General features: G+C 39.7%; 2 protein-coding genes and 1 long non-coding RNA gene across 4 annotated transcripts; 1 reads left to right on the forward strand and 2 right to left on the reverse strand.

The window, feature by feature from the left end:
• Window positions 1-1053: 1053 nt before the first annotated feature.
• On the forward strand, window positions 1054-4226 carry LOC103099943 (uncharacterized). Its single transcript, XR_461756.3, has 2 exons — window positions 1054-1349; window positions 2044-4226. It is a non-coding gene; the product is annotated as an uncharacterized LOC103099943 (long non-coding RNA).
• Window positions 4227-26043: 21817 nt separating this feature from the next.
• Window positions 26044-36244, reverse strand: PYCR2 (pyrroline-5-carboxylate reductase 2). 2 transcript variants are annotated; one of them, XM_007481497.2, is made up of 8 exons: window positions 35658-36244; window positions 35076-35185; window positions 34703-34773; window positions 29186-29365; window positions 28790-29011; window positions 27611-27703; window positions 27029-27192; window positions 26044-26863 (listed from the first exon to the last, which is right to left on the reverse strand). In XM_007481497.2, exons 2-8 carry the CDS (start codon window positions 35140-35142, stop codon window positions 26698-26700), a joined length of 963 nt encoding a protein of 320 aa, XP_007481559.1. In that variant the 5' UTR covers window positions 35143-35185; window positions 35658-36244; the 3' UTR covers window positions 26044-26697. The 2 variants fall into 2 exon arrangements, with proteins under 2 accessions (XP_007481559.1, XP_016285688.1); XM_016430202.2 differs by having other exon boundaries at window positions 34990-35185; window positions 35658-35958.
• Window positions 36245-45253: 9009 nt separating this feature from the next.
• LOC100025872 (left-right determination factor 2) lies at window positions 45254-50433 on the reverse strand. Its single transcript, XM_001376637.4, has 4 exons — window positions 50078-50433; window positions 47631-47874; window positions 47052-47294; window positions 45254-46689 (listed from the first exon to the last, which is right to left on the reverse strand). Exons 1-4 carry the CDS (start codon window positions 50328-50330, stop codon window positions 46323-46325), a joined length of 1107 nt encoding a protein of 368 aa, XP_001376674.1. The 5' UTR covers window positions 50331-50433; the 3' UTR covers window positions 45254-46322.
• Window positions 50434-57119: the final 6686 nt, after the last annotated feature.

The raw sequence follows: 57119 nt of genomic DNA on the forward strand, positions 1-57119 counted from the left end.
CAATGCTGAAGATATTCTGAACTGAACAAAGTCATGGTCAAAAGCAATGTGAGGACTTGAGGTGCCAAATTCACTATATGGAGACTGGGTCAAAAGATGTTTGGATAGCATATTGGAAAAATCCCCATATTTTTGCCAAGTCATGACAAAGTTTCCACAGAAGTGATGTGGGCTGAAATGTCCCACAAACCTTGTACAAATAGCTATACACAATCAAAAGAACATAGAAACAATAACTAGTTGATTAGAATGGGGCGACCTTTCATTTAAGACAATGAGTTGCTTAGATTCACAGTTATGAGAAAGCTCCTCACATCAGTTTTAGACAAGGTGGTTCAGTTCTCCAGTTACACAGGACTAGGTTAAAACAATGCTTAATTTTCACAATCACTGTCCTCCTTTGGAGTCTACTGCAGAATCAAGCAAAACTGACCTAAAATTGCCCCAGAGTATTTAACTTATAATTAGCAACGTATTTACATCGTGGTTTGCTTCCCTCCCCCCAGAGTGGACCCTCTGTAAAGTGACATTAGTTCCCAGGAGTCCCAAGACAACAACTGCCCAAAAGATCCCTTCTTTAGTTACTAATCAAAATAAAAAGCATTCCTGAAAACCCCTACCGACCTTTTACTCTCGTGCTCTCTACTTACCATACTGCCTTGCCTCCTTACCTTAAATTTCTTACCATATAGCTATTGTTACAATATTCTCTTATAATAAAGTTATAGTTTAGGCAGCATAAAACAGCAGATTGCTTTTTTTTTTTTTTTAAAGCAAAGAACTCCCAGTCAGAGCGGGTCAGGAGGCAGCCGACTGACTACTCGACCAACAGAGCAGTCTGGAGGAGGTTCACTAACAAATGAAGCGCAGAGTGAATCTAGAGGAAACATAAGGTGTCTTAAACCTTTCACTCCAACACAAATTACTAAACCCTAACCTCCTACTCCTTCCCCTTTTTCTTCCCCTTTCCTTAGGCTGCCTTCCAGACGCTCTCGCGAAATCACCGAGAAGGAAGAAAATCACAAAGGCTAAGCGTAGACAAGGCAACTACTCTAGGACAAACTGCGCAGTCGCGAAGCGCCCCGGAGCCCGTTAGGGTGGAGCATATTTCTACGCGTGCGTAATTTAGATTTTGCGACTTGTGCGGCAGTTCTGAACTGTACGATTTTTCCGTATCCTGGCAACGCTCTACCTTTGACCGCTAGGGGCTGGGACGTCGAGAGAGCTGGGTTTGTCTAGTTTCTGCCCTAACGGGGTGAAAGCAACCTGGTTGCTGAGTGAGAGGGCATCTGGGCTAGGGGGAGGGCAGGTAGTCGCGTGGATTTCGGAAGGAGAAGAGCCCCGCAAAGGTAGTCCCGGAATGAACCCTAAGGGTCATACTCCATTTGAAATGAAGTCACTAAACCATACGTAGGGATCCCACATTGTAACTTTAGTTGGATGTCTTGTGTACAAGAGACAGGGCCAATCCCTGGGTCCAGTGTCTCCTCGGGCAGTATTTTTATCTCTTCACTGTGAAAAGGTTGGTGGGAGTGTGGGGCTTCCATAATTGTTTCAACCCTTGGGGAGGAGGGAAGTGAGTTGTGATCTATAATAGCCATGATATCAGTGATAAGATGGAGGGAAAGGCCTTACTGAAGGAAGTTTGCAGCATCAGGTGGCATCGACTAGAGAGAATTGTGTTAGGATTATTGGAAATGCAAGGAATTTAGGAAATTTACCCATGGAATTCACCAGAAGTGGTTTGGGTTTATCCATAGACCTGCTTATTATTATTAGCAGCAAAATAGAGGTCACATAGCATTTAGAGAATTGTTTTGAGGCTCAAATGAGATGTTACTTATACTCAGCACAATTCCTGGAGACACATGGGCTTCATCCACTACCTCCACAAGCCATGTACTGTACTAAATGCTTTACAAATATCTCATTTGATCTGAAGCTGAAAGATGAACTACCAATTTACCTTTTAGCCTAGGATTTTAAGACTAACTCATTGCTTTTAAAAGGAATTTCTGACAGTGTTTTCTTGTGTTCAATTAGGTGATAAGTCAGTTACAGTGAAAATATCACTACAGAGAAGCACAAAATACCTATGAAAATATTGGTTCCCGATTTTAGTTTCAACTTTATCATCAATTCAAAATGTGCCTTACATCTGTAGAAACAACACCAAAAACAGCTCAAGAAATACTAAGAGAGCAACTAGTTTGGATTCTAGGTATTCTAAATAATCTAAAGAAAGATATGATCTCAGTTAAAGAAACTTGTGAGGAAATAAGGGGAAATTATACAGAAATGAACATCGTCATGGATAAAATATTGCTGGAAACAGCAAAAATGAGAAGTGAACTAGTACAGAAAATTGATAGGGAGAACAAAGTAGAACAAGTCCAGGATGTAACAGAACTAGAAAACCAGTTGGTAATGACCAGTCTTGAAGATAGATGCAAACAATCAAACCTCAGAATAATTGGCATCTCAGAGGGCACTGAAAAAGAAAATAATCTGAATCTTTATAACATGAAGAATTAATTTGAGAGACTTTACCCCAGTTGATACACTGAAATCAGAAAAATACTTTGAACAAGAAGAAACTCAAAGTTTAAGTCTCCAAGGTACATTCTCAACAGATTCTAAAACTCAAGCCAGAATCTAAGCCTCAAGATAGAAGAAATCGTTTATCAGAAAGCACTAATCTATATTTTATCCATACTTTTCAGTTAAACCCTTGGAAAAAGTAATGGCATTGGCATAGAATATAAAACTAAAAGATAGGGACTTGGATTCTAGAGTAATTCTTAAAGTAAACCTATGAATTCTTTTTGAAGGTGGAAGAATGATGTTGAAAACAAGCCTTATTAGAATTTGTTGATAAAAATAAATGAAAAGTGTTTTTTGAGCAAAAGGGGAACCAGCACTCCCTTAGGTAGATAAGTAATTAAGGTATTCAACAAAGGATTCCAAAAGTATGTTTTTAAGTATAGTTGGGATTTTATAAAGTAGAATTTACAAACCTTTTTAAAAAGATGTAAAATTTAACAGTATTGTGTTAGCTTCAGTTAAATAAAAAACTGTTTAGAATACTAGCTACTGGGTAAAATACAAGGTTTCTCTTGTGGAGATTATAGTCTAATAAGATTGTTACATTAGTTTTGAAAATAAGAAAAATTAAATGGATGCCATTTTAAAAGAAAGTGGGAAAAAGAGCAAATTATTCCATAATGAAACTTACCTTTAACTAAATTAGAAGGTTGGAGAAAGGATAAAATCTTAACTATTGTAACACTGAATATTATGAATTTGAAAATAATTTGTGTACAAGAGACGGTTTGATGCAAAAAGATATTAGGAAGACATGACCTTAGGAAAGATAATTATCATTCATTGACAAGCAGGTGATAAAAGAGTATTTAATGAAAAGATTAAACTAGTTAGTCCCTTCCTGTTTGGATTTAATTTTAAGTTCCATAGGACTATTAATTAATGGTAGAACTAACAGTAAAAGCCTAACAATATTAAGGTTTTTACATACCTAAAAACACAGCAATTAGGGCAAAAACTTAATATTTAGGAGAACAATTTGAAATCATACCCCTACCATATATTTACTTTGGGGGTTTAATACTTTTTTCCATAATTACATGTGAAAACAATTTTTAATGTTCATTTGAAAAAAAAAATCTAGCCTAATTCTCCCCTTCTTTCTCTCTCCTCCCTGATATAAACAATCTGATATCGATTTTACATATGCAGTAATGTAAAACGTTTTTCCATGAGTCATTTTTTTTTAACCCTTACCTTCCATCTTGGAGTCAATACTGTGTATTGGCTCCAAGGCAGAAGAGTGGTAAGGGCTAGGCAATGGGGGTCAAGTGACTTGCCCAGGGTCACACACCTGGGAAGTGTCTATCCATGAGTCATTTTATTGAACACAACAAAAATAAAATACATATTATTTATAACAAGAGTAAAAAAATACGTTATTAGGTTACTTGTTATAGATCAAGGAAAATCGGTAAATTGTAAAATCAGACTGAATGGATTAAATTCTAGTAAGATAGAAGAAAAAAATGGAAAAATTTAAAAAAATGTTTTTCAAGTATACAGTAACTTTTACAAAACTACTTTCTTACAGAGGGGACTCAAGTAAATCTGGAAAGCTGAATTCTACATCTTCTACTTTCAGCCCAAAACATAACAAATAAACATAATTAAATGGTAAACTAAGTTTGCATATAAAATAAGCAGATTGATTCAAAGAAGGAAAAAGGAAAACAATAAACATAGCAGAATCTATATTAGTGGTAAGGATTTGTGGAATTAATTATTAATAACAAAAATGAAAATTTAACTTTTAAAGACATTTTACAATTTAAAGTGGCAAAAGAGTTCTTTTTTAAAAAAGATCAATCAGAAAAAGTTCTTTCATGAATCTGTGATTTTATTACTTTTATTAGTGTAGTTCATATCGCATCTATGCCTTCTCATTATGTGTAACAAAAAAACCACATTGTCTACATTCTCCCAAGAATCCTTCAAAGGATCTCCTAGAAATGAATTTCCAACCTTCTAGGTCTTAATATTATGTAGGTAGCAAAGCCATAAGTGGTCTGTCCATTAGTTATTGTTTGCTTTTGATGTTTTGCCTCTTCCAGTCATAAACCTCTAATAAGATCTTTTACACTTGTGTATAGTTCTTCATTGTAATACACTTTAGCTTAGCCTCACAGGTGTCTCTTGTTTTTCGAGGAGTGAACTGTAATTTTGAGTCTTCAGGAGTTTTTCTATATCATAAAGCAGGATTGCTTTTCATCTTGCTTTTCAAAAAAGCCAGATGATTGAAAAACCATGAATATTTTTAATAAAGACTATAAAATTGGTAAACAGTTAAAAACAAAAAAAAGAGAAAAACATTTCCAAAATGTGAGATGCAAATTTAAAATTAAGGAAATTTTTGAGGTAACATTGTACATATTTTATATATATATGAACTGTATGTCATAGTTTTGTTTACACAGCTATATAGAATAATAGTTGAAAGTGGTAAAAAATGGCAATAATGTCCAAATTGACTTATAAACATTAACAATAGCAGTGAAACAACTTTAGATAAAAAATAACTTTATACTGAAGAACAAATAGGTAAGAAGATGATTAAGGAACACTTTGATAAAAGCAGTTGAAATGGTATTTGAACTACTAAACTTGGAAATGAATTTGACAGCAAATGTCAAAAATTATCTGATCACACCAAAAATTGATCAATAAATAGGAATGGAGATTCTGGAAATAGTAATATTTGTAAAGGTTGATGTTTAATAACAGCATTTTAATATTTGTAAGATGCTTTTCTCATAATAACTCTTGATAAAATGGAGGAATAGGTTTTAAGGGAGATATTTAAGGTTAATAATAAAAGATAGAATTAAAATTGCATGTTAGCCAAACTAAAGTGTATTCCTCCATGGGTAGCTCATTTGATTAGTCCTTCACATTGTATGCTTGACAGATCCTATAAAATATAAGCTGACATTTGATAACTGATATTTATATAATGCCTTAAGGTTTAGAAAGTATAATTATCAAGTGGAAGTTGGGTAGAGCCAGTATTTTCTCTAACATATGGAGAAACATTTAATGACTCACTTGTGGTCACATAGCTCATAAGTACTGGACAGATTTCAAACCCAGGTCTTCTGACTCCAGATCCAGTACTCTTTCCACTATTCCCCCACTTGATAAGGCTCTTGGTAAAATGGCAGAGTAGAAATTAAAGAAGCAATTTCTAGCCAAATTCCTTTAATGAAAAAATGTTGTTCTCTCACCTCTGCCTTTTTAGCCACCAAAAAGTCTGGAGAGGTGGGGAGAAAAACTGAAAATCTGTTGAAGAAATAACTTGCTGCAGCTACAGCTATCTCATTGTCATAGAGCCCACATTGATCTTGCTACTTCGAGCCCCAGCACTTACACCCCACCCACCAACCTTAGAAGATTTATAGTACTACCACTACCTCCCATCTCAGAGTTATTGGGCCAGGAACTGTGTAGACTTTCTGCCCACCCTATCAGCTGTCCCTTGACTGTGCTGAGGCTGATTAGGTTTATAACTACCTCAGTGGTACTACATTCAGTCTTCCTACTGCTGGTTAATAAGAACTTCCCTTTTGCTCAACAGAATCTGTAGAATTCCTCTATTTCCTCTACCTTGGTTCCATGCCTGAGCCAAGGGGAGAAACCCCTATTACTCCCAAGGTCTTACCACTACCATCCCTGGTCCTGGGGGAATCCCTTCTGTTTCTCCTCACCAGCACATGGTCAGAACAACTATTATCTTTTTCTCATACAAGCTGAGGGGACTTCCTCCATTTCAACTTCCTCTCAATCTCAGTTGATCCAGAGGTGCAAAGATTTCCCTGCTTTTTTACCCTCCTGAAAGGCAAAGGAGGAGGATTCACTTGCATGGGGGGTTGAAGGGTGGATTCCCTTCTACCAGACATGGGACTCAGCTTCCTAATCTTGACTGAACTTTGGATAGACCTCCCCCATTCCTGTCATCCTAACAACTGACCAACACTTAAGTTTCACATTCTAATAGTCATTGAGACAATCCAGTTTTTAACTGCTATAGCATTTCATAGCTTTAGAGATCTGGTCCCACTTTCATTTTTAATGAGGAGGAAACTGAGTGTAAGATGAAATCTCAAGGTCAAATTGGTAGTAAATGGCTCAACCAGGATCTGAATGTAGGTCTGATGGCTCCAAATCTGGTTTTCTTTCCAGTGCCCTATACTGTCATGTTTTACACTTGCTTGTAACACTCTTCTTACTGGTCTCCCTGTCTCCATTCTCACCCTTGTGATTACTTCCTTCAAACATCTGACAAAATAAATTTCCTAGGACAGTCCTAACATGGGCAGCAAGATTCGAGTTCTTGTCCAAAGAGTTGACAGCTCAGGAAATCTCCCATGTTGAATAAGCTTTATTGTTTTTAGGGAAGGATAGTGGTGGTTTAGCCATGGGCAACAGGCTGTCCTGATGGAAAGGGCTCATAGCATTTCAGGAATGCTTTGAGGAGTCAGTTGTTTGGACTGGCTGCAGCCTTGCTCTACCCAAGTAATTCCTCAGTCTATGTGGAAGCCAGTGGGAGCCTGGTCTTGAAAACCATATTGCAAAGGAGATACTAAAGATAAACACCCTGGGGCACCTGTCAATTTCTGGCTAGTTCTGTGAAGGCTCCAAAGAAGGAAAGTCCTTAGTCCTTTGTGCCTATGCTGATTGACAGGTTACAGAGTGCCTACCTAGATCCTTTAGAGTAACCTGTATGCATGTAACTCACATCACGACCTTGTCCCTTGCCCTGATTCACATTCTAATGTGAAAAAAACAGAACAAAAAAACAAATGAAAAAAAAAAACCTCAAGTGGTTCCTTGTTGCTTTTAGGATAAAATTTAAATTCCTTTGCCTATACTTATGGTACGTCTCCCCTCTTTCCAATGTAACTATAACTTTTTCTGTCCTAGTTCATAGTTCTATATTCCAGTCAAAGAGGAAAGGTTGTTTTCCAGTTGCATCTTCTGTGTCAGTGCCTTACCAGATTCTATTCTCCATGCTTAAAATGCACTTCCCTCTCACTTCTGCTTTTCAAGATTTTCTTCCTTCAAAGTTCAGTTCTGGTACCACCTCTTCCACAGAGCTTTCACTAATTCATCCATTTGAAAATGTTCTCTCCCTTTTCAAATATTCCTCAAATTCTTCTTAAATATCTCATTTGCTTCCTTCATTATATGGTATATTGATCTGTGTATATGCTTCTTCATAGAATCAAGGAACTTGAGAGAAGGGACCTCAGTGACCTTCTACTTCAACCCATACCTAACTAAAATTACATATCTGACAAATGTCATCCAGCCTTTGCTTAAAGACCTTCAAGGAAACATATTGCACCACCTTTTGAGACAACCTGTTCCTTTTCTGAACCTCTCTAATTGTCAAGAAGGTTTTCCCGGCATCTAGCTTGAATTTGCCCCTGCAATTTCTATGTCTTATCTGTTACTCTTTCTAATAACAAAAAAGAAGGCTTTCGTATGACAGCCTTATTTGAATACAACTATTATGACCCCTATTGCCAGGCCTAAATATCCCCAGTTACTTCAGCCTAACCTCATAACCCATGGATGCAAGGTTCTCTTCATTTTAGTTCTGTGATTTCAGATATGTCATTTACCTTTTGTTTATTTTAGTTTCCCCACCTGTAAAGTGGGGATATTAATAGCATTTATTTCCCAGGTGTTTGAAAGGATAAAATAAGATCATCTCAAGAGGATATGATAAAATTTTAAACCCTTACTGGGTATTGGTTCTAAGGCAGAAGAGTGGTAAGGGCTAGGTAATGGGGGTTAAGTTACTTGCCCAGGGTCACACAGCTAGGAAGTATCTAAGGTCAGATTTGAACCTAGAACCTCCCATCACTGGGCCTGACTCAATCCACTGAGCTACCCAACTGCCCCCATGATAAAATATTTTATTTATTTTTATTTATTTTTATTTTTTAATTTTTATTTGGTCATTTCCAAACACTATTCATTGGAAACAAAAATCATTTTCTTTTCTTCCCTCTCCCCTCCCACCACCTCTCCCATAGCTCACATGTGATTCCATTGGGTATCACATGTGTTCTTGATTCAAACCCATTTCCATGTTGTTGGTATTTGCATTAGAGTGTTCATTTAGAGTCTCTCCTCAGTCATATCCCCTCCACCCCTGTATTCAAGCAGTTGCTTTTCATCAGTGTTTTTACTCCCACAGTTTATCCTCTGCTTGTGGATAGTGTTTTTTAGATCCCTGCAGATTGTTCATGATCACTGCATTGCCACCAATGGAGAAGTCCATTACCTTTGATTGTACCACAATGTATCAGTCTCTGTGTACAATGTTTTCCTGGTTCTGCTCCTTTTGCTCTACATCACTTCCTGGAGGTTGTTCCAGCCTCCATGAAATTCTTCCACTTTATTATTCCTTTTAGCACAATAGTATTCCATCACCAACATATACCACAATTTGTTCAGCCATTCCCCAATTGAAGGGCATCCCCTCATTTTCCAATTTTTGGCCACCACAAAGAGTGCAGCTATGAATATTCTTGTACAAGTCTTTTTCCTTATTATCTCTTTGGGGTACAAACCCAGCAGTGCTATGGCTGGATCAAAGGGCAGACAGTCTTTTATCGCCCTTTGGGCATAGTTCCAAATTGCCCTCCAGAATGGTTGGATCAATTCACAACTCCACCAGCAATGAATTAGTGTCCCAACTTTGCCACATCCCCTCCAGCATTCATTACTTTCCATAGCTGTTATGTTAGCCAATCTGCTAGGTGTGAGGTGATACCTCAGAGTTGTTTTGATTTGCATCTCTCTGCTTATAAGAGATGTAGAACACTTTTTCATGTGTTTATTAATAGTTTTGATTTCTTTGGCTGAGAACTGCCTGTTCATGTCCCTTGCCCATTTATCAATTGGAGAATGGCTTGATTTTTTGTACAATTGATTTAGCTCTTTGTAAATTTGAGTAATTAAACCTTTGTCAGAGGTTTTTATGAAGATTGTTTCCCAATTTGTTGCTACCCTTCTGATTTTAGTTACATTGGTTTTGTTTGTACAAAAACTTTTTAATTTGATGTAGTCAATTATTTATTTTACATGTTGTGACTCTTTCTAAGTCTTGCTTGGTTTTAAAATCTTTCCCTTCCCAAAGGTCTGACATGTATACTATTCTGTGCTCATCTAATTTACTTATAGTTTCCTTCTTTATGTTCAAGTCATTCACCATTCCGAGTTTATCTTGGTGTAGGGTGTGAGGTGTTGATCCAAACCTAATCTCTCCCACACTGTCTTCCAATTTTCCCAGCAGTTTTTGTCAAATAATGGATTTTTGTCCCAAAAGCTGGGGTCTTTGGGTTTGTCATAAACTGTCTTGCTGAGATCATTTACACCTAGTCTATTCCACTGATTCTCCTTTCTGTCTCTTAGCCAGTACCAAATTATTTTGATAACCACTGCTTTATAGTATAGTTTGAGATCTGGGACTGCAAGTCCTCCTTCCTTTGCATTTTTTTTCATGATTTTCCTGGATATCCTTGATCTTTTGTTCTTCCAAATGAACTTAGTTATGGTTTTTTCTAATTCAGTAAAGAAGTTTTTTGGTAGTTCAATGGGTATGGCACTAAATAAGTAAATTAATTTGGGTAGGATTGTCATTTTTATTATGTTAGCTCGTCCTACCCACGAGCAATCAATGTTTTTCCAATTGTTTAGATCTAGTTTTAGCTGTGTGGAAAGTGTTTTGTAGTTGTGTTCATATAGTTCCTGTGTTTGTCTCGGCAGATAGATTCCTAAGTATTTTATATTGTCTAGTGTGATTTTAAATGGAATTTCTCTCTCTATTTCTTGCTGCTGAGATGTGTTGGAAATATATAAAAATGCTGATGACTTATGAGGGTTTATTTTGTATCCTGCAACTTTGCTAAAGTTGTTGATTATTTCGAGTAACTTTTTGGTTGATTAGGATTCCTTAAGTAAACCATCATATCATCTGCAAAGAGTGATAGCTTGGTCTCCTCATTGCCAATTTTAATACCTTCAATTTCTTTTTCTCTAATTGCTACTGCTAGTATTTCTAGTACAATATTAAATAATAGAGGTGATAATGGGCATCCTTGTTTTACTCCTGATCTTATTGGAAAGGCTTCTAGTTTATCCCCATTGCAGATGATGTTTGCTGATGGTTTTAGATATATGCTGTTTATTATTTTTAGGAAAGGTCCTTCTATTCCTATGCTTTCTAGTGTTTTTAGTAGGAATGGGTGTTGTCTTTTATCAAAGGCTTTTTCTGCATCTATTGAGATAATCATGTGATTTTTGTCAGTTTGCTTGTTAATATGGTCAATTATGTGGATGGTTTTCCTAATATTGAACCATCCTTGCATTCCTGGTATGAATCCTGCCTGGTCATAGTGGATGACCCTTGTGATGACTTGCTGGAGTCTTTTTGCTAGTATCCTATTTAAGATTGTTGCATTTCTATGCATTAAGGAGATTAGTCTATAGTTTTCTTTCTCTGTTTTTGACCTGCCTGGCTTTGGGATCAGTACCATGTTTGTGTCGTAGAATGAATTTGGTAGAACTCCTTCTTGGCCTATTCTGTCAAATAGTTTGTTTAATATTGGGATTAGTTGTTCTTTGAATGTTTGATAGAATTCATTTGTGAATCCATTTGGACCTGGGGATTTTTTCTTAGGGAGTTCTTTTATGGCTTGTTCAATTTCTTTTTCTGAAATGGGGTTGTTAAGGTAATTTATTTCTTCCTCTTTTAGTCTAGGCAATTTATATTTTTGTAAGTATTCATCCATATCACCTAGATTGCCATATTTGTTGCCATATAATTGGGCATAGTAGTTTTTAATGATTGCCTTAATTTCCACTTCATTAGAGGTGAGGTCTCCTTTTTCATCTTGGATACTGTCAATTTGGTTTATTTCTTTCCTTTTTTAAATTAGACTGACTAGTACTTTGTCTATTTTATTTGTTTTTTTTCAAAGTACCAGCTTCTAGTCTTATTTATTAAATCAATAGTTCTTTGACTTTCAATTTTATTAATTTCTCCTTTGAGTTTTAGGATCTCTAATTTAGTCTTCATCTGAGGATTTTTAATTTGTTCACTTTCTAATTTTTTAATTTGCATGCCCAATTCATTGACCTCTGCCCTTCTTAATGTGTTAATATATGAACTCAAGGATATAAATTTCCCCCTGAGTACTGTAAATCTTGAAATCTCTCAGACTTGTGAATGTTAAAAATTTCCTCATCAGGGAATTCTTAATTGGAACAAATTCCCTACTGAGAAACATCCCCCATTTTGATGTGAGAACTCGCCAGGATCAGAAATGGGAGGACCTCTACTCCAACCGTACTTAAGACTGCTTTAGGGAAAAAAAAAACTCCTTGCTAAACAAAGAAAGTACTTGGATCCATGCTTATGGTGGGGCAAGGAGTTCTTTGAGCCAGGCCTGTTTTTAGAATTGATACAATGGGATGCTAGGTACCTAAAAGGGTCGGGCAAGTTTTCTCTTGATGAGATTAGTTGACTCAGCTGTGTTTTCTCTTGTTCAGACTTACTGAGGAGATTGGTCGACACAACAGCATTTTTTCTGATTCAGACTTACTGAGGAGATTGGTCAACTTAGCAGGAATTTAGATGGGCAATCCTTTGGAAAGCGTCTACAGTGATTGGTAGATGTAGGGACTTAGGGGAAGTGACATGAGAGAAAAACCCCTATATAAGAAAAAGCAGAATCTCTTGAAGAGATCCTTTTGGAGGAATTCCTTTTGGAGGATCTCTGATGAAGACCGCTTGGGAAGAATCTCTTGAGAGAGGCTCTGGAGAAGGGAAGCTCTTGGAGGACAATCTCTATCTATCTATGGAGGTATCGCTGGAGCTCCTCTAAGGGGACTCTCTCCCTCTGGAGGCTCTGGGTTGGAACAGTCTCTGGCTGGAAGGCTCTCTGGTGAAGTCAGCTGAGATGGAGCTGGCCTGGTGTCACTAGAATCCTTGTTTAGGCAGCCCTTGTGGTGAGTGTTAAAAGACTGACTGACTGATTCTCTCTCTTAAGACTCAGGTCCAGGCCATATTGGCTTGAGGCCCTTCATAATTATTCCTTTCCTACTCTTTCTCTCTTTCTCTAATTCCTCATTATGTTATTAATTAAAAATCTCTATAAAACCCAGTTGACTTGGGTATTTGAATAATTGGGAATATTTCCCTGGTGACCACCTTATATTTGATTTAAAAACCAAGACACTGTAGTGAAACATATTTTCTGCAGTCAAATTTACTCACCCTCTCTTATATCTATCACAATTTATATCTTCCACCATTTTAACTCACTACAATTTAAGACCTCAACCATTTTAAATCTCACAGTACTGCTTTGGCTGCATCCCATAGGTTTTGAAAGGATATCTCATCATTGTCATTTTCTTCAATTAAGTTATTAATTGTTTCTATGATTTGTTCTTTAACTAACTGGTTTTGGAGAATCGTATTGTTTAATTTCCAATTAATTTTCGATTTACCTCTCCATGTTCCCTTACTAATTATTTTCATTGCATTGTGATCTGAGAAAGTTGCATTTATTATTTCTGCTCTTTTGCACTTGTTTGCAATGTTTTTATGCCCTAATACATGGTCAATTTTTGTGAATGTACCATGTGCTGCAGAAAAGAAGGTATATTCCTTTTTGTCCCTATTTATTTTTCTCCACATGTCTACTAACTCTAATTTTTCTAAGATTTCATTCACTTCTCTTATTTCTTTCTTATTTATTTTTTTTGGTTTGATTTATCTAGTTCGGATAAAGGAAGGTTCAGATCTCCCACTAGTATAGTTTTTCTATGTATTTCGTCCTTGAGTTCCTCTAGTTTCTCCTTTAGAAATTTGGATGCTATGCCATTTGGTGCATACATGTTGAGTACAGAGATTTCCTCACTGTCTATACTGCCTTTTATCAGGATGTAATTACCTTCCCTATCTCTTTTAACTAGATTTATTTTTACTTTGACTTTGTCGGATATCATGATTGCGACTCCTGCCTTCTTTTTATCATTTGATGCCCAATAGATTTGGCTCCACCCTCTTACTTTCACCCTATGTGTGTCTACCTTTCTCATGTGTTTCTTGTAGACAGCATATGGTAGGGTTTTTGGACTCTAATCCACTCTGCTATTCGCTTGTGTTTTATAGATGAGTTCATTCCATTCACATTTCAGAGTTATGATTACTAGCTGTGTATTTCCCAGCATTTTGATTTCTGCTCCTTTTCCTGCCTTTTCTTCTTTCACTATTTCCTTCTACACCAATGATTGCTTTTGAACAGTACCCCTTGTTCCCACCCTTATTTTACTTCCCTTTCTACCCCCCTCCCAATTTATCCCCCCCTTATTTTCCCTATAGTTTTTCTAAAATTAACCTCCTGCTCCCTCCCTCTCTTGTACTGCTTCCCTCCCCACCAGACCGTTTGTTACCCTTCTACTCCCGTATAGGGTGCAAATCTATTCTCTGCCCCCAATAGATTGGATTGTTTTTCCCTCTTTGAGTCACTTTCAAATCACGTAAAAGTTGAGTATTTCCTGTCTCCGACCTCTTTACCCTTCCAGTGTATTGATGTTCTCCCCCCTCCCACCATGAGCTTCTTTATGACATATAAATTTACCCCCATTTGTTTCTTTTCCCATTTCTTTTAATATTAACCTATTTTTAAGCTCTAGTTATATATATATATGCATACTTATGCATATATATTTTTGCATGCATATATCTATATACCTATTTATGGCTTGTTATTTCATCCTATACAATTTGTTGCTGTTCCCTCTAAGTATACTTCTTTTTGCTGCCCAGGTAATAACAACAGTTTTTAAGAGTTACCAATGACCTCTTTTCTTATAGGGATACATATCATTTTAACTTATTGAGTCTCACAAAAAATTTTTTTTTTGTTTTTCTTTTTTCCCCTCTTTTTTAATTACCTTTTGATGATTCTCTTGAGTTCTGTGCTTGGATATCAAATTTTTTGTTTAGGTCTGGTCTTTTCTTTACGAATTCTTGGAATTCTTCTATTTTGTTGAATGACCATACTTTCCCCTGTAAGAATATAGTCAGTTTTGCTGGGTAGTTGATTCTTGGTTGTAGACCTAGTTCCCTTGCTTTCCGGAATATCGTATTCCATGCCTTTCTTTTTTTCAGTGTGGATGCAGCCAGATCCTGAGTTATCCTCACTGTGGTTCCTTGGTATCTGAATGACTTCTTCTTGGCAGCTTGTAATATCTTTATGATAAAATATTTTTAAAAAAGAGAAGTAAAATGCTTTGTAAATCTTAAAATGCTATATAAATGATTGCTATTATATTAAAGTGATATTAAAACTTTATATGTATCACTATTGAATTTCATTTTATTAGATTCAGGTGGCATAGTGAATAGAGTACTGGATCTGAACATTCTCTTGAGTTCAAGTCTGGCCTCAGGCACTAACTGTGAGATCCTGAGCAAATCACTTCCCCCTGTTTGCCTCAGTTCCTTGTCATTATTATTTATATGTATTTTAAAAATTTTCAATTTATTATTTTTATTTTTCCATGGTTATATGATTAATATTATTTTCCTTCACCTTCTCCTTCCCCCCTCCCACAGTCAATGAGCAATTCAACTAGGTTTTACATATATCATGATCAAGACTGTAGCATACCAGGTATATTAGCATCTTGAAGTATTATTGGTATATTGATATTGTATCTTATGTGTTCATATACCAGACTCATGGTCATGTTACTTAATTATTGTATTTCCAAATCTTCAGTCCAAAGGACAAAAGAATTCCCGAGCAGGACATTATTTGCCACAGGGATCTAGATCCCACCTTGTTAGACTACATTCCTTACCAAGTTACATGCTTGATTAACCTCCTCTTTGATTATGTGATTGTCAGTTGAGCTAGTGTTAATACCTATGCCATGTCACATGTTCATTAGCTACCTCCCACTCCACATTCCTAAATTTTCTCCAATAAAAGTTTGGGGACATATGTAGAACCCTTTCTCAATTCCATCAGAAGAGCATTCACAATGGAGCCCATATTTTTTAACTCCTTGTCTCTGAGTCTTTATTCCTTTCTCTCTCTCTCTCTTTTTCTCTTTTCTCTCTTTCTCTCTTCCTCTGTCTCTCTCTCTCTCTCTCTCTCTCTCTCTCTCTCTCTCTCTCTCTCTCTCTCTCTCTCTCTCTCTCCATTTTCCCTCAGTTTTCAATCTCCTCAGGTGTCCATCCACGAAAATATTAATATGCAACTAAAGGAGGTTACAAAGACCTATTTCCATATTTTTAATATTTGCAATAGAGTGATCATTTAGAGTCTATATCCTCAAATCATATCCCCAAGTGATCAAGGAAATGTTTTTCTTCTGTGTTTCTATTCCCACAGTTCTTTCTCTGGATGTGGATAGCATTCTTATAAGTCCTTCAGAATTTTCTTTTATCTTATACACTGTGGCACAATCAAATGTAAGGGACTTCTCTACTAGCAGCAATGCAATAATCCAGGACAATTTTTCTTCCCCCACCCCTACCCCAATGTAGCTGTAAAGGTTTTTTGTCCTTACAGTTTCTCATTAATCTTAATTTTATGCTTTAGAACTCCCTATCCTTTTTTTTTTTTAAACCCTTACCTTCTGTCTTGGAGTCAATACTGTGTATTGGCTCCAAGGCAGAAGAATGGTAAGGGCTAGGCAATGGAGGTCAAGTGACTTGCCCAGGGTCACAGAGCTAGGAAGTGTCTGAGGCCAGATTTGAACCTAGGACCTCCCGTCTCTAGGCCTGGCTCTCAATCCACTGAGCTACCCAGCTGCCTCCTCTATCCTTTTTAAAAAATAGAACCATGCTATGATCTTATATTCACCAAACATTTTTAAAAAATAGAAATTGGTTAATAAGTTCCCTCTGCATTCACATTGGTTTCGTCTGACACAGCTCATTTTCCCTTCTCATTAGAATTATGTCTCTTTGTGTCTTCAGAATTTTATTCTTGAGCAAGAATCTCCTATCCTGAGTGTGCTGAGTGCATTCTTCCTATCCTGAACTTTTTCAAATTTGCTTCCCCCAAATCTAAGAGTATATTTCAGACTATGCCTAGATTTCCTCTCTTCTATCACAAACTCAAGGAGAAAGCGGTCACTTTCTTCTGGGGTTTTCTCAGAAACTAGCCTCCTCATTGGTGAGAATCAATTCTATAATATAATTTATTCATACATATTCCTCCAGATTTTAAAAGGATACAGTTATCATTAAGAAAAATAAAAATGGTATTAATTTCTCTGCTTTTGGTTGAGAGTTCCAGTAGGTGTCTGGATAATTTAAATCCCCCATTACTACTATATCATGCCCCTATGACAAGTTCATGATATATTTCCCAAGGGCCTTATCTATTTCCACTTTCTAGTAAGTCCACAAACATTTAAGCATCTATTATGTGCCAGGAACTGTACTAAGTGCTCAAATACAAAGATACAAAGAAAGGCAGAAGGCAATCCTTGCCCTTGACTAGTTCACAATTTAATAGGGGAGACAACATGCAAGCAACTATGAACAAACAAGCTAATGATAATCAATAGAAAGAATGCACCATGATTAGTAGGGATGGGAAAGGTGTCACTTAGAAAATATCCAGAGTTGGGAGATGGAGCATCGTGTCCAAGAAACAGCAAGAAGTCCAGTGTCACTGGATCAAAGATTACGTGGAAGGATGTAAAGAGGGATTGAGATTAAAATATTTGGGGAAATCTGTGACAAGAAGGAAACTCCTGTTCATTAACAGCACTGTGCCCATGAAACTGAGAGAAAAGAATGGCTTTGCACAATTACTTCAGCAGTGGTTGTTGCTGTTGGGATATAGGAAATGTGGGGAGAAAAAACAAACCTCAATATTTATTGTTGCAAAGCACTCTCTAGTGGAGAGAGAAAGCTTCCCCCCCCCAACCCCCGCCCCATCCTTGGGCAATGCTTTAGAGCACAGATCATTGATAAGGAAAATTAAAGTTCACATTTAGGTAGCACTATAATGTTTACAAGGTGCTTTCCTCAAAACTGCCTTGTAAGGTAGAATAATGCAAGTAATATCCTGATTTTACATATGAGAAATCGACATCATTATTATCATAAATCCATTTAGCACTTTAATCTTTACAATTATGTTTAAAAGGGAACACATCTGTTTTACAAAATGAGACTTAATACTAGGCATAACATTATGGGAAATGCAAAGAAGTACAAGATATGATCGCGTCCTCAGGGAGCTTATAAATTGAATTGATGATATAAGACAGACATAAAAAGAGTTAATATAAAGTCCTAGGAGTGTGTATATATGTGTGTGTATATATATATGTGTGTGTGTGTGTGTGTGTGTGTGTGTGTGTGTGTGCATGTCTCAAAAGTGTGTTATTTTGAGTCTCATTTTTAAATTAAATTTTAGTTGCCAGTTTTAAAAGTATTTAATTACATTGATGAATAAAAATGCCACATGTGACTGAATATTCAATAAACATTTGCCTTTTGAAAGATTTAAAATAAGATTCCCCTGGTTGTACACTCAGAAGATGTGTTCAGAGCACAGATAATTATGGCGAAGGAAGAAGACCTCATCACTTTACAATATGCAAGTCAAAAGGTATCTTGAAAATTAATCAAGTTTAATCTCATTTGTACAGATTAGAAACTGGGGCCAGAGAGAATGCCAAAGGTCATAAAGCAAATTAATGGCAGAGCTGGGATTTAGAAACCAGACTTCATCTTCTGTCTCACAAATAAATCCTTACTGTCCAATGAATGTTTACCATCTCTATTTCTAAAATACTTCATGTATTACAAAGTGCTTTACATACATTCCTTCTTTTGACCTCAGGTATTCAAACCATTGTAAAAAAGTTCCATAGTCTGTCTCAGACACCGGGTCAGATTAATTGTGTAAACCTCCTAACAGTTAAGTTCTGAGGAATACTGAAACATCAAAAGTTCTCACTTGCTGAACTGGCTTAATGCTTCTGGCATGACCATCCTACCTCCTGAATAATTCACCCCTTTTTTAATCAACCCATTTCTATCCCAAGTCCAACTCTAGCTTAGCTCCTTCATTGTCTAACCCATTCTTGTGCCCTTCTAATTAAGAAATTCTCTTGAATTCTTAAAATCTTCAAACATTTCCATCACCTTTTAACTTAATAGAAACATGGTTTTCCCCAAAGAATACCACATTCTCTATTGCTCTCTCCAATAGTGCATGCTCCTTTCCCCACTCTTGATTCACAGAGTCGGGAGGAAGTGTGCTTCTAGGCCATTACTCTTATCTTCTTTCAAAAGCCATTCCTCTTTTTGAAATAAAAGTTTCTTTTTTTGTCAGTAAAAATCTATTTTTTCTCCTTCCCATTCCCTTCACATTGGAAAACAAAAGACAACATTCTTGTAACAAATATTAACAGTCAAGCAAAGCAAATTCTCAAATTGGTCATATTCGATTCCCCTTTTAAGAGCCATACTTATACTACCCTCTCCTAATCCTCCATTCTGGCTACTTATAACTCATTTATCATTTTTTTCTTGATTATTTTAGCACGTAGTTTATTGTATTCTTCTCCATCCCCTCCTCTGCCATTGCCTTTGGGGACTTAATATTCATGTTACAACTCCCTATAACAACCACTCAAGGGCAAGCCTCCTCAACTCCAAAATTTTTTTTTCCTATCTTCAATCACCAACCAACATGACCATGTCTTAAATTTCACCAAATTCCATAATTGTATCGTTAGGAATTTTGGAATTTTACATTCATTTCCTATGTATCTCTAACACTACATGATCTTTAGTCTCTTCATCTATCCCAGTTCTTTAAATTAAAAAAAAAAATCCTTACCTCTCATCTTAGAATCAGTACTGTGTGTTGGCTAAGGCAGAAGCATGGTAAAGGGCTAGGCATTGGGGTTAAATGACTTGCCTAGGTTCACACAGCTAAGAAGTATCTCAGGCTGGATTTGAACCTAGGACCTATCATCTCTAGGCTTGCCTTTCAATCTACTCAACCACCCAGATACCCCTAATTCTCTAAACTTACTTCCTTCACTCTGGCTTCATTTGCTTCCATGTCCAGCCTTAACCACTTAAATGTTTCACTAGCTGCTGTCCCAGAAACCTTGTGCCTCCTCCCATCTCCTGCTACTCCCAGCCTGTAATTGTATCCTTGGGTAGACCTTACCATCTGACTTCTCTACTCCTGCTCTGAGGTTGCGAGATGTCACTGGAGAAAGTCACAAAAATCCAGCCGATTTCATAAACTGAAAGATTTGTGGTACATAATCTGAGCTAGGCATTCACTGCTATTTAACAAGTCTTCTACTTCATGCTTATTGACTCCTCATTCCATTCCCTGCAGATTCTTCTAGAGTTCTCCTTTTCTTCTCATACCATTGGCATACCCTTTCCAAAAACTACCAGTAGAAGGAAGGGGCAGTGGATGAGGCACATGCTCTTTGGCCTGAAGTCACTTGGGGCTCCCAAGGTGACAGAACCCCTTTGCCTATAGGAAAAAGGAAAAGCTTGCCTTCTATGAGAGCAAAAAGCAAAAAAGAGTGCTAGGAGTGTAGGAGGCAGAAAGAGAGGGTCTGCCTGCCACCTAGAGGAATATAAGGACTTTGCTGAACCAGGCTGGTATGGAGTCATGCTCCGGGCCAATGAGCTTCATTTTCTATTTTTTTTCCTCTTCTGGAAGGAAAAGTATACTTCCTTTGAGCCAGCTACTTCTGTCCTCAAGGACTGGGAGACTTTTATCCTTGTGGATTTAAAGAGTTACTTTCTTAAACCAATAAATAAGATAAAAGCTATTAAATCAATTAATCAATAATCACTAGACTCACTCTGCTATTGCTTTCTGGGAAGGAGTCAGTCTTGGGGAACAAGCCAGGAAGGGAGAGAGAAATTTAAACCTACTGTATGTAGTTCCTTTAGTGAGATTTCAGTCTATAAAATAGTATCAGGGTGAGGGGATAAGGATCTGGGAAAGGCCTTGTGTAGAAGGTAAGACTTGATCTGAGCTACAAAGTGAGCCTAGAGATGGAAGAGGGAGATGAAAGGAAGGAGTCCATTCTAAGCATGGGGAACAGCCTATGCAAAGGTTCAGGAACAGGAGATGTAAGGCTTCCCACAGCCTCAAGCTCTTGCTGTATTGAGGCTAGATTGGAAGAACTAGTACTGGAAATAGAAAATGCCAGTTTGCTGGGACATAGAGTTTGCAAAGAGGAGTAATATATTCAAAACATGGAAAATAGGTTGAAGTCGGCTTCTGAGGGTCTTTAAATGACAGCCATAGTCCTTTGTAGTCTACTCTAGAGTCTATGGAGAGCTTCTGAAACCTTTGGAGAAAAGACCCAACATGATCCTGCCTTAAGAAGGTCCATTTGAAGTGACAGGTTGGAGAGCTGAGAAAGCAGACTCCAGGCCAGGGGAGAGAGAATGTCCAGGAAGAGGATGAGGCAGCACTCAGCAGTGTTCCATGATTCAGATGTCAAGGAGAAGGCCTGGGAAAGGGCATCATCCCTGGGGACTTTGGACACAGCAGCTTAAGTCTGGAAGCCAGATGGCTAGCATTTGAGATGTAAGAAGGAAAGTGGAGCCACTCAGTGTGGGTGTGGATGGCTTTCTATAACACAAGACTTAGCTTGGGGCCCAATAACCTGTGGATTGATTTGGGGAGGGGGACCAGTAAACTTGGATGGTTAGGAAAAATTGCATTTTTATTTTCACCAACTTCTAACTGCAATTTAACATTTCTTTCCATGACAAATGCCAGCAGGGAAGCTAGGAGGCACCATGGAGAGAACACCAAGTCTGGAGTCAGGAGGTCCTGGGTTAAAATCTGGCTTCAGATGTCTCCTAGCTGTGTGACCCTGGATGAGTCACTTAACTGTTTACCTGGCCCTCACTGCTCAATCTTAGAGTTGTTACTGAGAAAGAAAGTGAGAGGTTTTTTTTTTTTTTAATTATGAATATAGGCAATAAACTTATTCTGGGGAATACACAGATTTTACCAGATAACCAAAGAGGACATGACACACCAAAAGGCTAAGAACTTCTTGGTCTAGGAGTCTGGCAGCAAAAAGGTAGCTCTTGGGGGATCATAGCTTGAGGGGAAGACATTTATTGTATAATACACACGTACACTATTCACTTCAGGTTAGCTTTTGGCTTCCACATGCTGTCCAAAATCCAATAAATGCTTTCTTAATTCACAGACAATAGCTGAGGTTGGCCAGCAGGGGGCGTTCTACGGGAGCGGTCTGTGGCTCGGGGTGGCTACCCAGGTTAGCAATGAAAACGCACCTCCTTACAGTACTGAAAAGGGAGGTCTTTGTTATTGCGGTATACCCTTCTAGACAGCCACTGCTATTCCCTGACTGTGCCCGTTGATCCCATCTGGAATCTCCAGCCTTCCGCTGGCCCACTGACGCAGGTTTCTTCCTTCCCCCAGTTCCTGCCTGCTCCTCGCCAGGTGTCTCCGCCCATAACAATACAAACTAGACACTTCAGGGCATGCAGGTTTGGGAAACCAATCAGAGCCTCCCAGCCAGACTGTCCTTCCTTGAGAAACGGATAAAACAGCTGAGCTCATGAGCCTGGACTGGCCGGAGTGGGGTCTGAGACCATCTTGGACGCCTTTATCCTGAAAGGTTGTATTGGGCAGAAACAGAGAGATGCCTCCGTAAGGATCACAGGGAAAATCTCGAGCCATCAGGGAGCTTTTCTCAGCCAGGATGGTCTGGACCGAACATGCCTGGTCTGGGCCAGGGATCTTCATTTCCTCCCTCTTCCTTTAAAGCCACATCCTTGCTTGTATTCTGCCTCTGCCCCTTGGCAGCCCAGCTTTCAGGGTGATAGATCCAGCCTCAATGGGAGGGAGTGGATGGGTTCTTCCTCTTTGGGAGGGATCAGTCCTCCCTCTAGGATAAAGGATTGGTATTTCTCTTTCCTTTCCCTGTCCACTACCTTGTCAAATTGTTCTGCGAAACCCCTTTAGTCCCAGCTTTGAGACTGGTATACATTTAACATACAAAACCTAGTTAACTCATTAATTTTTTCTTCTATGCTCTTTATTAGCTTACCCATTTACATCTGTAAGTGTATAAATATTCAGATATTTATTTAGAACACCTTTCTGTTTCTTAATTCCTCGTTTTTAGTTTTTAATGACAATACAGTGTAGCACTATGCTGACAGTTTGTTTCTTCATTCCCTAAACATTCAAAATTTAGGTTGTTTCTAGACAATTCTATGATTCCTTAAAATTCATTTTATATTTAAATTATATATGTATCCTTTATATATTCTTGCCTGGTTTTCTTCCATACAAAGTTATCATTTGTACATTTCTATAAAGTAAACCTATTTATTTTTATTAGTTCTAGTAACTAATTCAGGGAATATTGACACTTTTACTATGCTTTATCCTGACATATTGGGCTTCTCAATTTAATTGATTTTTAAAATACTGAACCCAAATGAAATGTATTCTTATATTGTTTTTTAAAAAATTTGTGACTAGAATTTATTTCCAGATATCTAAAATATGCACAAATGCAAAGTTGTTAATATATAATATATAGTTAATATAGTAAAATAGTTATTTAAAATATATACATATATGCATATAAAATATATACATATATACATATATCCTTCAGCTGTATTCCCAGCATGGGAATCTTGAGTCAGAGAGTACTGAGAGGAACAACAGCATAATGGATATTATGCTGGACTTGGAATCAAGAAGACCTGGATTCAAATTCACACCTTCTAATACTTATTAACTTTGTGTCCATGAGCAAATAATTCAATCTGATTTTGTTTCTTTACCTGTAAAATGAGAATAGTAGTGCCACCTCAGCTTGCTGAAAAAAAAGATTCTTAGAAGGAGATGTGGGATAAACTGATAGTATCCATCATGTTCCCATCTTGCTAAACCAAAGACTTCAGGGAATTGCCCTTTGGGTGAGATCTGAGAGTTTCTCTAGATGAGCTGACTTATCTGGTTTTCAGTGGGAGAACCCCTTTACTGTGCGTTTTTCTGTTATCTAATTCTCATGAATACCTTCTCTGATTTCTATTTTTTTTTTTGCTACCAATTTGGGTAGTTTTCTTTTTCTAATAATTGTCATGTGTACCCAGTGGAATTGCTTGTCAGCTCCAGGAAGGGGGGGGGGGGGAGGTAAAGGTGAGGGAGAAAACATGAATTGTGTTAACAGGAAAAATATTTTAAAATAAAATAAAAAATAATTGTCATGTGTGTCCCATTATGGAATTGGTATTTAGAGAGGAAGGGTTGCCATGAGCTTCAGGGTTCTCCTCCCTCCAGAATCCAAATAGTAATCAGAAGTTAGCTTGAACCTGAAACAACTCACATCACCATATTTGAAGGAGAATTCTTGCCCAGTATTCTTCTCTGGGGAGAGCTGAGTGGTGAAGCCTTTGGATTTAACTTCCTGCTTCTCCTGGCAGGAATTAAAATCTCCCTTGGAGAATTGGGAGAGAAGAGGCTAGAGATGTCTGTTCTGCTTTCCTGAGGGTCATAGGACACCTCTATGCTACATATGGGAGACAACCTCTAGTATACTATACACTGCAGCCTTCACAACATTCACTATATAAACTAAGTATGGACGCCATTCATGACCTTGAGTGTGTCCTGGATCCCTCTTCACTTCTGTCTTCTAGCTTCCTTGACTTTCTTCAAATCTCAGCCAAAGTCCTACCTGCTTGCAAAAAACTTTTCCCAGTCCTTCTTAATCTTAATGCATGTCATCTGAGGTGATCCCAATTTATCCTGTATCTATCCTGTTCGTACATTGTAGTTTGCAAGTTTTTCCCACATTATCCACAAGTTCTTGAGAACTGGGGATGGTCTTTTGCCTTTGTAGTCCTAGTGCTTGGCACTTAAATATTGCCTGATGGATTGGCTTACGATCTAGTTGGGACCACAGGACATGTTCCAAATGTTATGTAAGACATTATGGTAAATGCCAGATAATACATTCTGTAAGATTTTAGAAGAGGTACTGAAAACCAAGGGTTTGAGGAATGAAGTTAGCTGGACTTCTAGGAGGGACTTCCAAAACTATATAATGGCTAATATTTGCATAGTACTGGTTCTCTTATTAATCCTTGGCTTCCTTCCTCAGTTCCTCTTAATGCCCCTAAGTGTAGTTATATCCTGGTATTCCAGCTCTGATCCTCTTTTCTTCTTTCTACATTGTCTCTCATGGCTTCAATGACTTCAATGAGAAGTGTTCAGAAGACTCCCAGATCTTTATCTCTAGTCTTGATCTCTCTGTTCTTGAATTCCTTACTATATACATCTACCAGGATATCCACTGATCCACCCAGCTACCCCCCTAGCAGGCTCTTAATAAGTGTTTGTGGTTCAAAAACACCTTGATAGATGTATTTCAAGCTATTAACCTTCGCATATTTAGCACTGTGACCCTGTTGGATTAGGGGCCATTTCTGGGTCTCTAAGTTTTTGCACAATTACAATGCCCTTTCATATTTTTGTTTAAGTGTATGCTTTAAGTCCAGCCCAGGTATACCGTAACTATTACATTCTCTGCTTGCACCTATTCCTCCCAATATTTTATAATACTCTTTGCTCCATGTAATCACACTTTAGCATCTTCATGAAAATACATTATTCCATGACTAACTTGTAAATTCCTTAAATTATAAGGAATTACAGATTACAAGGGAACTGTGTTTGTGTGAATAAATATCTACTGAATTCAATATGACCATAAGCTAAAGTGTAGGGATTGAGGAGCTATTTTTTAAGTTTGAAAAGGACAGCTCTGGCTTTTGCTAATAGTGGAGAAAAAAGTCCTCATTTTGACTTATCCCAGTGGGATAAGTGGTTCATTGGAAAGAGAATAGACTTTCCTTCTTTTGAAGGAGGGGAATAAACACATTTTTCAGGGGTGGGAGGAAGAGGCTAGAAGACCAACATTGACGTTACAGGATGAAAGAGGCTGATACTCACTGGAATAAACCCCATCTTAAAGACATCTTCAAGACTAGATATCCTAAACATAGCAAATTTTCTTGTGGTGACTCCAAATGGGATGAGAGCCCAACCCCTGATTCTTAGACCAATATGCCCTTTGAACCTCTCCCCCAGAAACCTAGTCCTGGATCTATAGGCAGGTGGAGAACAACGGAATTGGCCAATAGTCTGAATGCTAGTCAGGAGCTATAATATAATTATTCTCACCACCTTTGAATTACATTTCTAAATTCAGTCTTTCAAGCTGTTAATTTCCCCTCTCATGGATGTTCTCCACAATGAAGAAAAAGAAGCTAAATAGCTGGCTTCAGTTTTTGACATGATTAATGGAAGAGGTATTGGTATGTTTTTCTACTCGTCTTTAAAAATAAAGAACATAATTTTATTGAAACAAAATGAACAATAACCCCATGTTATAACCAAATACTATTAAAATATTTTTTAAAATGATACCTATAAAGCACAATTTTTCTCAAATCCCACAAGTACAATTTGATACTTTCTTATTCAAACTCAGGTGATTACTGGTTCTGTCTTTCCACTTCATAGCATCCTTGTTCTTTCCCTTATCTTGTGAAATTCAAAACTGTTCCTGATAGCATCTTCCTCTGAAGCTCAAGTCCCACATGTTGACTAACACCTGGATCTATGACTTGTGTCTCAGCTGAATGAGAAAGAAACCAACAGTGGGAGAAGACAAGAGAAAAGAATGGAACAATGGTTTCTTCCCTGCCACTACTCCCTAAAAGCTGCTTCTGGCTTTTCTGCCTTCCATCCCTAAGAGAGAAATCTAGTTAAGTCTAGTAATTCAATGCCTCTAGGACCACCTTTTCACACTGATGTAAACAGATTTAAAGTAGTTTCATTCCTGGGGCGATGACTGCTACTGAGGCTCCCCCCTCCCTGAATATTTGGGACCAGAGCTCAGGGAAGAGAATAAGGACCCAAAGGGTAGGCAGGAGATAAAGTGAAGGCTTGATCAATAGGAGGTAAATCCATCTCAGTCCTTCTTGACCCCAGGGGTCTGGGTATGATTAAACAGCTTGACTCTGTTGTTAAATACATGTGTAGAGACAGTAGGTGACTCCAGCTTCACCTTATCTAGGAGAGTTTTCTTGATGGCAGCTGGGGAGATCTTCTCTTGGTCAGCCATGGACTGCAGTTTCCTGCAGAGAGGATACAAGGAGGTCAGGGAACAATAGTATTAAAATTGTCACTGAAGGACAGGGTGGGGAAACTTCATGGAGTCTGGCTCAGCCCATGGATCTGGAACAGGGTGCCTGTTCTTGGGGATGGAGCAACCAGGACTTAAGGAGGGGAGCTGAACTTACCTGGTCCTGATGCAGGAGGCCTCCACAGCATTGATGAGTAAGGATCGAAAACCACCACTTTCTAAGAAGTGCAAAGCATGAATGGTGGCTCCCCCAGGGGAGCAAACATTGTCCTTGAGCTGTCCTGGATGCTGCTCTGACTCCAGGAGCATCTTAGCGGCTCCCTTCATAGAAGCAAAAAAAAAAAAAAGAATCAGAGAAAGGAATATAGTCACTAACTGAGACAACTGCTTCCCTGCCTTCATCAAGCTCATTGGAGTAACCTTAAGGGCAAAGTTTACTGACGAGGTCTATGAACTTGTTTTAAAAAATAATATTTTGATCATTATATCAATATAGTAGTTTCTTTTGTAATGCCAAGTATTTACTTTATGAATTTAAACATACTATTCTGAGAAGGGGTCCGTAGGCTTCACCAGACTTCCAACGAGCCCAGTTTTACTTAGTTCCCCCAAACCTCCCCAGCCACTTAGCCTTAGCCCTCCTCACTCTTAAGTTGTTCCCCTAAGTACTACACCAAATAGCACAAGAGGAACCCTGTAATACCTCATGTAAACAAAAGAGAAAGGCAGAGAGACTGACCAGCAAGGCCTGTGCCCCCAGGCGGATTGCCAGTCTCCTCGGGAGGCCCATCTTCACCCCACCATCTGCCAGTGCATCCAAAGCCATAAATGCCTGCAGAGGAAGCAATAAGCTCTGTATGGGAAAAGGGGAGGGAGCAACTCCATGTCTCTCTTAGGGGAACTGTCTGAAATAACACCCTCCCCCTATCAGCTCTGCCCATGGCAAGGAGGACCTGCCAGATACCCCAATGGGAAATTCTGCTGAAGGCCAGAGACTAAAACTTAGATTTCCTCCCTGACTTTTCTATCATACCTCAGGCAGCTCATTATTGGGAAAACCTCATCATCCTCAGCCTTGGAGTTAATACCTCCTCCTCACTATCCTCTGTCCCTCTTACTGGAGTAGAGCATGAACTCCCAAACCATTGTAGGTCAGAAGCTCCGCTCAGAACAGTTCCTTGCTGGGGGCAGCTGGGTGGCCCCATGGATGGAGAGCCAGACCTAGAGATGGAGGATCCTGGGTTCAAATCCAGCCTCAGACACTTCCTAGCGGTGTGACCCTGGGCAAGTCACTTTACCCCCATTGCCTAGTTCTTACTGCTCTTCTGCCTTGGAACCAATACTTAGTATTGATTTTAAGATGGAAGGTAAGGGTTAAAAAAAAAAAGAATAAAATCAGACCAAATCCAGCCTCAAATACTTCCTTAGTTGTGTGATCCTGGACAAGTCACTTCACTCCACTAGTCCTTACCACTCTTCTACTTTGGAACAAATACTTAGTATTGATTTTAAGATGGAAGGTAAGGGTTAAAAGAAAGAGAAAAACAACATCTCCTTTCTCAGCTGGGCATACTACTTTGGGCTTTTGGACTTCTTCATCATGACAGCAGGTCCCTTCCCAGCACACCCCCCTCCTTTTTCAGCTTTTGTACATCGTCTTCCCCCCTTAGAAGGAAAGCTCCTTGAGGGCAGAGATGATCTTTTTTGTGTGTGTTCCCAGTGCTTGGTACAGTAACTGGCCCATGGGCGTATAATAAATGTCTATTGAGCCATTGATCTCCAGTGTCCCAAATTAGCATCCACCTGGCCCTCCCCCCTACCCTGAGATCTCCCCCATTCCAAGAGTTCTTAAAGAGAAGGAAGAAGTGAGCTCACGAGAAACCCCCCTCCCTTCCCTCGGCCCAGATCCAGCTCTCACATAGGCAGGGCCGCTGCCGCTGAGTCCCGTGACGGCATCTATCAGGTCCTCCTCCACCTCCGTGCAGAAGCCCACGCTGCTCATGAGCTGTTCCAGGAGCCTCCCGTCCTCCACCAGGGCGTGGGTCCCCGTGGCGTACACTGTGGCTCCTTCCCGGACCACCACGGGGGTGTTGGTCATGCAGCGGATGACCTTTGGGGCTGGCTGGAATGCCGTCAGTTTCTGAGGAGAGAAATGGGGTTCCCAGATCTACGGAACGCCGCCCTGCCTCATGAGGAGGACTTCCTACCGCCTCTTACCCTGTGCTCTTGCCATGCCAAGCCCGTCTCCCTTACCAGTCCCCAATCACCTCTCCTTTTCCAGTGGGATGAGGGGCTGGAGGGAGGGTGCTGCTACCTTCTCAATGGAGCTGATGGTAACACCAGCGGCACAGGAGACGATGATGTGTCTCTCCTTGATGTCAGACCCAATCTCGTCCAGGATAAAGGGAATTATGTGAGGTTTAACAGCCAAGAAGAGAATGTCGCTGTGCCGTACTGTTTCCTTGTTATGGTGGGTCAGCTTCACACCCATTTTCTGCAGGAATAACAAGGGAGATGGCTTCAGGGATCGAGAATTAGGCTCTGGAGCTAGAATGGTGGACCCAGACTCGGGACTTTCCCGAAAGGGCAGCTACTTAGGCCATGAGCCTCGCTGGAGATCAGAACGGATTTTGCCTAGCCTCAATCTAATTTGCAGAATTCATAGTTAGGATTCCTATTTTTCTTTAATCTCCCCTTATCCTACGAAGTCCCCTGTTCATGGACTGGAAAAGGGGATTAGCAGCTGGTAGAATGAAGAAGGGGAGGGAAGATGTTAGAAATCTCTTTTCTAGGAGAGGAGGAAAAGTGGCTTTCTGTTCTACTAGGAAAATAAGCTTCTCTGCACTAGTATCTATCCCATTATGACTCAGGAATGGCAAAACACTTTGCCAGGTAAAATCCTGATTATACAAAAATATGGTTGGTAATCAGAGGCATCACCATTGCTATCATTCATACAGTACTTTTTGCAAAGCACTCAGTGTGTTATCTCATTCAATCTTCTCCAGTTAATGTCTGAAAGAAGGCGTATGTGTCTTTCCATATTTTATTCTTCTTAATAGATCATGAGCTTCTTTTGTAATTTTATTCGGTCTATTTCAAACATTATTCCTTGGTTACAAAAATCATATTCTTTCCCTCCCCTCCCCCTCCCCTTCAAGTCGTAGCCAACTTGCAATTCCACTGGGTTTTACATGTGTCCTTGATCAGAACCCATTTCCATGTTGTTGGTGTTTACATTAGGATGTTCATTTAGAGTCTCTCCTCAATCATATCCCCCTCGACACATGTGATCAAGCAGTTGTTTTTTCTTTGGTGTTTTTACTCCCAGTTTTTCCTCTGAATGTGGGTAGTGTTTTTTCTCATAAATCCCTCCAAGTTGTTCAGGATCACTGCATTGCCACTAATGGAGAAGTCCATTACATTCGATTATACCACAGTGTATTAGTCTCTGTGTACAATGTTCTCCTGGTTCTGCTCCTCTTGCTCTGCATCATTTCCTGGAGGTTGTTCAAGTCTTCATGGAATTCCTCCACTTTATTATTCCTTTTTGCACAATAGTATTCCATCACCAACATATACCACAACTTGTTCAGCCATTCCCCAATTGATGGGCATCCCCTCGTTTTCCAATTTTTGGCCACCACAAAGAGCACAGCTATGAATATTCTTGTACATGTATTTTTCCTCATTATCTCTTTGGGGTACAAACCCAGCAGTGCTATGGCTGGATCAAAGGACGACAGACAGTCTTTTATCACCCTTTGGGCATAGTTCCAAATTGCCCTCCAGAATGGTTGGATCAATTCACAACTCCACCAGCAATGCATTAGTGTCCCTACTTTGCCGCAACCCCTCCAGCATTCATTACTTTCCTTTGCTGTCATGTTAGCCAATCTACTAGGTGTGAGGTGATACCTCAGAGTTATTTTGATTTGCATCTCTCTGATTATTAGAGATTTAGAACATTTTTTCATGTGCTTATTAATAGTTTTGATTTCTTTATCTGAAAATTGCCTATTCATGTCCCTTACCATTTATCAATTGGAGAATGGCTTGAATTTTTGTACAATTGATTTAGCTCTTTGTAAATTTGAGTAATTAAACCTTTGTCAGAGGTTTTTGTTATGAAGATTGTTTCCCAATTTGTTACTTCCCTTCTAATTTTGGTTACATTGGTTTTTTTAATACAAAAACTTTTGAATTTGATGTAATCAAAATTATTTATTTTACATTTTGTAGCTCTAAGTCTTGCTTGGTTTTAAAGTCTTTCTTTTCCCAAAGGTCTGACATGTATACTATACCGTGTTCACATAATTTACTTATAGTTTCCTTCTTTATATTCAAGTCATTCACCCATTCTGAGTTTATCTTGGTGTAGGGTGTGAGGTATTGTAGATCATGAGCTTCTTAAAGGCAAGGCTGTGCTACATTTTTCTGTGTATCTTTCCCCTGTGTCTAGGACGTTACAGAGTTTATGACTCACCACAGCCAAAGAATCGCTTATTTATTGATTAGTGTACTGGTGATGAGTCTCTACTTACTGAGCTAAGCTGATATTTCGATGGCAGATGTTGTTTATCCTCAGGACACATTCAAACTCTTTTCAGCTTTGCAGGATCTGACAGAATGTGTGCTTTGCTGGCAAGAACCCAAGAGCACTTCCATGCCGTGATAAGTTATCAGGGTTTGCTGAACAGATGGAAGCTTGGATGCAGCAATATAATAGGACATGCCCTATCTATCACTCAGCAAGAGACAAAACTGGCAATTGCATTAGAGACCAACCTCCCAACTTAGGTCACTTGCCCATTAGGCATGTGATAGATTCAATGTTGGGATTTATTTAGAGTTTGCTTGAATTTTGAGTTGGGGACAGAAGCCACTCCCTATATTAGGCACCCTAATCTACTAAGCAGTGGAGTGGAAGCACTCAAATGAGATTGTGCAATGTTAACTTGAAAGGACAGCTTTAGTGGAATGACTCTGGGGTCTGTGCTTGCTTAGACCTTTGCTGTTTAACAAGTTCAATAGTCCATTGACACTGATTCAAAAATGACTCTTCATCCCTTGACCCCAAGCATTTCCACTGGCTGTCTTCCATGTCCTGAATACTTTATCTCCTCACTTCTGCCTCCTGGCTTCCCCAACTTCTTTCAAGTTCCAGCTAAAATCCCACAAAATAACTTATGCAGGGTGAAGTGAGCAGAACCAGGAGAACATTGTACACAGAAAGTAAAACACTGTGGAACAATCCAATGTAATAGACTTTGCTACTAATAACAATGCAACAAGCCAGGACACTCCTGAAGGACTTTCATGAAAGAATGCTAATCACATTGAGAGAAAGAACTATGGGAAGTAGAAATGCAAATGACTTATCACTTGTATATATGGGTATGTGGTTTGGGTTTTAGGCTTAAAAAAATCACTCTATAGCAAAAATGAATAATATGGAAATATGTATTAACCCAGTGGAATTGTTTGTTGGTTCTCGGAGGGGAGAGGGAAAGAAAGTGGTTCATGTAAACATGGAAAATATTTAAAAAGAAAAAAAATCCCACAAAAGCCATCCCCAGTTTCCTTTAATCTTAGTTTCTTCCCTCTGAGACTACTCTTTGTTTTTTGCCTTTTATTTGTATCCTTAGGTAAGCACAGTGCCTAGCACAAAGTAGGCCTATTGACTAACTGAATTAGATTAAGAGATAGATGGCATGCTTCCCACATTTGTAGACAACAAAAATCTGGGAAGAATAACTAATTAATCCACTGAATGGCATAGGATCCAAAAGGATATTGGCAGGATGTCAAAAGGCTATATAGATGGATCAAATCTAATAAAATTAATTTTTTTAGGTATAAATGTAAATCATTACAATATGGGTTCAAAAATTAATTTCACCAGCATAAGAGGTATGGCCTGACAGCAGTTCACCTGCAAAAAAAGATCTGGACATTTTGGTAGACTTACAAGTTCTCTATGAGTCAAAAGGGATATTAAAGCTGCCAACCCCCCCCAAACCTAATATGCACCAAATATTTCATAGTAGCCCTTTTTTGTTGGAGTAAAATTCTAGAAACTAAGTATATAGATGCCCACTGACTGGGGAAATAGCTAAACAAATTGTGGTAAAAAAATAGCATTTATATAATGTTATATATAAGGTTTGCAAAGCACTTTGCAAATATTATTTCATTTTGCCCTTAAAAGAACTCCAGGAGGTGAATACTGTCATCTTGCTCATTTTATGGATGAGGAAACTGAGGAAGTCTGAGGTGAAGTGAGTGACCCAGCGTCACACAATTAGTGAACATCTAAGGTCAAATTTGAGCCCAGGGCTTTCTGACTGCAAGTAGAGTGCTCAAACCATGATACCATCCAGTAGCTTCTGAACCTAACAGAATATCACTGCTATAAGAAGTTGAACATAAAGAATTTAGAGAAGCATAGGAAGACATAGGGATTGAAGAAAAGAAAAATAAGCAGAAACAGGAAAATAGTATAGATAGTGATTATAGAATGTAAACAGAAAGAATAGTAAAATCAGCCCAAACCAAGCTCAATGTTGTGAAATCATAGTGACCAAACCTGGTGTCATAGAAAAGCTGAGAAAATGCACTCCTTCCTTTAAGAAGAGGTAGGGGACCATGAGTGTGGCACATTGTGTATGTTGTCAGGCATAGCTGATGTGATGGTTTGTTTGGCTGAACTTTCTCTTTTTCTTTTAAAATCTTTCTCACAAGGAATGACTCTGTGAGTATGGAAAAGGAAGAGATATTTGGAAACAAAGGTGCTATAAAAACAAAGGGTATCAGAAAAAAAGAAGGAAAATCAAAACTAAAATGCTCTTGAGTAGCATTCAGAGAGACAGTGCCCAGGACTAGAGATGATGAACTCGTATCGCTTCCTTGTTCAGTCCATATCCAGAGTACTGGGTCCCAGGCCAAGTGCCATATTTTAGGAAGGACATCAATTGATAAATTTTAGGATGGTGAGGACCAGAATGGAAAGGGCCTCCAGCTCTTGTAGGAACTAGAGAATGAAGGAACTAAGGAAGTTTTGCCTTGAAAAGAGTTTATATTCCTATCATCCAGCAAAATGTCCAGCATGCAGTGGGTATTTAATGCTTGTTGAATTTTACTTGTCAAGGAGAAAAACCAAAGCTGTCTTCAAGTATTGGAAGAGAACTTAAGCAGGTGCTGGTGGGCTCTGGAGGGAGAGCTAAGAGCAGGGCTAAGGGAGCTGCCAAGAAACAAAGTCAGGCTTGAAGTAATTTCTATTAAGAGTCTTGACTCCTAGAGCACTGAGGCATTAAGTGACTTGCCCTGGGCCACACAGTCATTTTGTGTCAGAGGCAGAATTCAAGTCCTCCTGAAAGCCAGGCTTCATAGGGGCTACAGTGCTAGACTTGGAGTCAGGAAGCCCAGAACCTGACCTGCCTTAGAGGCTTCCTGGCTGTGTGGCCTTGGACAAGTCATCTCTCTGCCTCACTGTCCTAATCTGATGATGATCACAGCAGCCTATCCCATGGGGCTGTAATGAGGATCAAATGAGATACGGGTAAAATGCTCTATAAATGTGATGAGGATGCTATTCCCAGACCAATTCTCTAGCATCTATGTCAGGGCACCTTTATTTTGAGACACTCCTGCAAGAAGATTCCACACCAGGCCAGATAGGTCTGTTTACTCTCCTAGACAGAGTTGCATCCTGAGCCTGAAAAAATGGGCCAAACCAGAAACCTGGCTTCTCGGTGAGCCACCCTGGAATCAGGCAGCGTAGCGTGGGGGGCAGTGACCCACCTTAGCTTCTCCTGACTATCCCACTTACCCTGAGTGCAGACACGGTGGGCAGGTCCATATCTGGAGAGCTGGCCGTTATCTTGTGGGAAGCCAGGATGCCTAGAGAAGACACAGCTCTTTCAGTTCAAAGCCTGGGGCTGCAGCGGGGGCTCAGGCAGTTCTGAATCCCAAGTCAACCGCAGAACATTTCTGTCCTTACTCCCCCGCCCCACACTGCCCTGGATCCGTTCCTGTTGTGGGCATCACCCCTTCCCGGCTTTCAGCCCGACCCTGTCCTTATATGGGAGTTCGGTTGTTCTCGTGGCATTTCATCACCTCCACACACGAAGGATATCGGGGTAAGCGAGTGCAACCTCTCACTAACTCGGGTCCCGCCGTCCTCCAGCGTCCTTCTCTCCTACCTGCTGCCGTGAAGCCCCTGGCGAGAGCAAAGGCCAGCTGGCCAGCCCCAATGAAGCCCACGCTCATGGTCCTGGAGGGGTCCTCGACACACCAACAGCTGGAACTGGCCCTGAGAAGCGGTTGTGAGACTATTAGAAATGTGCGCGGAGACGGGAAACTGAGGGAGCCGCTCTGGGGCGCCACCACCCAGGAGGACGCCTCTCCGAGCTGGTCGTTCGGGGCAGAGCCCCGCCTTCTTCTCTTTGCATTCCCGCAGCAGGTTAGCTCAGGCTCGCCACATTGGGTAAACTGCGGTTTTAGTCCTCTCCCCCAACCCCTAGGCTACTCTTCCGTAGAGGGGCAGGAGACGGGGCCGACCCGCTAAGAAGGGTATTTGTGAATTAACTGGGGGACCTAGAGGAAGAAGGGCGGGGCTTGAGCCATCTGGCTTAGGCAACCTCCACCCTCTCCGCAACTCCGCCCCCTGCCCGGCGGCAGCTGCGGCTACCTTCTCGGGAGCTTCGGAGGCCCAGGCTATGGACGCTACAAGGCCAGAATCGAAGCCAGGGGCTCGCCAGAGCTCCGCATCCCAGCCCAGTTACCTGCTGCTCAAAGACTGCTCTTCTTCCTGATGCTCAGCGCAGCTCCGCGTGCTCCCTTCCGGCCAGCGCGCCTCAGGGGCGGGTGATGCAAGGAATGCAGGGATGTGCTTCAGCCCCCTGGCACTCCAAATCTAATTACCTGGGCGCCTCGCAAACCCTGCAGTGTACACAGAAACCCACAGACCCCGAATCCAGGAACACCCCGGGGCTCCTAATACACAGTAGAGCTCCAAATGGCCTCAAACCATCATCCTAGCACTTCCGCCCCGCCCCTGGCCCTACCCGCGAGCCTATGCGGCAAGGTCTAGGGCGGGTCTGACAAATCTCTTTTAGAGGAGGAGGCGGAGAGCCCTTCCAATATCTAGCCCTTCTTCGTCCACTGAGGTAGGTGAGGCGCTCGGGGTTATTCTCTCCATCAGACTGCGGAGGACCTTGGTGGTCATCTAGTCCTTCCCCCTTCGTTTTACAGAGGAAGAAACCAAGGTCTGGAAGAGTAAAATGACTTGGTCAAAGTCACACAGACTGAAATTGACAGCTGGAATCGAATTCCGGTCCAAATCCAATTGCCAGTCCACTGACCCGAGCCCTCTGGTGACATACTAGTGATACAATTTTGCCTTTAGAGCCCAGCCCCTTTTCCAAAATACTTGATCATTCGTGCTTTAAGATTTGTAAGGCATTTTCCACCTAGTATCTTCTTTCATCCTTACATCAACAGTATTAGGTAGATGCTATTTATTGTCCCCATTTTACAAATGCGAAAAACCTGCCTTCTACTACTTAACCTCGCTTACCTCTAAATGAACAAACTCCTCGGGACAAAGACAGTGGCTGCTAACCCCTAAGAGTCTCTGTTTTTAGTGGAATTGAGGCCAGGTGCAGAGAGGGGGTGGAGGTTAAAAGATAAAGAGCCCCAACTCTTTATCTGGACCGACAGAGGAACTTAAGGGTGAAGAGACATAAATAATCAGAAAACCTGAATTTGTGTCCTGGTTTTGTAACCACCCAGCTGTGTGATATTGGACAAATCAATTCATCTTTCTCATCCTCAAAACCTTCATCCGTAAAATAAAAAAATCCCAACCCTTGTTAAGGGCTTACTATTTATTTATCCAGCACTTGTGCTGGATCCTGGGAACAAAGGGTGGGGGTGGAAGAAACCATCCTTCAAGCATCTTACATTCTTTTGGAATATAGATGTTACACAAAAAGCAAACATTCAGTAGGGGATACACAAAGTTATTTCAAGAAAGAAAGATTTTAATAACTGGGGAAATCAAGGAAGGCCTCAGGAGAAGTGGCACCTAATATGTGTTTTGAAGAAAGTTATATATTCTACAAGTTGAAAGGAAGAGGCATTCCATATGTGGGGAAGCCAGGAATATTTGACTGGAACAATTTGACTAGAAGGAAGAAAGCATAGAAGAGGGCTAATATAGTATAATCCATGACCTGGCATCCCCAAATTCTGTGTTAATAGATTGGATTTAATCTTGGGGGTGAATTCCCAAAATCATAATTCTTTTTGCTTTCTATTTCTCCCACACAGAGTTTCTTCTTGTAATTCACAGAAAATGGTCCCAAAAATGTGGATAAAATTGACCTCAGCCTCTATACAAGCTCTCTAGGGAATGATGGATCCCCTAGGCACAAAAAAACCTGTGTTTTATCCCCACAAAACATGAAGAATATTCATACTTATATGATAACATTTGTATAACCCAGTAGAATTGTTTGTTGGCTCTGGGACAGGGGAGGGGAAAGGAGAGAGAAAGAAAATGAATCATGTAAACATGGAAAAATGTTTTTAAAAATTAATTTGATTAAAAAAAGGAAAATTCATGCTTTTAAGAGCCTATAAACAATTAAAGCAAATTTCCCTTATCTATTGAATCCCATCTTCTATTTCAGAGATCAAGGGAGATGAAGGAATGATCTCTAAGAAGATCTCTGAGGCCCTTCCAACTCTAAATTCTGTCATCCTTTCTGTAGGGACTACAAGATCTCCAAGGTCAGAATCAAAGTTTAGGGCTGACATTAGCTTATATTCTCTATTTGATTTCATGTCAAGTTGACACTTGGGACCAATTCTGACTTTGATAATCAACAAAATCTTCCAATAGGGATTATTTTTCCAAGTTATTGTATTTTATATAAAAAATGGAGATGCTATAAATTAGAGATTAAACCATTGGGGACATTATAGTCCAATTAATTCATTAACCCAATTAGCTATTTACATTTAACATTAATTTGCAGTAATTGTTAAATTAGTTTATAGATATCCTTAAGTCATTTTCATGTGTATTTAGTGTTTTCTTGCAAAGATTGTAAGCTGCTTAAGGGCAATGACTATATTCAAAGATATAGTACAATATACTGGGGAAAATGGTGGGTTTGGAATCAACCTGAATTTGAATCCTAGCTCTGACATGATTTAGCAATGTAAATATGGTCAAGTGAGTCAAATGAGGTCTTACCATCCCTTTAAGCTATTATCCTCAATCTCTTTTCCCTTTCATAGTCAAACTCCTAGAAAAAGCTATCTACACTTAATGTCTCTACTGTCTCAGATCCCTCTCACTTGTCAGCCTCTGGCAGGCAACCCTCATCCCTCATTTATGCTTTCTTAGTTTATCAACCATTCTCTCTCTCTTATTTGGTATCCATCAAATACATCTGGATTCTTACAAATCTGCCTTGCAAAATGCAACCTCACAAGTTTCAGTGCAAATATAATAAGAAGGCAAGAAGAGTTAGGGCAATTGCCCTGCAACAGAGAGCTCCTCCAAGTGACTGTACCCATTCAACTGAGCTCCTGTGCTCAGATGGACACAGAAAGAAAGTCTTTCCCTGTCTCTCAAAACAGGGTTAAGTGACTTACCCAAAGTCACACAGCCACTAACCTATTTTTAAAGCCCTTACCTTCCATCTTAGAATTAATACTGTGTATTGGTTCCAAGGCAGAAGAGTGGTAAGGGCTAGGCAATGAGGGGTAAGTGATTTGCCCAGTCACACAGCCAGGAAATGTGTGAGGCCAAATTTGAACCCAGGACTTCCTGTCTGTAGGTCTGATTTTCAATACTCTGAGCCACCCAGCTGCCCCAGTTGGCTTATTATCCATGACCTCTAGCCTATGAATGAGTGTATCCTAGAGCTATATCTTGTTTCCTCTTCTCTCTCTGGGAGCTCTCCTCAGTTCCAGTGGTTATTGTCTCTATGCAGATGACTCATACATGTATACATTCTGTCTCTCTCTGAACTCCCTTTTGCCATCACCAGCTGCTTGTTGCGTATCATCTACCAGAGGAGGAAATGATTTATCTTAGTGTAGAAGCCCACAGAGCAGGACTTGGCAACATTTTGCCTTGGAGCCAGTCAAATAGCCAAACAAAAAAGAGTTTAAAAATGAGAAAGAGACTTGATCAATTTCTTTTACTTATTACAATTCCTTTATTTGGTAGCAAATGACTCTCTAAATGTGTGATTATATGGCAACTCACATCCATATTAGGGAAAGGAAAAGGGAATCTATGCATAATAAGACTTATGAGTCCAAAAGAGATTTTTAAAAACAGATTTTATAGCTATCTAGAGACAGATTTAGAATATTGCATTTGGGCAAGTGCTATCTTTTGCTATGCACAGTATAAATGAAGCTATATATAGATCTATGCACAGATCAGAGCAATGGTATTAGTTTCCAATTAGTAGTGTGGCAGTTCCAAAGATGGTTTCCCAGATTTCTCTTTTGTATAAGAAAAGATCTTGTTACTGACAAATGATAGAGATTATCTTCTAACTTGAAGATACATTATTTGACATCTTTGAGTACTGTAGTGGGTTGAAGAAGATATGAGTAGAAAAGTGAAATGCACCTTTATTGACTAAAAGTCAATAGGAGACCTTATCTATGACATCAGATGATATGGAGCTAGGTCATCTAGACTCAGATGTTCTCTTTATCAATTGGGTTATTATTAGACAAAGAGGGGGAAACTTTCTTGGCTGATTTTAAGGGTGGAAGCAAAAAAGCAAAACACAGTGAACATGGGATACATGCCAATTATCTGGCAAGTCCAAGAACAGGGCTTTGGGTTATTCTATCAAAAGAGAACTCATAAAGTTGCTGATAGTATTTTTTTCCTTACTGCTTTGGATTATACATGTGAAATGCTAACTTAGGCTCCATAGGGTAGGAAGAAAGAGGACACAAAGAAATATAGGACTTACTTAGTAATTAAATGTGTATATATGTATATATTTATACGTATAAGTATATATACCTATATGTGTATGTGAATGCATATATATATTCTATAGCAAGTGATTTTCATTCATTTATACTCTGCATAGCAAAGGATAGCACTTGTATTTTCTTTTCTTTTTTATTTAATCGATTAATTTAGAATATTTTCTCATGGTTACATGATTCATGTTCTTTCCCTCTCCTCCTACTACCCCACCCCCATAGCCAATGAGCAATTCAACTGGGTTTTACATGTGTCATTGATCAAGACTTATTTCCATATTATTAATATTTGCACTAGGATTATCATTTAGAGTCTACATCCCCAATCATATCCCCATCGACCCATGTGATCAAGCAGTTGCTTTTCTTCTGTTTCTACTCCCACAGTTCTTTCTCTGGATGTAGATAGCATTCTTTCTCATAAGTCCCTCAGAAATGCACTGCTGCTAGTAGAGAAGTCTATTATATTTGATTATGCCACAGTGTATCAGTCTCTCTGTATAAGGTTCTCCTGGTTCTGCTCCTTTCAATGCAGTTCACATGGAATTCCTCCAGTTTATTATTCCTTTGAGCAAAATAGCATTCCATCACCAACAGATACCACAATTTGTTCAGCCATTCCTCAACTGAAGGGCATCCCCTCATTTTGCAATTTTTCACCATCACAGCTATAAATATTGTATTATATATTATATTAAATATTATAGTGTAGCTATAAATATTTTTGTACACATATTTTTCCCTATGTTCTCTTTGGGGTATAAACCCAGTAGTGGTAGGGGCATAGTTCCAAATTGCCATCCAGAATGGTTGGATCAATTCACAACTCCACCAGCAATACATTAATGTCTCTACTTTGCCACATCCCCTCCAGCATTCATTACTTTCCTTTGCTATCATGTTAGCCAATCTGCTAGGTGTGAGGTGATACCTCAGAGTTGTTTTGATTTGCATCTCTCTGATTATAAGAGATTTAGAATACTTTTTTGTGTGCTTATTGATAGTTTTGATTTCTTTATCTGAAAATTGCCTGTTCATGTCCCTTGCCCATTTATCAATTGGAGAATGGCTTGATTTTTTGTACAATTGGTTTAGCTCTTTATAAATTTGAGTAATTACACCTTTGTCAGAGGTTTTTGTTATAAAGATTTTTTCCATGCATTGAGAGCCAAATCTAGAGACCGGAGGTCCTAGGTTCAAATCTGACCTCAGACACAGCCCAGCTGTGTGACCCTGGGGAAGTCATTTAACCCCCATTGACTAGCCCTTACCACTCTTCTGCCTTGTAACAAATACACAGTATTGATTCCAAGACAGAAGGTAAGGGTTAAAAAAAAGATTCTTCCCAGTTTCTTACTTCTCTCCTAATTTTGATTGCGTTGGTATTGTTTGTACAAAACCTTTTTTTATTTAATGTAATCAAAATTATTTATTTTATATTTTGTAATTTTTTCTAACTCTTGCTTGGGCTTAAAATCTTTCCTTTCCCATAGATCTAGTAGGTAAACTATTCTGTGTTCACCTAATTTACTTAAAGTTTCCTTCTTTATATTCAAGTCATTCATCCATTCTGAATTTATCTTGGTGTAGGGTGTGAGATGTCGACCTAGACCTCATCTCTCCCATACTGTTCTCCAATTTTCCCAGCAATTTTTGTCCAAAAAACTGAGCTCTTTGACTGTCTTGTTGAGGTTATTTATTCCAAGTCTGTTCCACTGATCCTCCTTTCTGTCTCTCAACCAGTACCAAATTGTTTTGATGACCACTGCTTCATAGTACAGTTAAAGATCTGGTACTGCAAGGCCTGCTCCTTCAAATTTTCTTTTTTCATTATTTCCCTGGATATTCTTGATCTTTTGTTCTTCCAAATGAACTTTGTTATGTTTTTTTTTTTTCTAATTCAGTAAAAATGTTTCTTGGTAGTTTCATAGGTATGGCACTGACTAAGTAATGTTTTTCAATTGTTTAGATCTAGTTTTAATTGTGTTGGAGAGTGTTTTGTAGTTGTGTTCATATAATTCCTGTGTTTGTCTTGGCAGGTAGATTCCTAAGTATTTTATATTGTTTATGGTAATTTTAAATGGAATTTCTCTTTCTAACTCTTGCTGCTGAGATGTGTTGGAAATATATAGAAATGCTGATGATTTGTGTGGGTTTATTTCTGCAACTTTGCTAAAGTTGTTGATTATTTCATTAGCTTTTTAGTTGATTCTCTAGGATTCTTTAAGTAGACCATCATATCATCTGCAAAGAGTGATAGCTTGGTCTCCCTGTTGCCTATTTTAATACCTTCAATTTCTTTTTCTTCTCTAATTGCTACTACTAGTGTTTCTAGTATAATGTTAAACAATAGAGGTGATAATGGGCATCCTAGCTTCACTCCTGATCTTATTGGGAAGGTTTCCGATGGTTTTAGGTATATACTGTTTATTATTTTTAGGAAAGGCCCTTCTATTCCTAGACTTTCTAGTGTTTTCAATAAGATTGAGTTTTGTATTTTGCTAAAGGCAAAATTTTGGTTATCTTGGATTCTTTCTTTCCTTCACTTTCCATATCTAATCAGTTGCCAAGTTCTGTTGATTCTATTTTTGGAAATATCTTTTCCACTGGTCTTCTTTTTTTGATTCATGCTGCCACTGCCCTGATTTAGTCATTCATTACTTTTCAACTGGACTATAGTAATAAAATACTGAGAAGTTACCTCCTGCGCTATATAGTCTCTCCTCTCTCCAGTTTAGCATTCTCTGTCCCTGTTTTCAAGGAGTTCACTAATGAGGAAGATAACATGCAAATAATGGTAAACAAACAAGATACAGGATAAATTGGAAATAAGTAACAGAAGGAGCAATTAGGTAGCACAGTGGAGCGTCAGGCCTGGAGTCAGTAGGACCTGGGTTCAAATGTGACCTCAGATACTTCTTAGCTGTGTGATCCTGGGCAAGCCACTTAATCCTATTAACCTTAGTTCCTCATCTATCTAAGATAGAAGGCAAGGGTTTAAAAAGAACAAGAAAGAGTCAACAGAGGGAAAGTACTAGAATTAAAGAGGATTGGGAAAGGCTCCCTATAGAAGGTAGAATTTTAGATGAGACTTGAAGGAAATGAGGAAGTGGAAATGAGAAAGAGTATTTCAGCAACGGGGATATCAGAATGCCCAGATAGAGTGGCTTGTTCAAAATTATGACCACTTCTCTCAAAAAAATTGACTGTATATAAAATATTAACACCCTTAAAAGCCTGCCCTTTAAGGCTGTTCTCAATCTGACTCTAATATCCCTTTCCAGTGTTATTTCTTTCTACTTCTATCCACAAACTCTATATTCTAGGCACATGGGACCACTAGTTTGTTTGTTTTTGCACAGGCTTTTGCCCTGAAACAATGCCTGAAGCAATCTCCTTTCACTCCACCAGCTAATATTCTTCTTGTCCTTCAGGACCCTGCATAGACATCTACTTCATGAAGTTTTCCCCTGTGCCATCAACTCAAAGTGATCTTTCTTAAAATGGCTTATAGCACTTTATCCAGATATCTTTGATCACACTTATTTGTGCCTGAGTTCCCCCATTAGATTACTGTTCCTTGAGGGGAGGAACTACTACATTAAATCTCCATATTCACAAGGTCTAGTTTAGAGCCCTGCATTTTTACAAGTCCCTAATAAATAGCTGTCAAATTGAACTTTCCTAGCACCATCTTGGGAGGGCAGGGGTTAACTATTTGCAAGGTATGTCCAAGGCCTTTTATATACTTGCCTTGACTTGAGAAGGAGAAAGGGATGAATGAAGGGTAAAGAGGAAGTTTGTCCTACCCACAAGCATCCTTTTCTTGCCTGGCATTGGTCTCATCTTGAAACTCACTTTCCTCAGTTCTTAGTTCTGGTGCTCATGACCACTGGTCCAGAAGCCAGAACTTAGTGGGCATGGCTCTGGCAGTTTGGACTTTAGTTTTTTAACTTCTAGGAAGTAGAATGTTTATGTCTATTTGAATAAAGCATTTTGTTTCCTCCTATACCTTATAGATGATAATAAAATATAATAATCAATATAATATAATATTAAAACCTTTAAGGTTTTACCAAGAAGGAGATAGTTTATAGATAAGGGAAGTGAGGCAATGAGGAATTAAATACTTTGTCCAGTGTCCTGCAGAGGCAGGAACTGAAACTTGATTTTCTGATTCCAAGAAGAATGCATGATGCCTATGGTGCCTATGGGGTCATAGGCCTGGCATTCCATTAAGTTCATACTGCCAGGCCTATGACCCCAAACCATAGTTTTTTGTAAAAATATAAATACCAACAGTCACTTAACCCCCATTGCCTATCCTTTACCACTCTTCTACCTTAGAATATATAGTATTGGTTCTAAAACAGAAGGTAAGGGTTTTAAAATATAAGTATATATTATATGTTATTATAATATATATACTATATACATATATTAACTATTATTAGCTACAACTGTAGCTATGAATATTTTTTTTAGCACATAATATGGGAGGATTTAGAGCTAGAAGCAGTCTTGTTGTTTGTTGATCAGTCATTTCAATTGTGTCCAATGTGTTGTGACCCCATTTCTTGTTTTCTTGACAAAGATACTGGAGTGATTTGCCATTTTCTTCTCCAGTTCATTTTACAGTTGAGGAAACCGTGGCAAACAGGGTTAAGTGAACTCCAGAGAAGATAGCGATGGGAGTAGAATATATTTACACTTCTTATAGTAAAGGGAACCTGCACCCAGAACCCTGGGCTATGATCTCTCTATATTCCTCTCCTTGCCATAATGTTAATACAGTTAACTTTTCATAGAATAATTAATTAAAACATTTTATGAGTAAAGGTGGAAATGGAAGATATGGAAGAGATCTTAAGGATCATCTCATTTTTCAGATTAGGGAACTGAGGCCTTCAAAAGTTATTGATTTCCTATAAGTGATAATAGATTTAGAATTGGAAAGGATCTTCGAGGCCATCTAATACAACCCCTTCATTTTACAGATAAGGAAACTAAGTCCTACAAATGTTAGCCAGATTAAGAATTTAAGATACCCAAGTTTTGGTATATGATGGTGATGGAAAACTATTGTGCTATAAAGAATATATATATAAATAGATGGATTTCTATAAGAACTGGAAAGACCTACATGAACTGATGCAGAGTGAAATATGCAGAGCCATAACATTAGACACAGAAACTATAACTTTGTGGGATGATCAAAAGTAATTGACTATTCCACTAATGGCAATGCAATAATCCAGAACAATTCTGAGGGATTTATGAGAAAGAATGCTCTCCATGTTGAGAGAAAGAACTGTGGGGGTAGAAATCCAGAAGAAAACATATGATTTATTACTTGTTTATTATGGATATATGATTTGGGGTTTTGGTTTTAAAAGATTGCTCTTTTACAAAAATGAATAATATGGAAATAGATTTTGAGTGATAATATATGTGTATAATCCAGTGGAACTGCTTGCCAAGTCTGGGGGGCGAGGGAGACAACATGAATCATGTAAATATGGTAAAAAAAAATTTAAATAAAATAAAAAACCTTAAGTTACCATATTCTAAAAGTGATAATTTAATTGCTACATGAAATTGCCCCTATTTCTCATCCTTATATCCATAATCTTCCCTTCTTCTCCAATGCGTCTTACTTCTTCTTTTACCTCCTTGTTGAAGGGTATCATGGCTTTAGTTATTTGAGCATACTGGCCTGCATATAGGCATTTAATACATGTTTATTGAATTTAATTGAGCAAATAAACAGAATGAAATAGCATCAATTCCCCCCCTTAAGCTTATTAACTACATTTGGCATGGTTACTATGTAAGGGGGACACAGCAGAACATACATTTTTCCGAGGTCAAAAATCTGTCTCTCCAGGCTTCACAATAGAACTCTGATGATCAGAAATGAGATAGTTCTATAGTTCTTTACAAAATCAAACTTTACTGGGAATTTGTTGGGGAATCACAGAGTGTTGATGGAAAAATGAGACAGTAAACATTCTTCCACTCACAGTTGAAGCTATAGTGAGTTTGGTTAGAATTTCATCTTTCTAAATCTAATTTCAAGGACTTTATAGTTATAATATTTATACATAAAAGTGCTTAGAATAAAGGTAGTTCACAGTAACTATTGGAAACAGGGAAAAAAGGTCACAAAATAGAATTAGGTCCCATCCATAGCCAGGACACCTGTCTCCTGAACTCATGCTGGATCCTCTTGTCTTCCTAGAAAAAGTGAGGCAGCCTAAACCAGGTAAAGGAAGTGACTTACTTAAAAAAAAAGTTACTTTCTATTCTTACCTCCCCTTCCCCATTATATATCCTGCCCATGGTTATATAGCCTCCATGATCAAGTGTCTAACTAAAGCTACGTTCTTCAGAAGCACACCAAAGCTGTATGCTTATGGCTTTAGCTTCTTCATGACGGGCATTCCTTCGGTGGTACAGCTACATTTTGTCACTTTCATGTTGTGAAGGATGACCACCTTGGTCAAGGTCTTGTCTCCTTCCTTATGAGCAACAATCAGAGGGAGTGAGGCAGTATCTGTGGCGATGCATTGCCTTCCTGACAAGAAGGGCCACTTGAAGTTCAGGTGCTCCTTCTTTGGCTGCTGGCAGCTCCCCACACAGTCATAAGTTTTGAAGCCAGGTGGGTCCAAGATCCAGTTCTCAGCCCACTTCAGACCCTGAAGGTTAACATATGTCTCACGGCGGCAGCATCGGGTGGCCTCTGTCACTGGGATATCAGGGTTACAATTGCCCTGGGCACTGTGTGAGTGAAAGAAGAAAAAGCAAGATGAGAGCCCTGCATTGAGGCAGGAGAAGGATGCAGAAGGTTGAGCTAGGTGTTGACACTCCAGGGGAGATCATACTGGCCAAAGTAGAGGGATGATTCTGCTACCCTTCACCTATGTCACATATAACATCTATAGCAAAGTATAGCACCAAGACAGACTGTCTCCTGGACAAGCCAATTAGAACTTAAGATTCCTTTTCCCCGCCTGGTATTCTTACATTCTTGTATAGGATAATCCTAAAAGATAAATGACTTGCCTCCAACACAAGAATGGAATTAATTCCCAAAGGATTTCCCCCTGGAAGTTCCCTCAAGTCCATTCCCTTATTCATACCCATATTCCTTCATGTCCAATGTCTGGAGCTCCAGCTGGGGAGCATACAACTTTCCATCAGCAGGATTCTGGGAGGAGAAGTAGACAAGTTTGTGTGCATTGGAGAACAGTGGACTTATATTCTCCCTGTGGATAGACACCTCTAGGACCAGGGGCTTTGCCATCTCGCCCTGCTGCTGCCAATAATTCACAGCTTGGGTCACATCAAAGGTTATCCAACCGGTTTCATGAATGGATACTCGTCTGAGGGGAAGAGAAAAACACTGAGAAAATACTCTGGGCACATCAGCCCTACATCTGCATCTTCTGAGCAACAAGAGAAAGAGGTGAACAATAGGTAAGGAGGAAGCTGAGACAGAGATAGGTACCTGAAGGTTTGTACAGTTCAGGAGCTCAGTGAATGAACACAAAACCTCTAGTTTACCCTGTCTCTGAGGTTCTGGGATCTTTGCAGGGATCAAGCTGTCTCTTTCTCACCCATTAATATTTAAAAAGCCCTTTGCTTCAGTCTCTCCCTTCAACCCAGGGTAGATGCTGAGGATTAGGGGATCCATTTCTTTTTCCTAAATCCTTTCCTACCTGGAATCGATCACAAAGGTTCTGTTGGTGTTATTTTCTCTGATTTGCACCCAGGAAATGGTCACACTGGCATAGGAGTTGAAGGGGAACATCTTGTGATGTCTCTTGATCTCTCCCTGTGGGGATGGCTTCTTGAAGAGCCTCAGGACAGCCTGGATAAGCTCCTTGGTGGGGGGAAGTCGATCCTTCATACTGAAGACCAGCAGCTGGTTGAAGGCATCAGAGAAGAACCTGCCCATAATTTCTGTGGAACATAAACCCCATGGTCATTTTAGTCTTCCCTCCCTCAGAAATGGCATTTGGTCTGGAAGGAGTCAAAAGTATAGCAGAGTCCTAGGAGAAGAGAGACTACAAGTTTGACCCAGTAATACCAGAGTAAAGGCTCTTCTATTTCTACTTCTGTCATCATCCCCTACCTGACACTTGACTCTCATCCCTTCTCCTGCCCTACCAAACTTTTGGTCACATGGGACTAAGGAAGAATTTATTTCTTTTTTTTTAAACTTTATTAAAAAGAAAACAGTTCCCTATCTGAAATTATCTAAGCCCCCCTGCTACTCTTAATCTTCTCAGGAAGAATTTATTTCTTAAGAATTTGACCAGCAATTAATGGGAATGAATACAACCAAAGTAAAATAAAGCAGTTTTGCAGAGCTTCATTTGAATCGTCACCCCTCGAATAACAGAGATACCTGTCCCTATACCCAATGCTCTGTCTAATTTTTTAAAAAAGGTCCACTACCCCAAGCTCTATTGTCAAGAGTTGGTTGTGTCTAGCCACAGTTTGTGGGGCAGCTGAGTGACAAAGTGGATAGAATGACAGGCATAGAATCAGGAAGCCTCATCTTCTCTCATTCAAATCTGGACTCAGACTTGTGTGACCCTCAGCAAGTCATTTACCACTGTCTGCCTCAATTTTTTCATATGTAAAAAGAACTGGAAAAGGAAATGGCAAGAAGACCCCAGATGGGTCACAAAGAATCAGACATGACTGAAAAACAGCTGAACAACAAAACCATTGTTTACATTTTTTATTTGGGAACTATTTAGTTTATTTTACTTCCTTTTCCCAATAAGTAAAAGGATTAAAGTTATAAGCCATACAACTTGCCCAGGAATTTGACCAAAAACAAATACTCCTCCATTATTTGAAAAATTAGGAAATTGAGAAAGAGGAAGAGAGGTTAGGTAGAGTAGTGGGAGACCTGAACTCTAACTTGATTACATAAATAGCTCTCACCTCCAAAAACCACTTGGACTTCTCTGAGCTTTGTTTTCCTTTTCTGTAAAACGATGGGCTTGGATCCTCATTGTCCCTTCTAGTTCTAGTCTTATCTAAAAATAAGTGACTTGCTTCTAAGTACATTTAGTAATCATAGGCTAAGAGATGCTGGATCAAATCCTTCTCCCACCTTCAACCCTACCCCTTCCCTCCAAAGGTTGTAGTGCTAGGTAGGAAATATTGTCTCAGATGGGTGGGATCTGCCTCCACTTCACTGCCAAATTCTAGGCCATGAATGGGAGTCTATAAAGGAATCATTGCCCCCAGTTCCTATAAAGCAGAGGAAGGTAGCCCATGATATTGCTGCCAGGGTTGATTATATTGCCCCATAAGATCATAAGAACGTGGGGTTAAAGCTAGAAGGGATCTTAGAGATCATCAAGTCTAATATTACTTAAAGATGAGGAAACTGAGGCTAGAAAGATTAAGTGACTTGTCATCACACAGCTTATAAGTATCTGAGTCAGGGTTGGAACCCAGGTCTTAGCTTCAAAGCTAGTATCTGATCCACTGCACCAAGCTATCCATCTGTCTACCCATCCACCCATCCCTCTTTCCTTCCTTCAACCCCTCCTTCCTTCTTTCTTTCCACCTTCTCACTCCCCCTCTTTGTCTTTTTCTCAGTGTGCCTTTGGCTATTACTAGCAGAGAGATAATAGTCAGTTCTAGTACTGGCACTTGGCCCAAGGATCTGAGGCTATGCCACCCAATTCTAATCCTCAGCTTCTTGAGTGACAAGACATCATGGCTTATTCATCAAGAAGTTGTGGGGGACCATTCTCCAATGCTTTAGATATGCACCTTATCCTTTCCTTACACTTTTCACGACACTGTCATACATATGGTCATGTTTTATGCCCACAATGATCCTCTTAGGTAACATAGGTATTGCCCCCATGGCAGAGAGGCTAGGTACCATTTCAAAGGTCTCACAGAGGATCACGGATGGGCTTGGGGACAATCTAGGTCTCCCGTATCCCAGACTAGTGCTGTTTTCAACGATCACCATCCCTACCTCCACCCAGGCTCTTTTGCCAAGTGGGTCCTTCTCCCCCTAATGTTCACTTGGAAGTCCCAAGCCAGAGCCTCTCACTGCTGCCAGTGAAATGTGGGTAATAGAAGGCAGTTCAAGCCCCAGAACAAGGAGCAGGGCCAAGACTGTTACCTGCAATGGTCTGACTGTGCCTCTTCTCCCGGGAGAAAGGTGCCTCAGAGGTGTGCTTCATCAGAGAGATATATTTGGTCCTCACGTGGTCTGGGATGACCAGGTTGTCCACCTCTGTCTTCGCCAGGACAGGGGCTGCCGTGAGGTGCAGCTGTCTCAGCAGGCTCTCTTGAATCTTCTCCTCTATCTTGATTGCGCTGATGCTGGCTAAGAGCAGTCCCCACATTGCCCAGGTCAGGACTTGGTACCCCATGCTGTCTGACTGGATTATGAGCCCTTGAACCAGGGCAGTTTTCCAAAAGTTACAGCTTGGAAAGATGCTTCTGGCTCAGCTGTCTGTATGCAGAGGCAGAGGCAGGGGGCTTGCTTATATAGACAGCTGGAAGCATTGAAGGCCCAGAGAGGGGAGGAGGGCAGACAGGAGGGTCACACCCCCTAAGACTCCCTGGGGTTAGAAGCCCATTAGGCAGACAAGTTAATGTCTTGGGAAGAATATACAAAATATTGTTGTCTCAGCAGGAGCATTGGGGGGGGGGGGGGGGGAGAATTGGATCTCACTGTCTCTCTTGAGACCCTGCTTCAGCCCCTTTTCCAGGCACAATCTGTGCAGCAGACATACAGTTTTTCTAAACAGCTGCACTTCTGTAGGCTTGAATTCCTTTGTGTTCAGGGCTGGCTCCTGTCTGAAACCCTGTGGACTCTGGGCTTTTCCCAGTATTTAGAGCCCCAGGAATCTCTTCATTTTTCTCTTGTATAATTGAGGAAACTGAGACACAGTCCAGACTCTTCAGAAGTCACAATCCTCTAGGAACTGTGAGCTTGAATGAATGAATAATAAATAAAATAAATAAATAAAATTTATTAATAAAATCCGTGTGATGGTAAAATCAAAGAAAACATCCTAAAACTTCTTTCATATCTGGTATGCTATATACTAAATAGGCAGAAAGTAGAGATTAAAAACAATCTTAAAACTTTATAATGGCAAACACCAGGGCATAGTAGGGGCGATTTTAGAGAAGATTCTTTTTGGACTGGATCAATCACTTGGGGAAGCAAATCCAAGTTAATGAAACCTCTCAGATCATTGGCAAGAAATCAAGAGAAATCCCAAGAAGTGTAAAGCAGAGGCAGATCCAGTCATGCCGCTCTAGAAATTCTATTAAAATTAAGGCCAGTTGTCCCTGCCTTGCCAGAAAGACCTTGGCTCAGACCCACATGGCATAATGGATAGTGCCGGAATAGGAGTGTGTGGATTGGGTTTGAAACCTGCCTCTCACATTTACTGGTTGGGTGACCTAATGCCTCTGAGTCAGTTTCCTTGTTAGTAAAACAAGGCTGTTGGACTTAAATACCCTGAATATCTCTTTCATTTCTAAATCCATGATCCTATGACCCTGCTGATATGATACTCAGTGGCCTCTTCTGTAAAATGAGAAAGCTGGTCTCATATGAAAGAAAGGGAACTGATTTGAGTATCCCTAATCCTGGAAAAGGGAACATGAGATTAAACTCTTACATATAGGGTTCTCATGGTCCTATCTAATCCTTCTCTTGTTTCTTAAACACTGGCAAAGGGATCCACGCTCATAGAAAGCAAAAGGCTTGTTGGAGAGGAATAATTCAACTCCAGAATGCTGAAAAGTTGGCTTTACCAACTTGGCACAGCCTTAACAGAAAGCAAAGACATTCTCAAGAGTTCCATAGTTAACTTCATCCAAGCCTGGTGATAGAGAGTAGAAATTCTGGGAAAATTCTGGGAAAAATATTAGACAAACCAAGTTCTGCGGAAATCCTTTCACTCCTAGCAGCATCTCTGGCTTCTTTGGGTTTTCATTTTTATGGAATTCTTATAAGGAATAGAAGGATTTAGACAAATTAGTGTATTCCTCTACTTCCAAAGCTCTTTGTATGTTCTAGGCTCATGATTCTTGGATTTAGAGATATTATGACAACTAAATGATGGAGTAGACGGTTGGGGATGGCGTTTAATTCCTGCTTTAGACACTAACTGTATGACCCTGGGCAAGTCACTTAATCCTGTTTAGCTTTATTTTCCTTATCATTAAAATGGAGATAATAAGAAATAACTTATGTAAGGAACTTTGCATATGTTAAAACACTGTATAAAACCTATCTGTTATTATTATTATCATTATTATTATTATTATATAGTCATGAATAGTTTGAATTTTACTCAGTAGGCATCAGGAAGCCATGGAAAGGTTTTGAGCAGAAGAGTGAGATACCTAAATGTATGTACAATAGGGAAGATGCATGGCAGTGCTCTTGGCCCAGTATAGTACACAGACCTGGCTTTACCAGATGAGAAATGAATATAGCCATAGAGACTGATCCCTTAGGGTTGGGGATACAGATCTGTTATATAACAGATAATCTTCCCTAGAGAGAGTTGAAATGTAGTCACTGGTTTGGGGGTTATTATATGATGTTATGGAAATATTGGAGGAGAATGAGGGCATCGGCTTGGAATATACAGAATGAGGAGGACTCAAAAACCAGGGCCCATCTATTTGACTTGTTTTTTTTTAACCACTGCCTTCTATCTTAGTGCCAATTCTAAGAAAGAAGATGGTCAAGGACCAAGCAATTGGAGTTAAGTGACTTGCCCAGGTCAAATAGCTAGGAAGTATCTGAAGCCAAATTTGAACCCAGGTCCTCCTGACTCTAGGCTTGGAGCACCTCGCTGCCCTAGCCCACCCTTTTTAAAAGAGTATGGCTGAATAGAGGGGACATAGCTTTGAGATTTAGAAATATCATGAACGAAAAGAAATCCTGGCAATGGGATATGAAAAGAGAGAGAAACAAATGTTTATAAACACTTAACCTCTCTTCCCTTTTCTCTGCCCTCCCTGTTCCCAGGTCCTGGCTGGATATCATTGAGCTGATGGCATTAGTGAAAGACAGGAAGAAAGAAGGTTGTTTTCAGAAAGCCCTAAAGTTCCTTTCATTATAAGTCTAGTACTCTTCCACGATTAAACTCACTCCCCTCTCTCTCTCTCTTCCAATAGCCAACCTTCCTATTTTCTCTGTAAAAAATATTTGGTGCCTCTTTTTGCAAGTAATTATCAGGAAAAGGAGCCACTTTGTGCCAACATTTGTGTTTTTAAGTCAAGCCAAAAGGTGCAGGAGTGTCCTGTTTGGTGCTGCTTCCCAATCTGTGACAATCAGCCTTTGAAAATTGCCCCAGCCTGGTGTCTCATAAATATTAAATAGTCAGTGAGTCAATCTGTGCCACATGGTGGGACAAAACCCAGCAGGTATGGTCACATCTTAGAGGAGTGAAAGGCCCAAGGTGTCATAGCTCCAAATCCCACTGTTCTTCTCCTGCATGAACCCCAACAGTCTCCCCTCCAAAAAGAGAGAAAAAAATAAACAAGAAAGCAACCCAGCAAAATATTTGCTGTAGTTCTCAGCAACTCAAAGGGCCAGAGGGGAGATGCTGATGCCTTCAGACTCTTGCCCTGGAATTAACCCATTCTTGAGCTTGGTAACCTCATAAAGGGACTTAACCAGCAGGGAGCATGGAAGCAGCTGCCCTTACTTATGTCCAGGGCAAGTTTTACCTTCTACTACGTCAGTTCAATTCAGTTCAGTTTAAGGAAAGCAATCCAAGTGGCTGTGTTGCAAAGCCTGATCCTAGGTACTGGGGAGATAGAAAATGTCTGTAAGAAGCCTCTATCTTCACGAAGCTTGCTGTTCAACAGGACCCTGTGATCACAACAGCTCGCATTTCTGAAAAGCAAACTTTAAGGTTTGCAAAGATCTCCACATCTGTTCTCTCGGCTGACACTTAAACAAATCCCGAGAGGTAGATTCTATTATTATTCCCATTTTACAAACGAGGAAAATAAGGCTAAGGGAATTTAGGTGACTTGCAGCCTCACATAACTACTTTAACACAAGTTTTCCAGACTCCAAGTCCAGCACACTACATGCTGCCTGTTGTAGGTGCCTCCAACAGAAAATAACCATCATACCAAATAAGAATGATGTAAATAAAGGCCTGGGTAAGGTCTGAGACATAATCAATACGGACGTGACCTTAGATAAGTCACTCTCTTTCTGGGCCTCAGTTTCTGCTTCTGAGCAGGGAAAGATCAGTGGGGACTAAGGGGGATCAGTCTTTTCTGCAGGAGGGCTTTAAAAGATGGATGAAAATTCAACTGTGGGCTTCAGGCTAGGAAACGAATTCTAGACATGGGAAACAGTGTGAGCAAAGGTCTACAGAAGGGCTGTGTGAGTTATGAGAAGATAAAATAAATACACAATGAGTAGAACAAGGGATAGAAAAGCAGATATGGCAAGAAAGGCTGGTGGTAAGAGATGTCGAAGGATTTTGTAAAACAAGAAGAATAGTTGGAATTTTACTCAAAAGGCAAGAAGAAGCTAAGGAAAAGTTTTGGGCAGAAGCTTAAGATACCTAGATTTAGGCATGAAGAAGATTTATGTGGCAGTGGTCTTGACCCAGAACTGCAAGTAGACTTGGCTTTCCCAGGTGGGAGAGATAGAGGCGAGAAATAATTCATTCCATAGGGTTGGGGAAAATTGATCGGTTTTAGAAAACAGATAGTTGTCCCCAGAGAGGGTTGAGACAAGGAAATCTCTTCTCTTGGAGGGTTTCCATTGACAGGAAAGGTTGGCTAGAGTGGGAAGGAATGCTGAAATGGAAGTCAGAAGACCAGAATTCAGATTCTGACTCTCCATGCAGGTATGTGACCCTGGGGCAAGTGACTTAACCTCTCTTGGGCTCAGTTTCCTCTTCCTGAAAAAGGGATAATAATAATGGTACTACTCACTTCACTGGTTAATTGTGAGGAAAAGAAACCCTTTAACAGTTATATAAATGTGAATTGTTACTATGTTGATTCAGAATCTACATTTCTTTCTGGGGCAGAGGAGTCTGATTGGAACAGTCCCATCAACATTTAACCTTTTCCATTTCCTGAATATCCAGGAAAGGTGACGGGTCATTTAGGGCATTGTTTAGAGATAGTTACCATTGCAGACTTTATTTAAAGTTTTTCTAATATGAAGTGGCTGAAGGCAAAGGCTCCTTTTCCTGCTAATGACTTGCAAAGAGAGGAAGGTAAAAATATCTAGATATTCTTTTTTTTTTAAACATTATTTCTAGATATTCTTTAGGAGAGCCTTACCTCTTTTACCCAAGGAGGAACTTTAAGGTTGACTGTGGAGACAGAGACTGAAATAAGCAGAAAAAGAGACAAAGAGAGACAGAGAAAGACAGAGAGACAAACTGAGATCGATTTTAAATCTTTACTGCAATATGAGTGCCAGACTATTAAGTAAACTAGTAGAGAGGGGAAACGTCAGTCTGAGAGGAGTTCCACCCGAGTTTACCCAAGATAGAGAATCAGAGATTCCTAGAACTTGGAGCTGGAAATTGCCTTATAGTCGCTGCTGCTTCCTAATCAAAGGGCCATAAAATGTTACGGTTGAGGAGTCCATTGAGATAATATAATCCAACATGCTCATCTGACAGGCGAGGAAAATGGCAGCCCAAAGAAAAAGAGCAACTAATCCAAGATCACTAAACTGGTTAAGGGCAGAATGAGGATTATAAACCAGGGCTCTGGGGTCAGGCTCTGGTGATGTTTTCCATTGCACAGAATAGTAATCACCATGCCTAGACCATTTCTGAATCCGTTTTTGTTTTGTTTTGTGAATCACACAAGAGAGATGCAGACTCCTCAGGCCTGGTCAAACACATCTTGGGAGTTCCATGTGTGCTTGGGCTTGAAGAGACCGAGGGAGGGCAAGTGTCCCAGACCCATTATTCTTCCCAAAGATACAGGCCTCTTTTCCTGAATGTGGATTCCAGGCCAGTTTATGGGCTTTGCGGAGGAAAGACAGTTATTAAGTAAACAGGTTGAAGTCAGCTGCCAAAGCAAAAGAAGCAGGATGTGGATTGGAAGCCTTTTACGAGGGGTTTGATTACCCTTCTGACTACAGGGCAGCCCCTGCGCTGTCTTCTTTGTCATGCAGAGGGAAGGAGTCTGGGGTTCCACTTCAGTCCCCTGCAGTCCTAAAGCCTGAGAGGGACAGGGTTCATCTGGACACTGACTGAAAGGCCAGTGGGCCGTCATGGAAAAAAATTGGGCCAGGCTCTCTTCCTTTTTTCTTTTTCTAGCATCATTATCTTTATTCAGCATTAACCATCAAAGATGAAGAAGATCCTGTCAGTGAGTTGTTTCATGGCTCACGTCTAAACATGCAGTTTTCTGTTACTATTTTGGATTGATAGGATTATTTCAATAAATTTCCAGTGCTTGTTTTAAAAACGGGCCCATCTTTGGCCCAAGAATGTAATGGTCTAAAAAATCAAACAAACAAAAAAAGGCCTTAACGGATATAATGATATTTGAAAAATGAGTTCTTTAAGAAGTCAAATCACCTCTCACTCATACCAGATTCATCCTATTAAATGATGAAATTTCCATTGAATTCATTAAATCAAACATCCAGAGGGATTGGAGATAGAGGAATTTAAAGATGCTGAAAAAAAAGCCTGACCCAGTCCTCTCTCTGACTGTGTTCAATTAGATGTATGTGCTTATGTTTATTGGGGGAGATGGGGGGGGGGGGGTTAGATCCTCTCCCTGTCCCAGTTCCTCCTCTGTGGCTTTATCCTACTCAAAAACCTTGTGCAGATTACTGGGTTTGGAGTCACGAAGAACCGTTCAAATCTGGCCTCAGATGCTTCCTAGCCCCCTGATTGTGGATAAATCACTTAACCTCTGTCCTCAGTTTCCTCAGCTGTAAAATGGGGGTTCATAATAGCACTTACCTCCCATGGTTGTTATGAGAATTAAATAAAATTGCAAAGTGCTTAGCACAGGGCCTGGCACATAGTTGGTGCCAAACAAATGCTTGCTTTCTTCCTTTCTTAACTTGTACCACATCATGTCAGCATAACACAATGGAAAGAGTGCTATAATGGAAATTAGAAGGCCTGGGTTTCTAAGTGTCACTTAATACCTGTGTGACTCTAGATAAATAA

This window comes from Monodelphis domestica, chromosome 2 (assembly GCF_027887165.1).
Source record: "Monodelphis domestica isolate mMonDom1 chromosome 2, mMonDom1.pri, whole genome shotgun sequence".
NCBI classification, from domain to species: domain Eukaryota; kingdom Metazoa; phylum Chordata; class Mammalia; order Didelphimorphia; family Didelphidae; genus Monodelphis; species Monodelphis domestica.

What these genes read in the sequence shown, in the direction of transcription:
- PYCR2 (XM_007481497.2), bottom strand. Translation starts at nt 35,142, where the DNA reads ATGAGCGTGGGCTTCATTGGGGCTGGCCAGCTGGCCTTTGCTCTCGCC. An exon ending in CCACCGTGTCTGCACTCAGG is followed by an intron (nt 29,366 to 34,702) that starts GTAAGTGGGATA and finishes TTATTCCTGCAG; the next exon opens with AAAATGGGTGTGAAGCTGAC. An exon ending in CCATCAGCTCCATTGAGAAG is followed by an intron (nt 29,012 to 29,185) that starts GTAGCAGCACCC and finishes TTCTCTCCTCAG; the next exon opens with AAACTGACGGCATTCCAGCC.
- LOC100025872 (XM_001376637.4), bottom strand. Translation starts at nt 50,330, where the DNA reads ATGGGGTACCAAGTCCTGACCTGGGCAATGTGGGGACTGCTCTTAGCC. An exon ending in GCACAGTCAGACCATTGCAG is followed by an intron (nt 47,875 to 50,077) that starts GTAACAGTCTTG and finishes TATGTTCCACAG; the next exon opens with AAATTATGGGCAGGTTCTTC. An exon ending in TTGGACATGAAGGAATATGG is followed by an intron (nt 46,690 to 47,051) that starts GTATGAATAAGG and finishes TCACTCACACAG; the next exon opens with TGCCCAGGGCAATTGTAACC.